This window comes from Cryptomeria japonica, chromosome 8, assembly GCF_030272615.1.
Source record: "Cryptomeria japonica chromosome 8, Sugi_1.0, whole genome shotgun sequence".
NCBI lineage: Eukaryota > Viridiplantae > Streptophyta > Pinopsida > Cupressales > Cupressaceae > Cryptomeria > Cryptomeria japonica.
Window position 1 is genome coordinate 201,621,005 of NC_081412.1, and position 72,089 is coordinate 201,693,093.

A 72,089-nucleotide genomic window follows, 5' to 3' on the forward strand; every position below is an offset into this window, starting at 1 on the left:
GAAGTGAGGCCTAAGTGATGACGAAATTGTATAGGGATTCAATTTACGACGCTACAAAAACACTACCAATCTTGCAATACAAGGGTACTGAGAAAAAGATAAAGGCCAAAAAGATGTTGATTGTAGAGAGATGGCTAGTAAATTCAAGAAAAAATCAACTGTTTGCTAGAGAAAGGGGAAGCTGAAAATTAACCCACTACTCATCCATCATAAGCAAAATAACAATCCATTTCTTGCACTACTTACATGGTCAAAAACACAATTTGCAATAATGAGTTAGATGCATGAAAGAGTTCTCATATTCACATTAGGGCCAACCTAGTACATTGAACTAATTATGTGGTGACCCTTGTTCAATTTTTGACAAGACTCAAGATACATTCATTTACATGATCAAAGCATTATTCCCTTTATGCTTACATGAAAGTTGTTCATTAAGTGAGAGGATCTAATAGTTGAGTGTGTTCCAATAGCTCTAATAGCACTTGTTGATTTAATGTGCAATATTTTTGACAATATCGGACCAATAATTGTGGCTTTAAAGTTGTTATTGCTATCATGACTACCCACAATTGAATTAAATCTCTCCCTTAGATCTAAAAAACAACATGACTTAGTGCATCAGTATCGGTCTCACTTTTTTTTCTTTTTTTTTTCCCCTTTTTGGACACCTTGACAAAAAAGATGCTGATGTGGCATCATATTTGATAATATGGCCTTGAAATCTTAGTTATAGGCATCTTAGTTATAGGCAGGAGACTTGCCAAATAAGCCGCTATAAAAAATTGAAAGTGATTTAAAAATTTTACGTAAGATTTTGAAAAGCACAAAGTTAGAGCACTCAACTAATAAATCCTCTCCCCTAAGTGTCTTCAAGGGTTTGATGAAAAAGAAACATTTTTGGAACTTCGTCGCAATTGTTTTACACAAGACAACAAGCATTCAAGACAAACTACAGGAACCATTCAAAAATTTGAAATATCCCAAACACTAAACGTGAATTTTGTTAGTAAGCCTTGAACTTTAAGGGCGCTTTTTAATGTTAGCAAAATATACTATAGCAAAATATTTTACTAGTAGAAAACGATTTTGAAAAAGTAATGTTTCTTAAGCGTCCATAATTTGAATCAAAGTGTGGATGAAGCTGAGAACGTGAGAAAAAGCTGCCGAGTGGGTCCAAGTTTCCAACCAAAATAGAGCGTTGATATTGGCTGCGATTATCTGTTATAATTTCATTCAATTCGGTGCAGGGGATTTGATTTATTTTGCCGTTAACGTCTGGATTTTTATCTTCTCATTTTCAAAAAATTCCCCCACCCATGAACTAATCTCAATGTACTCTTGCACTTTACTGATAACGCTTCATTTCTAAATCAGAGAATAGTACCATAAAAAGAGTACGTTGGCAGAAACTAAGCGAATTTTATTTTGGCATGGACAACTCGCTAACATCAAGGCCAGACACAAAAGTTGAAAGCGTATTAAGAACCACAAAATGCAAAGAACCCAGATGTAAAATGTGAAGCTCACCCTTTCAACTTTCACCTATTTAAAAATGATGCCAACCATGATTTCATTTGCAACAAGTGTTCCTATAGACAAATCATTTACTTTTATGGTCAACATGGACCACTTGCAACCTCAAATAATCATTCCGTTAAATTATTCGGTATACTTTCAAAGCAGGGGGTACCTTGAGATCGACTAGGAACTGTACGGTGCTGTGAAGTAAGAGATGGTGAAGTTCTGCAAGGTTTAATAGATGGACAACTTGAAAAGCATTCAAATCGTAATGAAGAATCATTCAAAATAGGCTTATCAAAAGATTTGCAATTCGTATCAAAAAATTGGATATCATCGCCAGAATTTTGCATCTTCCATGCCGGAAGAGGCACAACTTTTGAACTTTTTTCTTCAACCCCATATTTCTCTAAATTTTCTTTAGATTGTTCACCTTCTGGATCGTCTGACCAATAGCCACCATCTTGTTCATCAAAAGTGGCCATATCTTCGTATCCTTCATCTGACCTTGCCGATTCCTCGTCAACAGAGCCTTGTAACTGAAACAACAAAAAATAGGTTAGAATTGAGTCCCCGTATGGTTATAAAAAATCATATACTTGTATGTCACCTTAACTCGTGAAATCTAACGGTGACGGATACTTAAAAAGAGTTGAGAGTATTATGACAGTTCAAACTTCTATTTAGTTAGCAAAACTCGAGCGCTATTTAGTTATGTAGAAATGTAGATAACTTTATAGTTTTATGTTTTAAACTGTTACGACTAATGCTCACAAATAAGCAACATAAACAAGTATTTACCTCGTCCTCCTGCTGGATGCCTGAGTCACTGAGGTCATCCTCAGTGTCAATGGGAGGCGCTTCATCTACTTCTTCATCACTGCCTGGTACGGGCAGTTCTTCAGTAAGCTACAAGCACAGTAAATTACTAAATTAGGCTGGAGTGAAATCATAGAGAGTAGAATACCCAGGGAACGAATAATATTCATATTGCCTACAACAAAAAGCTAAGATGGTACCATTGTAGCCATATTTGTAGAAAAATAAATGTGACATGTTAAGAAAAACATTTTTTCATTATTTTCCAAATGTTTTAGAATGCATAGCCAAAAAAGGAGTAGATGGTTATTTCTTCCAATTTGTAAGTGTTTTCTAGCATGGATGATACAGCAAGAAAAGGAAACTGTGGTGGTTAAATTAATTTAATTTGTCTTTAACAACTTGACTGTATAATATTAAGAGCAAGGCAAACTCCATTTAACAATATTAAGGGATTTAATACTGCCATTATGAACAAAAAAAGGGTACTTCAAAAAGAGATGTACAAAAACACTTGACAACTAGAAAAATGTAGTCCCTGCCTTGGAAACTGTCAATGATAAAACATCATCTATGGAGAGAATAGAGTTTCTGGATTCAATTGTGTTCAATATTTTGAATCAACATTTCGGATCACACTCTGTGATCCATCATCATAAAATATTGAACACAATTGAATCCAGAAACTGCATTCGCTCTATATGATGGATTGTGGAAATCTCTTAGCATTGAACATCTATGGATACAAAGAAGAATCTACATACAGATTTCATGCAATACATGAATGGAATAATTTGAAAACCAAACATACTTTATATAGAAGTTATGGCATGCTTGAATCACCATAAGGGAAAACGATAAATACCACCCTCAAGAGTAAGATATTGCAATGTAGATCTCAAGAGAGATATATTATTCGAAACCTCTGATCCAAAATCTATATGTTGTTTCTGTATATATTAGTTCCATAACAGTGATCGTGACAGATAAAATAAACATAAACAATGCTCAGCTCGGGTAGGGTAGAAAAAATCTTCTAAAGTTCCTTTCAAATCTATACATCATCAACCTAAGAAACAGCGACTTGGCCAAACACTTCTTGGTGTGCACTAACTACACGACAAGAAAAAAGCAGGCAAACAGTTAAAAAAAATAGCCTACAGGACAACAAACTGTTTGAATAAAACCTTTTCTGAATTTGAACATCATTTAGATCAATCTTATTCTAATCTGCATATAGTTAAATAGAATCGCAGAAAGGTAAACATGTTACCTCTTTTGCAGGTCCATCAGAATGCCTGGGTGAGTTTGAATATGAAGAATAATGGCTGGTTACTTCGTTACCATCAATGCTGCTGGCATAGCTTGTTCCACCTGTGTCATTAGACCAGGAACTAATACCAAAATTACCGAACTGAAGGTTAACAGGTTCTTCTTTTTCAATTTCCAAAGGTCCATACACGGGGCTTCCGATGCAACTATCGCTTCCATGGTTTGAGATAGGCTTACCATTACTGTCTACTGTATCAACTGGCCAGGCTTTTGCCACAGATCCATCCGTATTTACAAGTGCCATCAGGCGCCGGAAGGATCCTTGTCTCTGGATAAGCTTAAACATACCCTTTGAGCTAAGTGAATTTGCAGTGCACCGATTACGATATTCTTCATCTATAACCTTGACTGTATTTGTTGCTTGATCATAGAGGGGTTCACCTCCTGCCCGCCTGCGTAAACAGCTGAATATTGTGGCATGTATAGAATCCACACTCCTGTCCACATTAGTATTATTGACCTTTGGAACAAGATGTTTGTCAGCTCTTTTGCACAGGTAATCTTGAATTGCACGGATGTTACATATGTACTTAACATACTTGTTCTTTGAAGGATCTAAGGTCATATACTTTGCACGAACAGCAAAACGCTCCAAATGTTTATCTTCATTTGCAATGTAGATCATAAATGGTATGATTGATGGATGTTTCTTCATGAGCCCCATCTGTTAAAAAGTGAATCAAAATTTATCTCAACCTATGAATCAAGGATCTACATTGCAAGCTTCATTAACTAGTTCTACATTACTTGCTAGAACATAAAAGGTTGCCTGCACCCAAGTAGCAAGAACAAACTACATACAAAAAGACTCACCACAAAATTCAAGCTCAAATGCACTCCTTCTACCACAACAGACTGCTTTCTTTCTTCCCAGGCAGTAATTAACCTGTCAAGACTATCAATCACCATTTCACTCTGTGCCTTGTATCCTTCAATTGCCATAGCTTTGGATCCAACAGATTCCACATTAATATTATCCTCAAATCTTTCTCCATGTGCAGAATTATCAGATATTATTGTTTTTTGGCTCAGCGTCTCATCTCCAAGACAACGATCAGCTTTTGACTCTCTTCTAGTAGACTGGCCATTTGCAGGTTGTCCCACAGTATTTTTCTCTTTCTTTTTAGCCTTTGCTTCTGCAACAGCAACTGGATCCAAATACTCACCAGCATGATATGTTGAGGCCCACAATAAAGGATTTTCTTTTTCATCCACAAAACTCCTCATCATATGACGTATGGAGTCCGTTGAAACAACAGTTGTGATGCCAAGTCTGCTAGCCTGTAGCAGAGAGAACACATTTAGTAACTTTAGTAGTTGCTACATCACAATAATCAATAGATATATATCAAAAATAAAATAAAAGAGGAAAATCAAATATCCAGAAATTTTGAAATTTGAAACCTACATTGAATACACCCAAAAATATGGTAAACATAGAGATAAATAAATATAAATTTGGGCATTTTACAATTTTATTTACTTCCTTCTCTATCTATGTTAAACTCTTATGGCCATTGAGTTCAATAAATTTATGATGATGCATCCTAATCTTCAATCTTTCATCAAGATTGTACATTTTCATGAAGGCGTTCTTGAGGCCCTCCCTCCACTTCAGCATCATTGATGGGCACAACTCTACCTGACCTTTTCACATACCATAGTGGAAAGACGAAAGACCCCACTTGGAAGCATGGCACATTAATTATAGAGACAAGAATGTCAGTGTGTAATCAATGCAGCTTAAGGATGACAGGCATCAATCACTTCAAATATCACCTTGCACAAATCCATGGTTGTGATGAGCAACTATGTAATTAAGTGGAACTGAAGATTACGTGAAAGACGAAGGATATCCTTGCTTTGTATAAGGAGAAGAAATTGAAACAATAAGATGACATCCAAGGCAACTACAACAATGATGAATTCTCCTCGACTGGGAGATTGATTTACTAGGCTTTTGTTTTAGCCCAAGGATATGGAACTCACACACTAGAGATATTTCTAGTCTAAGTCAAGCATAAGTATTGTATGTTCCTTGTAATACTTCGTGTAGCAGAGGGTATTTTTCTGATTTTCTGTGTAAGACCAAGAACCCAACTTGGAGGCATGGCACATCAATTATAGAGATAGAAATGGCGGCATGCAATTAGTGCAGGTTGAGGATGAAAGGCATCAATCACCTCAAATATCACCTTGCACAAATCCCTAACTAAGATGAGCAATTATGTAACTAAGTGATACCAAAGATTATACGAAAGATGAAGGGTGTCCTCGCTTTGTGTAAGGAAAAGAAATTAGAAAGGAATAGGACATCTAGGAAATTGCAACTATGATGAATTATCCTCTTGATTCAGCTACTGATTTAATAGTTTTTTGTCTTGACCCAAGGATATGGAGAGGAATCTTTGATCCTTGCAATATTCCTAGTGTGCAACCTTCGCACAAAATATTATATGCAATAAGAAGCATCATGAGGTGAGAATTGCAGGTTTTAATTTTTTATATTATAAAAAGCATATCATTCCATGCACAAGAAGCCAATGTTGAGATTTGTTGGTCAGTACAATGACTATTGCTAGAATAAGGTTCAAGCACCTAGTCTGTATGATTTGACTGGGACTTATTGGTTGTAAAAAACACTAGTAGAAGATAAAAAGAGAATTTGGTACAAAAAGGCCTGCACAATTTTTTTTGATGGGTGGACAGATGGAAGAAATGCATACTAATTAACTTCCTAGTGACTTCAAGCAAACAATTGGTTTTCTTGAAGTCAATAAATGCCTCCCACAAAGTAAAAAATGTTGTTCATCATGTTGGACAAGATGGTCATGGAGAATATCATTCAAATTGTGACCAACAACGCAACAAAACTCATTAAGGAGAGGCACCCTACTATTTTTTGGGGCTTTGAGTCGCCTATTGCATTGATCTGCTACTTGAGAATATAGGCAAGCTTTAAATGAGTGAAAATTCAAGTGGATGAGACAAGAAAATCACTTAATACATCTACAACTACCCTTGGGTGCTTAACCCAATGAGAGAACACAAATTAAGGAAATGAAGCTTGTGCAATTAGGAATAAATGATTAGCCACCAACTTTATCACATTGCAAAGCATTTCAGGCTTACAGACATCTCTAACACATATATTTGTGAGCACTAAGTAGGTGGAGTCTCTATGCACAAAACAGGCCAAAGTGGGAAGGGTCATGCTCACTGACATCTCTAAGGCATATATTTGTGCACACTAAGTGGGTGGAATCTATATGCACAAAAAAGGCCAAAGCAAGGGTCATGCAGACCATATTTGATGATATGTTGCCAAGAACATGGATGACATCCTCTAGAGAAGTTTAAATTCAATATTTGGGAGCTTACAAAGTATTGACTTCCATTACTTGTAATTTTCCAAAACTTGTTGGTTTTTTGTTTACCTTTTATTTGTTGTTCAATTTTTTTTTTATTTTTTTTTAAAGATTCATACTATACTGTTTAAGGTGGCAAAACCTTTGGTTAGGATTCTACAAATGGTGGATAGGGGGGAAATCCCAATAGGTTGCCTATATGAGACCACGGACAAGGCCAAGGAATCCATCCATCATTAATGGGTCAAACAAAACAAAAAAATACAAATCCATTGGGCGCATAATTGATTGGAGGTGGAATAAGCATTTCCAACAAACACATGCAACAGCCTATTATTGAAATTGTTGGAAAATGTAATGTACCTCAGCCAGCCTTCTTAAAGCATAGTAGTTAGACTTCTTCAACCTCAGTCAAATTTCTTAGAGTGCAGCACTCAGTCTTCTTCAGCAGCTGCCTAAAACAAAACTAGAATTCACGTCCTTAACAACAGCTTTAGATAGTTGTTTAATTAGACTTAAGATCAAGTCCTAAGCGCACACTTTAGATAGTTAAGTTAAAATAGGGTTTTCTCTCATGTGTTGAGCTTATGATGATACTATTCCCGAGGAGGAGGAATCTTGAAAGATAAATTTAGTTGAGCTTATGAAGCTTTAGTTGAAAGATAAATTTGTAAAATATTTATATAAATTTGTGATTTTCCATCATGATTGAAGTTGATTGATCATCATATTATGATTCATATCACATGTGATGCTATGATGTATATTGTATCCTTTTTGGTCTAGAAAAACTACACAAGTTCTCTAAATTCATATTTTGCATGTTATTCAAGTTTATTTACAAATTTATGGTTTTTATTATATTTCAGTTCTTTCCAAGTCTCTAGTCCAAGTCAAGGTTTTGGCCTGCTGAATTTTTTTTAGTCTGAAATTTCAAACTGTGGTTCCATGCACTGGCATGCACTGGCACAATGAATCCAGATTCTAAACCAATGCGGGAAAACTGTCTCATCTTCAACATAGCTGGAAGGGTAAACTGGCATTAGCAAAGCACTTCCACTACATAAAGCACCAAGGTAACATTGAAGAGATGAATGTTGTTGTGCAATAGGAAAGCTACTAGTGTTGGCTTAGGTAGGCAATGGGATTGAAAAACACCCTAATGGTTTGAATGGTGATGATGGCCTGATCTTAATTTAATCTTTCGAGTTCAAGACGATGTCCTCCATAGGCTTAGAAATGGATCCAGCCTAGTTGTGGGGAGGAACTAATTAATTGAATAATTAGTTTTTTCTCTTTTGGACAGTCCTTTTTCAATTGTTGGGCTTGTTGAATATGTTTATTTATTGTGCTCAAATGTAAACTACAATCCATTTTGACGATGGGTTATTGACTATGACCCAAAACATTGATGAGATTTTCAAAAACAATTTACAGACTCTTTTATCCAAATATACTTCTTCGATTGAAAAGGAAAATTCATAGAAGAAATGCCTTCCCCTTAGTTTTATTGAACATTTTTAAATGTTTCACTTACTGTAATGCCATTAACAAACCTACACTACAAAGGACAACACATTTGACCAGACACATGCACACCCAAACAGAGAAAAAAAAATAGACGTGTGCCCACTCACACTTGTATGTCCCTATGTGTACACACATGCACAAAGAGGCACACGTCCCAGACCCACAGTCCCACATGCATGTACTCAGGCATGTACACACAATATTTAAAATACCAAACAAAATTGAGAACATAGGTGTACTAAAAAATGGTCAGTTTTTCTTTGTTTTTATCAATCCCATATCTATGCTCCAAATTGTGTTTCTCATTGTGGAAAGAGACCCACCAAAGGACCATAGAAATTTATCTTGGAAAAGAATTTCTGCTCCATTGGGGAATTCTCCCAAAATTTATGTGACAACATAAATCTCACATTATGGTTTTCTCTTTGGAACAGATGTATTTTAAAGAAGCCTTAAAACGTATTTTCCAACTTTGGACAAAACTAAAAACATCTTCAACATGATTGAATCCTTTGCAATCATCAAGCTTTATCTTTTGGGGTCATAATAAAACTAATAAATAGATCTTTTATTAAAAGAATTTTGAAAATACCAATAAAGAAGATAAAGTTGACTTTCCACATCCACTTGTACCACAAAGCAAAATAGTCATTGATTCCTTTCGCTCTCGTACTCTGCAGTAACCATTAAAGTCTGACAGTAAGTTATGCTAATTAAAACCATACCAAGCCACTGTACAAGCATAAACCAATAAAAATAGACATTCTGCAATCAATATTGGTATCAACTTTTGGGAAGGCAAAAGCTAATTTACATAATATATAACTTCCATTTCAAAAAAGGCAGGAAGACATTTAAGGATCACCACAGAGGTGTAATAGAAGAAGGATCAGGTTTAACTAGCTTGCTGAAGTTAGGCACAGTTCAAGAGGCAGATCCAATATTCCTCTAATTTAACTCTTCATGCTTTCAAATTTATTGCATTAGCTGATTTTGAGAGACTTGCATTTATATGTTTCAGTTGCTTTATTATATAATAGCATACCTATGTGGATGGCTAGTATCAGAAGGTTGGGTAAGTTGGCAGGCTGTAATGATAAAATATAAAACATACTTCCATTCTTGAATACTAAATGACATTTAGTAGACCTTTGTAATTTTTCTATAATGAAGTCCTTGTTCTGAATTCTTTGTAAAATGCACATCAAGACACAGTTGATAAGGTTTTAATAATCTTGTTCACAAGGAGATAAAGATAAACTGTTGAGTACCTACTAATTATTCAAAATGGTTGGTCCTAATGTGTAACAATCTTGTTCATTAAGAGATAACTGTTGAATACTACTACTAATTGTTCAAAATGGTTGGTTCTAATGTGTAGTGAACAACAAAGTTGTCCATGAGAAGCTGATAACGTTTTGGTCATTCTTGATCATTTGTTTGTTCTCTTATTATTTTGTATTCAAGGTTTTCTTTTAACAGTCAAGATTGAATTAACAAGGGATAAGGCATCAATCTATATTGTTTTTCCCTGACGGTCATGTTTAGGCTTGAACTCATTAAATGCTAAGGACCATCTATATTCTCTAATGCCAGTTAATTCTTCAATTGGAAGAAAATACACTAAGGACTTACAGTCTGTAGGTATTCACAAATCATTATTCTTGAGGTGATGTTTCAAAGTCTTGATTATTATTTTATTCTAAGAACAGAAAGTTATCCTTAAAAATCCAGCTTTTTGTGTTGACATGTAGCAGCCAAATTACATCTCGTAGCCAAAATACCAACATCAATATAGAAGTTAAAAATAGAAAGTGGGGAACAACAGCTTTGAAATGACTCTTCATTCAATTTGTTATATCAAATACCAATTCACCCAATTACCAATCTGATACACAGCAGCTACTAATCTTTTCTAAAGACAAAAGATGTTTAAGTATCATCTTTTATAGAACAGCTACAAATCTCATGTATAAACAAATATTATACACAGAAATTAAGCACTTGTAGCATCTAACTGTTCTGCTATAGCTCATGCAAATCATCTCACATTCTCCCACAACATACTGTCGCATCATATAATCCCAGGATGAGACTTGCAGATATATATTTATAAGATCCTGTGGGTCCTTTAGATCTCTTTGGCTTAGGAGGGGGCTGGGAAACCATTCTGCTTCTTTGCCCTTGAGGTTTCCTACAAATATTCATCCAAGCTTGCAGCCAACTGTCTCTGAGTCATACCACTGAAAGTCAGATCAAAATCCCTGTCTGGTTTACATCAAGGAGAGGCAAATTCTGGATGGCATTCTTATTTCCATAAGTTAAAATACTCAAGCCTAATTAAAAAAGTCAAGAATATTAAGACATGAACAAAGCAATTTCTAATACAACTGATTTTTTGATTTCAAGCTTCTCCTGTTTAGATTTTCCTTAAAAAACAAATTAAATGGATCAAATCCTGCATACCAACAGCCACACTGTCGGTAATAGTCAAAACAGATTCAACTCAAGCTTTCCACTTAACAGAGGTGATAACCAAGGCAAGTCTTGGTAGAATTGTGGTAAACTCTCTAAGTAGAGCACTCCAACATCCTAAACAAAATAGGGAACTAAATGCAATCAAATTTGCTAGCCTATTGGAAACATAAAAGCATTTGCAATTTGCAGATGAGACATTTTGCTTTCATACTAAAACAAGAAATTAAGCAACTAAAGAAATTTCTACAGGATACAGATAAGCTTCAGGACAACCAATCCATGTTAAAAGAAAAATTATCTTCCTCAAACACAAATAAAAAGAACCAAAGAAAGATGCAAAAAATTATCAACATACAAAGCACTAGGTTGGAAATCCAATAATTGAGGACTACAACTAGATAGGGCTAAACACAAAACCAATCACATCAGGAAAAGCTTATTAAGAAAATTATAAAAAAAGATTTATGGTGCATATGAAACAAATTCAGCCAGTCAACAGGACACATTTTGCAAATGGTTTCAAACTACCAGGTTTGCTAGGAGATAACAGAACATCCTTAATACTATGATGATTTGTGATGAGTTTTATGCATTTACATCCACTAATTTCTTAAATGAATTGTCTGGTTGTGAAGGCCTCATCAGGGTGTAAAAGGAACTTTCTTTGTGAACCCTTAAGAAGAGGAGAAATAATAGTAGAAGACCAAAAAAATTAAAATACAAAATGGGGTATGTACATTTTTTGGGAATAAGCCTAGAAAAGGTGTATACCCCTAGTAGAAAAGGTGTGTACATTATGGAAGCCAGAAAAAGGAAATCCAAAACTTTTCAACAGCTTCAAATCAGAAAACCAAGGGGAAGTAAAAGCTCTTTTGATTAACTAATAGCGCAGTTCACTTTGCATTAAAACAAATGCTTAAATTGGGACCTAGAGGAAATGGTGACTAAAGTGTAAAGAAAGAATATGAAGCTGATATTGTAACCATGGCCACTGCAAACAAAGATTAATATGATAAAAACTATGACAAATCTCAGCGTGGCTTCAAAGACAATGGACTTGATGTGGCTAGTAGCATAAAGGAAGATGTTGAGAACATGAGACAACGTGCTACAGAGAAAATTGGACACAGGGCTCTTCCCAATATGTAATGTATAACATATATGAAGAGTCAATATCCCAAATAATGTTATGTTGAGCATGCTGGAGAATTTTAAGAATCAGGCTGATATCAGTTTATGTAGATTGGAATCCTTATAATGGGTCTCCATGATACCATTTTCCACCATGTGGAGAATCCATCTGAAAATGTATTGCAATTAGTTCTATTAGGAATACCCACATATAGAATATGTCATTCACTCAAGCCTGGGCCTTGCCACTATCAATTCACACAATTGATTTCTCAAGATCCAAGTACTCATACAATTACTGCCATCACAAGTACCCGCACAGGAGACAAAATGCTTTAAGCAGGCAGCCATATTAAAGACACCATGGATAGCATACAAACACAGACCTCCAAGTTTGCCACTGCATAATGGGCAATCTATAAATCCGCACCAATCAAATATATCAAAATTAGCTTCAATATGCCTCATGAGAATCTAGTAAATGCTAGGTCAAGAGATTGGCACAAAAACATGGAGTTTGCTTTGCAGCAGCAAAAACTTCTAGTATTCAACTTTCTCCCTACAAACTGTGAAATATGAGCAAATAAGATTTGATTGCCATTAACTACACATTGCCCATCCCCAATGATATAGCCAAGCAACAATCCATCTTAATGAAGGACAAATGGAGACCAAACTCCTTCATTTAAGAAGCTCTAATGGAGAAGAAAATACTTCCATCAAAAGAAAGGTTAAGAAGCTACCCAAAATCATTGATTAACATGCCAAATTTCCGAGGATAGTATTAGATACCCTACTTGCTAACAGCATGTTGATGTTCATGGTTTGTAATAAGGAAGAAAAAAACAATTGTCAATGAACCAATAGCATCTGCAAATTCCAAAAATACCATTGAATGAATTGGAAATTGAAGGGGCTTCAAGGCAATGGCCAAATCTATACTAGACTTTATGATGGCAATACCAGCTACATAAAAGCTAACTTTAACAGAGCACAATTTGATTAAGTAGGCAAACTTTAAAGGGGCCTAGGGCATTAAAATAAAACAGATATGGCCTAGAATTGATTGCACCAATCTGATAAATTGACAGACTCTGCATGGAGTCTTATGACACCAATATAAACCTCAATCCAGTTACATTGTGATGTCCCTGATTAGGGACAGGTCGGCCACTCTTTTCTACTTAAGTTCTTTAATAATACATAAATAGAGTTATAAATAAATAAAAAATTAAAATTAGAAATAAATGTCAGGTTGTTTTGGCAGGTTCCTTTCTTGAGGTCAACCTGGTTTTATTTTGAGCGGTTATTTTCCCCTAAGCTGACCTTTGGGCAAACATGTATTTATACGGGTTGGTATTGTATGGAGGGTATGCAAATTTTGATTTCTGTTGCATATGCACAAGAGGCTTTCTAGGACAAAAAGCCCTAGAGGAGCGATTTCAGATCAGTCCAGACACACCCTGGAAGACCTTATCCTATTCGGAGCAGGCAGGAAGAATTTCAAGGAGATACATAAGCATTGAACATTTGGATGAATCACACAACATTCTGTTCAAGTCCTGGAACCGCCACCAAACCTGTAGCTAGGTGTGAATGCAGAAATATCCGAGTCTAGACAGCTTGCAGTCACCTTCTAAGATTCTGTGGTTCCTTCTACTTTACTTTTGTCTATCAACTGAATAAAGTAGGCTAAGCAGCGATTTATGTGAATCTGAAGCAGCAGTAGGCACTCAGATCCTAAGGAACATTTAGACTGGTTCATCTAAGATCTATATGTTTGTAATAATGTAATCATATTTCTTTTGCAACTGATATATATATCTTCTATTCTGAAACCGAGAAATCGTGGTGGCTTATTTGGATTTTCAAATGAAATTTTTCTGAGTTTATTTTGGACAAATAAATCTGCGTTGTTATATTCTAGATAAGATTTGCAAGAAGATGTTTAAATTAGTTTATGGCATCCCAAGGTTTGCAACAATTTTCTTAAAGTTGCAAAGCATTATTAGTGCACTAATGGCTTTGAAACAAATGTTTGTGAGTCAAGCATGGCTAGACTCAACTTATTCAAAGAAGCTCGAAGGAGAGAGGGTTGCATGCAGAGTCTTCGACAACCTATTTGCACAAAGAGCTCCATAGATTGCGAAGATAACTTCAAAACTACGACTTTAAATTCAAATTGAATATTTAATTTTTTTTTAATTGAAGTCTTCCATTATAAATTTGTAACTTTAATCTTTTTAAATTTTTAAATTGTAGGTGTCGGAGCCCTTGGTCAGAGTTATCTGCTTGGTAGATGGGAAACAAACCCCAATGGGGTATCTTTATGAGGCCATGGATAGGGCCAAGGAGTCTATCAAAAGTTATTACAAGGGGGACTGCCTCAAATTTGATACCATATGGGAGATTATTGATAGGAGGTGAAACAATAAATTACTCCAACTCATCCATGCAGCAGGGTACTTCCTCAACCTTTGTTTTTCTTCTCAGATCCCAATGGAGATGTTATGGAGGGCCTTGTTGCATGCATTCAAAGGCTGACCCCTGAGGTTGAGGTGAGAAACCTCGTTGTCAATGAATTGAAAAATTAAAGGGTAAGCTCTTCTCTTCAGAGCTAGCTAAGAGAGGAAGAACCACTCAAACACTAGGTATAATAGTTGGAGTCTATTAGATGCATCTTACAAGTTACGAATTTCAAATTTACAAGTTTACAATTATTAGTATTGATAATTTGATAAAATATGTTGACTTGGCTTTCTAACTCTTCAATATTTTTTGGTAGATTGTTGGTGGACAAATTTGGTTGGTAAGACTCCAAATCTCCAAAGATTTGCCCTTTGCATCTTATGCCAACCTTGTAGTGCATCCAGATGTGCGTGCAATTGGAGCTTGTTTGAGGCCATCCACACAAAGAAGAGGAACAAATTAGCTAAGAAATGCCTCAATGACCTTACCTTTGTGCAATACAATCTTTAGGTTGCACATAAGAAAGGGTGAGGAAATATCAGGTGATCCAATAGATTTGGATGAGATAGATCCTTACACTGATTGGATAGGGCAAGAGAAGTGTCCATTGTTTACTGAAGACGAGCTCTATGATTTGGAGAGGCAAGCAATGGAGGAGGGCCAGGGGGTGGATTGGGATTGTCATTTGAACACATTGAGGAGGATGAGGAGGAGTCATTGCTAGTGCCAGCAGCATCTACATCCAAGATGGAGTTCAAGCCACACCCTATCATGCCTAGTGAAGTGGAGGAGACACAACAAACTCCTAGGACTAGATCCTCTAGTTCTACCTCTCCCCTAGTTTTCCCCTAGTTTTTGTTTCAGACTATCAGCCATTAACATTCCACATAAAGATGCCATTTTGTACCCAATTTGCATTTATTGACTCATTCAAGCATAACTAGATTCAGCTTGTTTATTTTATGTACTCATTTATTAACTCATTGGATGCACCTCCTCATTGAATTTTGAAAAAAAAAATGCATTGCTATTGAAATTAAAGCAATTTTTTAAGCTGACAAGTTTTTGCTAATTCACATTTTAGGCCTTATCGAGTCTTTCCTGATTCCAAGTTTTTCAACTATGGTGATAACAAAGGAGTTAGATTGTACAATGACAACAACTTAAATCGTATGGCAGAAAGAATCGTAGAAGTCACAAGTCATATGGTAGAAAAATTTGTCCATTTTGCAGGTCATATGACAATTGCAACAGCACTTCATCGATTTATAGGCCATATAGCAAGAGCATCTAGTCAAACAACAGGTTATACACTGGTGAGAGTGAATTTAGAGTGTTATATGTGATGAGAGTGAATTTAGAGTGTTGTACGATGGTGAATTGAATCCCTTTAATCCTTCATATTTCCTTTTTACTCTACATTGTATGGTTGGTAAAAGGTTGACTTTTCTAATCTTTTTCCAAGTTGTTAATTGCAGGTCATATGACAATTGCAACAGCACTTCATCGATTTATAGGCCATATAGCAAGAGCATCTAGTCAAACAACAGGTTATGCACTGGTGAGAGTGAATTTAGAGTGTTATATGTGATGAGAGTGAATTTAGAGTGTTGTACGATGGTGAATCGAATCCCTTTAATCCTTCATATTTCCTTTTTACTCTACATTGTATGGTTGGTAAAAGGTTGACTTTTCTAATCTTTTTCCAAGTTGTTAATTGCAGGTCATATGACAATTGCAACAGCACTTCATCGATTTATAGGCCATATAGCAAGAGCATCTAGTCAAACAACAGGTTATGCACTGGTGAGAGTGAATTTAGAGTGTTATATGTGATGAGAGTGAATTTAGAGTGTTGTACGATGGTGAATCGAATCCCTTTAATCCTTCATATTTCCTTTTTACTCTACATTGTATGGTTGGTAAAAGGTTGACTTTTCTAATCTTTTTCCAAGTTGTTAATTGCAGGTCATATGACAATTGCAACAGCACTTCATCGATTTATAGGCCATATAGCAAGAGCATCTAGTCAAACAACAGGTTATGCACTGGTGAGAGTGAATTTAGAGTGTTATATGTGATGAGAGTGAATTTAGAGTGTTGTACGATGGTGAATCGAATCCCTTTAATCCTTCATATTTCCTTTTTACTCTACATTGTATGGTTGGTAAAAGGTTGACTTTTCTAATCTTTTTCCAAGTTGTTAATTGCAGGTCATATGACAATTGCAACAGCACTTCATCGATTTATAGGCCATATAGCAAGAGCATCTAGTCAAACAACAGGTTATGCACTGGTGAGAGTGAATTTAGAGTGTTATATGTGATGAGAGTGAATTTAGAGTGTTGTACGATGGTGAATCGAATCCCTTTAATCCTTCATATTTCCTTTTTACTCTACATTGTATGGTTGGTAAAAGGTTGACTTTTCTAATCATTTTCCAAGTTGTTAAACAATATGAGATTTGTTTTTCTAATGTTTCTTTCTTTCCCATTTTCAATATTTCTTTTCCTTTTTCTATTTTTTTCCTTTTTATCTAGGTCCAACTTATTTTCCTTAGTTTTTTCAATTGTTTCTCCAATCCAAGGATTTAATCAACATAAGTTACTTGGTTTGTACCTTTGTGATTCCCAAGGTCTTCAAGTGTTTGTCATGAATCAAATTAAGTGTGATACTTCGCAGTTTGATTAAATTTCAATTCATAGTTACATACTCCATTCCCCATAGCTGCACTTGCCAAGGAGTTGTTCTATACAATGCTAAGTATTTTTTGCAAATTGGCAACTTCTGGATGTAGGAGCGAGTATTTATCAAGAAAATTCCCATATACCCTTGAATCTTACCCAAAGCTAGCATAGCCAGAACATAGACCAAAGCACGGTGAATGCATGCACCATTTACCATATACTTTAATTAATCTTGTAGGCTGATCAAAAAAATATGTAGTCCAATCAAAATATGTATTCAATTTTGAAATTTCTTGTTTAGGTCCTTCGATTGCTTCATCATAGTCTATGGTTATTTCAATTAATTATTTCTTTTAACTTCCTCCCACTCTATCATGTCCTTCACAGTCCTACCATAGTCCTACCAAAACAACCTTTTATGTCCTGACACCAAGGCCATATTGCTTCCTGCCAATCCTTCACATGCTTCTTCCAACACACCTTTTATCTCTTCTTGCATTTCACATCTTCACAAAATGTGGTCAGGGCCCATCTTGTACAATAAGTCATTGATTAGTTGAAACATTTTGGCCTCAAGTGCTAATCTTCTTTATCCTAGTGGCATGTCTTTAGGAAAGGAAGAAGTTGAGAGGCATTCCCCTGTGTTTTTTCCATACCATGTTGGTACTGCCACTATATCAAACAAGAGGCATCTAGAAAATCTTCATTAAAGCCCTTTGGAGGTTCTCATGACTTCATCTATGAAAGTTGATGACACTAAAGATGGCTTTCTCACAATCATACAATAACTTTAAACATGAATTTTTACAATACCCATCTTCTTACCTGGCCTTGGATGATTGGTTTGTATGTTGATGATTGACATAGAATATGAGTAGTGTAGCCAACAAATAGTGTCGAAATTTTTGTACGACATAAACGATGTTGAGGGTTTCTCTCTCTATAGTACCATAGATCCACTTTGCATTTGATAGTAGTCTACTTGCAAAGAAAATCGAGTGATCAATTCCTTAGCCCTACTTGTGCCAATGTTGCCCCAATGGCAAAATTAGAAGCATCTACATGTACATGGAATTCTTTGTCCCAATTTGGATAAGCCAAGATAGGGAACTAATTAGTTGTACCTTTAATTAATTAAAAGCTTGTCCATATTCTTCCATCTAAATGAATGAAATTCCTTTCCTCACAAACATGTTTAGTGGGTGTGAAACCTAAGCAAAATTTCGTATATTTAATTCATTAAAAGCTTGTTCTTGTTCTTCCTTCCACATGAATGACATTCCTTTCCTTGTAAGCATGTCTAGTGGGTGTGAAATATGTGCAAAAAATTTATGAACTGATGGTAGTAGCCCACATGGCCTAAGCACAACCTTATTCCCATGATATCCTTCAAGACTTCCATTTCTAAAATTACTCTTACCTTATCAGGGTCTATTTTCGGTCCAGCATTACAAACAATGTGTCCAAAAAGTTTACCTTGCAGTACCATGAAGTGACATTTCTTGGAATTTGAGGCTAAGTGTGCTGATCTACATCATCCGATACATTCTATTAAAGCCTTTAGATGTGTCTCTTAGTCGCTATAGATTGACCAATAGTCCAAGAAAAATTCTCCAAAATCCACAGGAGCATTGCAAAGACCGAATGGCATTCTATTGTAAGCATATAGACTATCCTCCACTATAAAAGTGGTCTTGAGTTTGTCTTCTCTACTGATTTGATTGTATCCTGAGAACCCATCGATGAAGGAGTAGATCTCATATACAAATATTTATTATTTTCCAATGTCGGTGAGACTGCATTGTCTTGTCAATCTCACAGTCACAGCTGTAGCCACAGTCTAGGGAAAGACTCGATTCAGATCTAAAAGAATGGGACGTCTAATCCAAGCTTTTGAGAAAGGATAGAATGTTGACAAAGGAGAAAATTCAGGGGCGTGTTGTGTACAATTTCACAAGGAAACTCCAACATCTCAAGTGTCTTGCATCTAAGATTGGGGAAAGAATGAATTTGTATATATTCACAACATCCATTGCATACTAAGGTATAGCTGGCAGAAGGATAGAAGAAAATCCAAGAGATGGGTCTTGTTGTGACGTATTCACACATCGCCCCATTGCAGATGGGGACCCCTACTTTTTTTCTTTCTGGGGTTTGTTTCTAGGTCTTTTAGGGTTTTGTCTATTAGCCTTTGCATGTTGAGTGTTGCCAGAGGGATCACTAAGAGATCAAGCTCTGTTTTAGCTAAAGGTGAGTCAGTGGATGCTCTAGGTTAGGGTCATCTTTGAAAGTCTTCCTTAGGACAAGGTTTTGCTCTTGTTGCTAATTGTGTCTTGTTTGAGTTTGAGGAGGTCAATGAAGCTTGGTGAGTGAATATCATCTTTGAAGATCTGAGTTAGGTCAAATTGGTGAGTGATGAAGTCTGGACTGTCATCCTGATCTTCAAATGTCCTGAAATTCGGCTAAGTCTGGAATGTCATCCTGATCCTGAAATTTGACTGTCTGGAAAATTGAAGAATCCTCCAAAAACTAAATTTTGCATTATAACTCCTGGAGGTCCGAAACCACTCTCAAACATCCTGACAGTATATATGGAATATAACTTAAAGTATAAGTGTCATTTAATGTTATATTCCATATATGAATCCTAACGAAGAGACCAAAATGTCAAATTTCGCTCCTGACCCTTCCAAAGGGTCCAAAGTGAATTTCAATTTCGCTCCTGACCCTTCCAAAGGGTCCAGAGCGAAATTCTCCATAAGACATTCTACTTTGACCCAAACTTAGAACTAACTCATAGGCATTATTGAGGGCAAAACACTTGTTTGGATGAAGAAATGTGAGAAATGAAGTCAAGATTTGAGCCTAAATGTGAATTTCGCTCCTGACCCTTCCAAAGGGTCCAGAGCGAAATTCTCCCTAGACTCTATTTTCTCCCTTGTTTGGGCTAACATCCTTGTTCCTTGGACATGGTGGGGGTAGATTGATATGTTCTTGCCTCAAGAAGTGATTGAAAGCATTGAGGAATGAAGATTTTGACCTAAGACATGGATTTCGCTCCTAACCCTTCCAAAGGGTCCAGAGCGAAATTCATATTTCCTCTATTTTGCTCTTTAACTTGACCAAGTTTGGAACTTCTAAGGCATGGTTTGGAAGACTTGGATGCATATTTGCCTTGGAGAGGAGGTTTGAGGCGATGAAATGATGGAAATCAACTTGGAAGGAGAATTTCGCTCTTGACCCTTCCAAAGGGTCCATAGCGAAATCCTCCATTTGACCTTCTTTTTTGCCTTAAGCCCTAGGTTGACCTTGTCTTGAGCTAGTTTGATGGTGGATTGCCTTGATTATGGTGAAAGCAGCTTGAAATTGATCAAGTTTGAGGGAGAATTAAGTGAATGAAGTGGTAGAAATCAACCCAAAAGGAGAATTTCGCTCCTGACCCTTCCAAAGGGTCCAGAGCGAAATTCCCTATAGGTCTTGTCCTTGGCCTAGGTCCAGAGCGAAATCCTTAGTTTGACCCCCTATCTTGCCTAAAACGATGAAAAGACCTTGTTTTGAGCTAAATGGATGGCAGATGGATTTGATTATTGTGAGGAGAAGTGAGTTTGATCAAGCTTGAAGGCAAAGTGAGGCAATAGAGTGTGAAATCAACCTAAATTAAGAATTTTGCTCCTAACCCTTCCAAAGGGTCCAGAGCGAAATTCCAAGAAGACACCCATTTCTTCCTTGTTTGGACCAAGATCTTAGTCCCTTGGGCGTATTTGGAAGTAAATCAACATGTTTTTGCCTTAGGAAGTGAATGAGGGCGAAGGGAATGAAGAATCAAGCCTAAACCTTGAATTTCGCTCCTGACCCTTCCAAAGGGTCCAGAGCGAAATTCTTGCAAACACCTATTTTTCCCTTGGAGAAGGTCAAATCCTTGGTTTTTTATGGCATGGATGCAAGTGAGATGATGTGTCCTTGCCTTTTGAGGTGGATTGGGGTTGAAAAAATGAAGAAATGTGCTCAAAACTAGAATTTCGCTCCTGACCCTTTGGTTTCGCTCCTGACCCTTCCAAAGGGTCCAGAGCGAAATTCCCAAAATACCTCTTTTCCTTCCATTTTTGTGTCAAGCCAAGTGTGGAGCAAGGTAGATTGAGATTGGAAGGACCCCTAGGCATGCCTTTGAATTGATTGTGGCCACCAATGATCAAGATTTTGAGCTTAAACTAGGATTTCGCTCCTGACCCTTCGAAAGGGTCCAAGGCGAAATCCTAAATAGGTCCTGTCCCTGGCCAAGATTCTTAGCAAAATTCGCCTTTCTAGCCATTTTGAGGGTCAAGCAAGTGTTGCATGTATGGAGAGGGATCCAAAGATGAAAGTCCAGGTATGAAAAGTGAAAAGAGTAGACTTAGGTGAAGGAAAACAAGCAAGTCAAGAATTTCGCTCCTGACCCTTCCAAAGGGTCCAGAGCGAAATTCTCAATTTCACCTAATTTGCTCATGATGAAGGTCAAGAGATGGATTCCCAAGCCTTGGTGGAGAGAAGACTAGTGTATGCTTACCTTAGAAGACATTTTGGAGTTGAGAAGTGATAGAACTTGAGCCTAAACAAGAAATTCACTCCTGACCCTTCCAGAGGGTCCATAGCGAAATTCCTAAGTGGTCTAATATTTTGCCTAGGTCCTTGAGCAAAACCTATTCCTTGGCAATTTTGGAGGTAAATGACTTGATCTTGGTGAAGTAATGTTGAAAATGAGGTATGATTGAGCAACTTTGTCAAAATTCGCTCCTGACCCTTCCAAAGGATCCAGAGCGAAATTTTTATAGGGACTGTCCCTGGGGAGAATCTTGAGCAAACTTCATTTTAATGTCTTCTTGTTGATGATTTAAGGTAGGAAATGCTATGTTAGAATGAATTCATTATGTGTCCTTAATCACCTTTTGGTTGGTTTTGCAGATGGAAGAAGACCAGGGCAAGGACGACCTCTTCCAGTCCATCATCATCAAGGACGTTCCACGTGCACAAAGGGAGGACTCAAGGTGCTTTGAAGCGTTGGAAGACTAGGGGTGTTCAAGGAGTTCAAGTTAGCCTCAAGACCTCATTCTACCACAAGATGACAAAGAAAGGCTTTGCCAGCACTTCAAGGCGAGATATGCTACTGGGGAAGGAAGACTTGACAATAAGGAAGCATGGTCAAGCAAAGGAAGTACATCATTCATCATATCAAAGACAGAGGAGGATCAACCAAGTCACAAGCATTAGCCAAGGTGGCATCCCAGACATCATTCCTCCAATCGGATTGGTCCACCTCAGCGTGTCTAGATTCAATGTACCTAACTCATCGGGGACGACACAAACTTTGAGGCACCTACCCCTACTTCCTATTGGTCCTCGCTCTTGGAATGTAATTTTCTCATTGGCTAGAGGAAGTTTGTTGTAACAAACCCTAATTAGGGTTTCTATCTTGTAATCTTAGCCATTGGTTCTAAGTCAATCAGAGTCGTCTGTTTGTAAAGGGTTCTCTATATAAAGCCCTGGCTCCTCATTTGTAAGAGTTAATAGTTAATAGTTAGCTAATAGTGAATAGTGAGAGAGTAGGAAATAGTTAGAGTAGAGTAGAAAGAGAAGGCAAAGATTGCTGCCAAGATATTGTTGCAAAAAACTTGTGAACTTCATTGAAGAAATGGTGAATTCTATGGGTCGATTCAACAATTTGCATGGTCTCTATACTTCTCAAATTTGATTTCATGTTATTAGGTGAATGGAAGAAATTTGTATGATCAACGGTGAAATTCGTATATCCATACTACTAGCAGTTTGTTGATTGCAGACTTGCCTTGCGTAGTCAACTGGAATCATTCAGCTTAAGCTTAACTTTCATTATCGCTTCTTCATTGATATGCATCAACCTAACGATGTCCATGCTTGTAGCGGTGATCTAAACATCATAAAGCTTTCCTCAAAAGATCGCACTAATCTTGTGGAGATGATCCTAGGATGTCAAAGCAAGACTTAGTTAGAATTTCATCAAAGGTCATTCATTGCTCTCACGTTTAGGTGTTAGAAATAGATCTTGTTCCAACCCTTTTCCTTTTTCCTTTTTTCAAAATCAAGGGTCGGTGAAATTCCACGTTCCAGTAATATCCAAAGCAAATCAAACGTTCAGGTCGTCGAAAGTATGTCCCCTTGTGATTCTAGCAAAATCACATTGTACCGCAAAGAGCTTATCCACATGTAGAGAACCTACATATCAGAACCTTGGAGTTACTCCGACTGATACTTCGGCAAGATCTTCAGCAGTCGGGAAACTTTGTTCAAGAGAGGATAAGGTACCTTTAGGTATTTTATTCTGTGTTCGCATGTGCATGAAAAACACATCAACATGTCTCTACCAAGAGTTGAACAGACAGCAAAAAGGATCCCGTCCAAGAGCTTGCCTACATTTAAAGAAGGAAGAGCAATATTGGAGTCAATAATTATTCAAAGACTTAGAAAGGAACTTGGAACAATTACAATGGAAGTTGATAGAATATTGTAACTATATACAGATTTCTTCAACAAAACTCTCACCCAACAACAAACAATGAGGAGAAGCAAACAGACCCAACAAAGACTAGTTAGCAAGATCCCTAGATTTGTTGATGATTTTACAAAATATTATAAAATTAATTGCCTCAAGTCTCATGTTAATCCTACCTTAAATGATCTTCAACTCACAATCTGAATCATATGCTTGATCCATGTTTGAAAAAACATGGGATCATGATAAAATTCGATATATCTAAGGCATTGAGATCTAATGAAACAGTTTCCCAGTGCATTTGGCTCCAGTAAACAGGTCATAAAGTGGATAAACAGCTCCATTATGACTCTTACCGTCTTAATTTCTATAAATGGAAACTCAGATTTGACATTTGCCCCTTCACAAGGATCATAAAGGGGGGATCCGTTAAGCCAATAGCTTTTTCTGATCATGAGTGAGACTCTATGCAGAATGGTAGATAAAGCAATATCAACAGAAGCATGTGTGGCCTCCCAATCATTGAATCGGGCCAAAGATATTAAAATTTCCATTTTGCTGATGAAATGCTTCATTTTCAATTCTCATGCTAAGGGTAAACAGAAGATTGTTATATTTACTTGAAATCTACCAAGTAGCCTTGGAAAAGTAAATCAACAAAAGAAAATCCAACATCATCTTCATTAGCATTCCTCCCAGGTGCAAATGAGAGATTGTTAACATGATGGAATTTCAAGAAGGCAAGCTACTTATGAAATATGTAATGTGTCCTCTTCTAATCAAATTGAAACAATGAATTGGGGAAGCGTTACTTAGTTTGCCAAGAGAACTGGCTCCATAGATGGTTTATGTTTTCCAAGAGAATTCAATCACTACAAGCTGTTTTACAGGTTGTCCCTATATACATGCTCACTCTCATCACTTTTCTCAAACAAGTTTAAGGATAGGTGGACACAAATCTAGAGCAACTTCTTGTGGAAAGAACAAATGAAAAATATAAGCATCCTCTTGAATCATAAGCCACAATATTTACCAATAAAGTGGAGGAGAAATCAATATTTGAGGTCTTCCTTAAGCAATTAGCCTTTGCCAATGAGATCGGCATGGAGAATGCAGTATACTCAACCCCAATGGAGAACGATTCTCTAGGAAAAATACGTCCCCAGCCCATAGAATAACCTTTAACAATAAAATAGCATTATCCCCTCTCAAGTACAGCTCAAGAAATAAGTACAGGAGTGGAAATGATTATAATTAAAGTCGCTTAGAAAGTGGGAAATGGAAAATATACATGCTTTTGGGAGGGATAGTTGGAACGAACATAAACCATTGTCTCATATCAATCTACAATAGTCAACACAAGCTCAACATCAAGGATATGAATTAACTGAGATTATATAAAAAGACACCAATAAGGCACAGCCGAAGGGTCTATTGACAAGATATAGGAAATAATGGTCAGCCATCCAACACAAACCGTGAATCTGATCAACAAATTGTCTACAAGAGCCATATTTATCAGTGCTCAGAAGGATAAATTGGTATGGCCTGACACTAATCAGGGGGAATACTCTGTAAAAAATAGTATTAAAGCATGGTCAATGCAAGTATGGCAAAAAATTCAGAACCTTCTTGTGGCTCTTATTCCACGTTTAACTTTTGACAGTTGACCAACTTCAAAAGCATACTTAGATTAGACCCAATGCATTCATCAATTATACCAAAGATGGGGAGACAATATACCTATACCATCTCTTTTCCACTGTCAATTCACTCAGATCATTTGTAAAAAGATTGCTGCTGCTACATTTGCTCAAATCACATTAACTACATAAAATCTCTCCAGCACAAAAATCCCATATCCTGGAATACAAATAAAAATACAAATCCTCACAAAAAAATGCATCACACAGCCCTTGGTTTCATCCTAAGGAATATATAGAATGAACTAAACAGCCAAATATTTAATAAATTTTTCTTATGAAAAATAGATTCTATAAAAGACTAGCTCAACTCAATTACAATACTCTTATCTAGAATTTAAAAAAGATGGGAATTTTCTATTTCTCAAGTATGAAGGTCTCAAAACTGGCTCAAGGATGGTATTTTGGATTGGACTACAGGCTTCATAGGCTAATTGTGCATGAGGGCACATAAGTAGACAGCAACTGACAAGGGTTAGCTATAAATTGAACAATGATGAAAAATGCAAATCATCAAAAAAAATGCATCACATGGCCCTAAGGAATTGATGGAATGAACTAAACAACCAAATGAAATATCCCCCTAGGGATATTTGTTCCAGATTTTAACAAATGAACCACATAAATTTTAACATACAATTTGCATGCAATTGATTTCAATTTATCCAATCAAATTATACTGAAAATAATTAAATTTCAGATCGAAACAGAATATCTGAATTTAGATATGAATATAGCCTCAATCTTTAGTAGAACAACAACAGAAAAAATCCAATCGTAGCCACAAGACTTACAGTCTGATTGGATAACCAATAAATAATACTTGAAGCACAAAGTGAGACACCTGAGTGATATCTCCAACAGACAATGGGTTTCCGTCCACTGCCTCCAAGCTCGAGGGTTTCCATCCTCAAACCTGCTAAAAGCCAAAGCTTCCCAAAATTCTCCAAGAGAGAACAATAACCAAACATAAACCAAGCATGCCAAAAAGAGCCTCTCCAAGAACTTAAATAGCACATCTCTGTGACTCTTCGCATATCCCTTGCCTGTCTCTTGGAATTCTTTTCCTATGCCTCTTTATTAACCCTTTTAAAATGACTTTATTAACTCTCACTAAGCTCCAATAAAGTCATTTTATTACTTTATTAAATAATTAAATTAAGTTGTCACTAAATATGACATAACTTGACAACTTAAATTTAAATTATTTCATAGACTTTTAATGTCCCAAAAAAGGGGACATTATAGTCCTCCCTCCTTAAAGATTGCTTGTCCTCAAGCAATCATGAATTTGGTATACCAATACCAAGATCCCATATCATCCTCAAGAACACTGTGCTACTAATCCGCTGCACCATACTGATTAAAACATTTGTATACCCAAGGTGAAGCAGAATATCTAGGTCCACAAGAGACAATGCACCAAATATGTCAGTGCCCGAATCCCATATCAATCTGTAGAACCTGCTGTGAGCAATGAAGGAGTTTGTCAACCAACCACCCTGAGGTAACCACAGCCATGCATGTAGGACAAGAAGACAGTATGAAGACGAACCCCCACATGCCAACAAACCCACACGAAAGGATACCAAATCTCGCTGCCATAACTCTGATCAGCAACATAAGTGATTTCAAACATGTCAACAAACCAATGCAAATCAAAGGAAACCCTTCCACATTCCATCTCTAACCAAAAGAAGCACCCCTCAACACTCCCATACCACTAAATCGCTGATATATTCAATGCAGAATCAGGAAGTGCTATATGTTCCCAACTAGGACAGCCACCAATCCATAAGAAATCAGAGAGTATGAAGTCGCCAAGCAACAACAATGTCGATGTCCTATCAAGAGAAGTAGGTGACAATCTCACAAATGAGGTGTGTATGCCTTCACTACCTGACACTGATAACTCTCGAAAGTCTGGTTCACTACAAGCATCGCTAATTAAAACAACAACTTCACCAATAGATTGATCACCATCAAGTGAAACTTCAGAGTTGATAAAGTCCTGCCTATCATCATCCTGATGCATGACTCTTCCAAATTTGGAATCTCATAGGTAACCGCTATCCCATGACTAAAACTACTCTGAAATCTGCTTGTATATCCTGTTATCACAGCCATTTCATTGCTGCAAATTAATTTTTTATCATCAAAATTAATGAGTTTGTTCCCCTACTGGTCCTTCTGCTCTTTATTGACAGTCTGATTGGATAACCAATAAATAAAACTTGAAGCACAAAGTGAGACACCTAAGTGATATCTCCAACAGACAATGGGTTTCCATCCACTGCCTCCAAGATCGAGGGTTTCCGTCCTTAAACCTGCTGAAAGCCAAAGCTTCCCAAAATTCTCCGAGAGAACAATAACCAAACATAAACCAAGCATGCCAAAAAGAGCATCTCCAAGAACTTAAATAGCACACCTCTGTGACTCTTCGCATATCCCCTGCCTGTCTCTTGGAATTCTTTTCCTGTGTCTCTTTATTAATGCTTTTAAAATGACTTTATTAACTCTCACTAAGCTCCAATAAAGTCATTTTATTTTAATTAATAATTAAATTAAGTCGTCACTAAATATGGCATAACTTGACAACTTAGAATTTAATGTCCCAAAAAAGGGGACATTACACAAATATTTAATAACATTTTGTACAAAATAGATTCTGAGAAAGACCATAGCTCAACTAAAATATAATGCTCTTATCCTGAATTTCAGGAAAAAAAAGGAATTTTTTTAGTTGTAGAAAATGGAGGAGTCAAAAATGACTCGGGAATGGGATTTTCGATTGAACTACAGGCTTCTTAGGCTAACTGTAAATCTGGGCACATAAATGGACAGCATCTAACCCAGGATAGCTATAAATTGAGCACTGATGGAGAATACAGAAATTGTCCAACCCAAGCTGGTACAAAAATGGTATTCCAGCATTTTGTTATCAAAATAAATAGGAGTTAGATCAGATGATTTTGAAAATATTTCAGCACTACAGATGGAAATTTAATTGCAATTAAATACCACATTGGTCAAATCCACATTGAACGTGATTCTAAAAAAATATGTGCATGCAAGCAAGAGACCATCAAATTAGTAGAGGATTGGTGACTAAGAGAGATTTCCAATTCATATATGAAAAAAGACATTTCAATACAATGGCAGACCATTTGGCCAACAATCAATGCCAGGAGGAACAAATAACAAGTTACACGAGCAACAAAATTTCATCAAAGATTGCAATGTTAATTTAGATTGAACAGCCCACTAAACATGCATAAATGAATAACTGTATAACATGATTTTAAAAACATAAGTATAGTGATCATAGACATAATATTTCCACAGTACATATAGTGGCTCAGTTAACAAAGCCACAAATGTTTTCAGTCCAGCATCAAGCAAATAGAAGATCCTATGGCTGTCAAGCCAACAGACAAATGCAATGATTCAGACTCTCTAATATGCCCAACTCTACTTAACTCAGATATAATTGTTGACTTAGAATTTCAAGTCCATACAATATACACTTTGAATGTCTTTAGATGGGCATCCAGGGAATGGACTGGACTAGTGATACCATTTTTCCTAAGCTATGTATCAAGCCCTGAACTCACAATTTTTGTCCTCTTACCACATAAACACCCACATTCCTTTGATACTAGGACTGTCCTTCATGCACTGGATACCTCCAATTTTCCAAATCAGTCAACATGGGCTCATGAGGAAATAATATAAAATATCTTAAACATTGTTAGAAAAAAGGCCACAACTCTTCTTCAAATGCCCATGTTATGGATGTCATCGTATTCCACTTAATCCCTGTAATCTTATATTCTCCATAGCCAAATTTGTCAGTTTCAACTATCATTTGTTTATAAAGCCATGTTCATTCTCCATACTTATTTAAAGCAACAGAAATTCAAACAATACTATTTCAAGCTCCTGGCAGAGGCTGAACACTAAGCCAATTTTAGTCCTCAAGTTCAGTACTTCCTTAACACTTTATAATGATGATCACCACAAATTGGCATGGCAAACAATATTACAGTTTTATGACAAAGAAGGATATACACTTGCTGTAGATTGCCTTTCAGCTCATATCACATCAGGATACTCCAAAGAGCTAAACAAGCAGTAAGAGTTTTGAAACCCAAGAGAGTAGTAGGCTGTTCAAAAAATCTACTAAAAAGTAGCAAAGTATACTGCAAATGCAAGTGCTCATTTGAAGAGATCAAGCCATCGTGAGTATATAAGAGACAAAAAGGAGAGTTCAAAATGATACCCTATAATTCAAAGTTGAAAACTGCTCATTGGAGTCCTGGGATAGATTCTGTCTCCAAGCACTTTCTACCAATATCATACCTTTACACACTACCAATGGCATACTTTTACGTGCTAACAATATGGCTGTTCTTCCTGCAAATAGAATGAACATGTCCTCCTTTACCCCTCCCTGCATTGTCAGAAGTAAGCCTCATTCCCTAATCAGCACATTTGCAATACTAATACCAGTATCAATTCACAGGAAGTGTATAGGCAAAAACCAATACATAGCCATTCATAGTACCTGCTCCTATATGTTTAGTTTGTTCTGTACAAATTTTGAAGCCCAGGAAAGAAAGTAGAAGTTGTCAAGAAAACTTAGAAATCATGAAAACCAAATCCCTTTGCAGTTGTGCAGTTGAAATCCTATATCAAACAACAAGAGGAGTGCATTCAACAACTGATGTGAAACAATTATTTTCAACTCCTCCGTTTTCAAAATCTTGAAAAGGTTCTCTATTGTATGACCAAATCAACATTGTTTCGGGTCAACAGGAACAAGCAAAACAAAATAGGCCTCCTAAGTGGCAGTTTCCACAAGCAGGCAGTTCTAGCTCTACCCAAGGCCAAGCCACTGATTGAAATATTTCAATTTACCATCAGATCCCCCAGATGCCTAGGGATCCAATGGACGTTGGTGAGGGACCTCATCTAAAGTGAGAGGGCTCTGTTGAAGGATGCACATTGTGAACAGCAGTCATAAACACATGGGATACTTCAACACAGAGTGTTAATGATTGCCCAAAATTTCAACACAAAGTGTTATGCATAATACAACTGGAGTACTTTTAACATCTTTATATCTAAAGATACTGTTGGCATTAAAACTAAAGTTAATTTGTTTGGGCCTCTTTGGTTTTTTCTTAGATGTTATGGTAGTTTGTAATCCTTGAGATACAGCTGATGCATCATGTTTAATAATTAATACTAAGAGCTGCGACAGATATAGCTGCTCAAATTTTTGTTGTTTTATGAGATGGTTGTTTGAGAAAAGTTCCTTCATATCAATATAAAGCCTTCCAAATTTTTCAAAAAAATAACAAGATGGAACCATCTGGCAATTTGCATAAGAAAAATTATATTGGACAAAACTTCATACAATCTTTGAGAAGAGAGATAGAGAGACAATGGGGCGGCCAACATGCATTTAATTTCATACAGCACAATAATATGAACAAAAAATAAAGATAAGGCTTGTTTCTTAGGTCACAGTCAAGCCTACCCCTAACTTTCATCCTATATACCTAACATACAGTTCAAATTTTGTACCCGACTTTCATCTTCATGAAAAAAAATTGGAGTCAACCAAAGCTTGTTAATCCACCTACACCTGAAGTAGAGATTGACATATTCCTGACGGGTATTCAAACATCTTCAATTCTACATATCTTCATTCTGATGTTCCTTCCATTTCTCACTCCATGTTTTCAATTCAAAATAATATAGCCATTTCCATGTCTTTTCAGAAAATATATCTAAAATGAATCCATTAAAATAAAATCTCTCTTTTTTAAACAAATGGTATGAGTAATGCAGCTAAAGAAGTTAAAGTGTTTCAAGACGCTTTTTTCATCGAGCAAGTGATTTTCAAAAATTCAAATATATTTAAATAAAATGCATTTGGGAATCATAAGAAATTAAAACCATTCCAAAAGATTGTGCTGATAGTACCTGCACGCTCTAACCAAGTCAGCTCTTTGATTTGGACCCATGTAACGATATTCAGCAAGAGAATCACAAACAACATCCAAAAAATTTTCCCTTGTTGCTACAACTGAAATCCGCTTCTTGTATAAGGTTGGTTTCTTGTCATTGTCATTCAGAACATCATTCTCAGAAGCTTCTTTTTTCTTCTGATTTCCTTGTTCAATGGAGCCACCTGTTATGATGCCTTCTCCAGCCTCAAATAAATGCTGATGAGAAATTATTAATGAGCTTCCATTCTCATCGATTTCTCTGGTCTTGACAGGAATTTCATTTCTCATGATATCAAAGACCCTTTTACTAATCTAACACATCAAAAAGCTAATGGTTAGAACATAGCCACTCAACTTCACTGAAACGATACATAAAGAGCTTATAAAGCAAGATAAAAATAAATTTCCATTGTTTTCCAAACATAAATAATAAGATTATTAGACCCTGCACTATAGTACAAAATTTGAAAGATGGGAGACCAAAAAAAATGATAACGTCACTGAGACCAGCATTCTTGTAAACTTGTTTCATTAACATATGTCTTCTAACCCATAAATTTTTTTCCATAAATTACAATGAGAAATTTTATATTAAGGCGATGATAACATACATAGGTTCAAAATTTACAAGACCACATACTTTTGCAAACAAGAGATCAAATGCACACTTCGTTGATTCAGTTCTCCAAATTGCACTTTCAAAATTTATTACCTGTTCTACCTGTTCTACCTATTCTACATAACATGTTTCTCCTATTGAGGCCATATAATCACAAAAGAAAAAACCATTACTCCTAGTTAGCTTCTATGCAAACAAATCGATATGGGATTCAAATCCTTCGAGTTTGGTCCTCTATATTTTACTTTTCCACAGCTTGATCCTTCACACAGTCCTTACAGATACAATAACTACAACAATAAGACCCCTTGCATAGCTTCCAGAATTTCATTTCTAAGGATATCAAAATATCAAATCCCTAATATAATACAACAAAAAGGTAACAGTTAGAACCAAAGATGTAAATATCTTAATTGGCAATAAATCTTTTGGCCGAAAATTTTTAAAAAATCGGGAAAAAATCGGCAATAAATCGGCAAAATTATTGAGCATTTGAAAATATATAATTTCTTAAAATATTCTAAAAAATATCAACAAATATCAATATATTATAACTTTATTAGACGACCTTTATATGAACTTATAATATCAATATCAATATATTATAAATTTATTATCATTAACTTACATCAATATCTTAGTTCTAACTTCTAACACAACTCCTAGCAGACACTTGAACAGGAAACATCAATATATTTGGATCCCGTCACTTGTGGAACCCGTCGGCCGTCATAACTCCCTCTCGCGTGCTAAACAAACTAGACTTCGGCCGTCGCAACTCCCTCTCGCGCGCTAAACAAACCAGACTTTGCCCTCCGTAAAAATTATAAAGGCTCTTGATAATTTCCTGTTGATGCATAGTAGCTTTGGTCAGATATAAGGATGATCGTTTATATTGATTATATATATATATAAGTATGTATGTATGTATATCAGTTCACATATTGAACTGCCTATAAGAATAATTATTTCAAATGCTTTATAAAACCATCATACTTGTATTTGATCGAAATACTATACAGATACAAGTATATTAATCTATGTAATCAGATTCTATTTCATCTTCTCTTGCCATGTTTCGAGCAATGATCATTGACGGCAACATTGTTTTATATATAACAGATCAAGAAATGATTGTATTTATTATAACAAACATACCTGGATCGAGTAATGGTCAAATGTAATGCACAGCAGATCGGCGGCTTTCATAATATTGTTTTTGGTTTTTATGTTAACTAAACCGATTGAGGATCGGGCCTCTTGAAAGCACCCTTTGGCAAGTGTTGTATTGTTTGAGAGAGGGCTGTGTCATGAGCGGACATGGCTCCACATTGTGGAGACATGTCCCCTCATGACATGTCCCTCCACATATATATTTATACATGCTGATATCATAAAGAGAAACATATAGAAACGAAAATGCTCTCTCTCCCTTTGATCAGCAATCGCAGACTTGAAGAAAAGAAGTACATCAGCATCTCATCAATACATTATAATCTGCATATTGTAAGAATTGCATTAGTCTGAAATAAATTTAATATACTTTAACATGGTATCAGAGCATTGGTAAAGAAGATCCAAATTAAATTTGAGATATCAAACTATCATCTATTGATATTGCAGTCACATTTCATTCTTCACAATGTCAAATATGATTAGATTTGAAGATCGACTCGAAGGAGCAAACAACTTTACATCTTGGAAGCTCAGAATCATGATGCTACTAAAGGAGAATAAATTACTCCTTTGTAAAAGAAAATAAAGCTGAACCTAAAGATGACCCTGAGAAAACTCAATGGATCGAGAGCAATGAGAGAGCCATGAATCTCATAGTGGATGCAGTCAGGGATCACATTGTACCTATATTGGCAAAACATGAAACTGCATACCTTACGTTCAGATCTCTTGAGAGTGCATTTGAAGTAAATAATACAAGCAGAACCCTTGCTCTAAAGAGACAAATGAATAATATAAGTATGAACAAGGGAGAATCTATCAATGCATACTTCATGAGAATTACTGAACTAAGGGATCAACTATCAACACTTGGATATGAAATTGATAGCAAGGAGTTGGCACTAATAACCTTAGGCGGTCTACCAAATTCATGGGAGTCATTTGTTCAAGGGATAAGCGCAAGATCCAAGCTTCCTAAATTTGATCGATTAAGATCTGACTGTCTACAAGAAGAGTTAAGGCAAATAACAAAAGGAAAGCAAAAACCTATAGATGAGGATATTCATCTTAACACAAATTCTCATAAGAAAGGTAAGAAGAAGAACTTCAAAAGGAAGAGAAATTCTCATGGAAAAGGTTCATCCAAGCAGAGAAGAGACCTGTCTCAAATTCAATGATTTAGGTGTGATCAATATGGACACTATGCAGTCAAGTGTCCTGACAGAACAAAACAACAAGCCTCATTTGCTAAAGTTGGAAAGACAAATATAGAACGTGATTCTGAGAAATTTGCTTTCTACTCAGCATTGTCTAGTCAAGTTTCAAACAAACTCAACACATGGGTAATTGACAGTGGATCATCAAGGCACATTACAGGATAACGAGATCACTTAGAAACTATGGTAGAAGAATCTGATGAAGAGGTTACAATTGGGGATGATTCCTGCACATCCCGTAAAAGGAGTTGGAACTTGCACCATCAAGTTGAAATCTGTGATCTCTATTCAACTCACTGCAATACTATATGTGCCAAGTATTAAGAGAATTTTAATATCTATATCAGCTCTTGAAGATAACAGATACGGGGTTACATTTATGGAGGGTAAAGTCCTAGCATGGCCGAAGAACTCAACCATAAAGAAGGCCCAAACTATATGCATAAGACAAGGACACCTATACAAACTTTGCACCGAGTCAAATCAAGCCCTTATTCATGAGACTTCTAACGCCCTTATTCATGAGACTTCTAACTCAAATGAGATCTGGCATTGAAGATTAGGCCATATTCACTTTCATGCCCTAACTTCTATGGATAAATTTGTAACTAGACTACCTAAACTAAATCAAACTCATAATGGGTCATGTAAAGAATGTGCCTTGGGGAAAAATACTAGGGGTACTTTTCCTAATAGTTTGAGTAGAACTAAAGTTGTATTAGAATTAGTCCACTCTGATTTATGTGGACGCATGTCCGTACCCTCCATAGGAGGATTTTTGTATTATGTAATTTTTGTTGATGACTTCTCCAGGAAGACCTGGATATACTTCCTCAAGTGCAAGGAATCGGAAGAGATCCTTAAAAGGTTTAAGGAATTCAAAGCTCTTACAGAAAACTCTTTCGGGAAGAAAATTAAAATACTTAGAACAGACAATGGGAAAGAGTATACTTCTAAAATCTTTAAAGAATTTTGTGTAAATGCAGGGATTAAGAGGGAGTCCACTGTACCCTATAATCCCCAACAGAATGGAGTTGCTGAGAGGAAAAACAGAACTATTGTAGAAGCAGCTAGGGCAATGCTTTATGATCAAAACTTAGAAAACTCATTTTGGGCGGAAGCATCTAATACAGCTATATACATTCAAAATAGATGTCCTCACTCACACTTGGATAACAAAACTCCTGAAGAAGCCTTTACTGGTGTAAAACCTGATATCAGTCACTTAAGGATATTTGGTTGCCCAATTTACATCCATGTGCCTAAAGAGAAGAGGTTGAAACTAGAACCTTCTGGAAGAAAAGGAATTTTTGTAGGCTATAGTGAAACTTCAAAAGCTTACAAAATATACATACCTAGATAGAGACAAATTGAACTAAGTAAAGATGTCATTTTCGAAGAAGACATAAGAAGGCTAAGAGATCAAATGAGATAGAAATACCAGATTCACATAAAGGTATGGAAGAGGATCCTTCTCCTGAGTTTCAGAAGGAGTATCCAAATGAAACCACAAATGAAAGTCAAATTCCTCCAGAGATTCAAGAAGAGGAACTGGACAATAATCACAAGAGACCACTTTGGGCTAGAAAGATGATACAGGAAGCAAAAATGCATGCAGCACCTGAAGGGACATTCAGAGAGAGCAAAAGAGACCTTGCAAGTTAACATATGATGCATTAATGAGTGAAATCATTAATTCTGAACCTATTGGTGTTACAGAAGCTCTCAAGCATCAAGTTTGGAAGGATGCTATGACAGAAGAGTATCAATCCATTCTGAAAAATGATGTTTGGGACATAGTTCCTAGACCAAAAGAGAAATTTGTTGTCTTGTCCAAGTGGCTCTTCAAAATTAAACATGTTGCAGATGGCAATATAGAGAAACATAAAGCACGTTTTGTTGCCAGAGGATTCTCACAGAATGAAGGTATTGATTATGAAGAGACATTTGCACCTATTGCCCAATATACCTCCGTTAGAGCAGTCATAGCTATTGCAGCAGCTAAAGGCTAGACGATCCATCAGATGGATGTGAAAACTGCATTCTTGAATGGGACTATTGAAGAAAAAGTCTATCTAGAACCACCTGAAGGTTTTGTGATTCATGATGCAGCTTCACATGTGTGCAAATTGAAGAAAGCCTTATATGGACTTAAACAGGCTCCCCGAGTTTGGTATGAGAGGATCGACAACTATCTATTGGGTCTAGGATTCTCCAAGAATGATGCAGATCCAAATCTTTACTTTAAAGTAATTAATGGTGATATGTTGATACTAATCCTATATGTTGATGATCTGCTAATTACAGGAGAAGATCACCTTATTGTTCAATGTAAGGACTTGGCATTAGAATTTGATATGAAAGACTTGGGCAGTTTACATTACTTCCTTGGATTGGAAGTCTGGCAGAAATCAAATAGTATTTTTCTAAATCAAGGGAAATACACTATTGATATTCTGAAGAGATTTGGGATGTGGAACTGCAAACCAATGTCGACACCCATGGAAACCAACTTACATAAACTAAAAGAAGCAGCAGCAGAATCCAGACTTGCAAATCCTACTCTTTACAAACAGATAATTGGATCACTGATGTACCTGGTTAACACTCGACTAGATATTTGCTATGCAGTGAATGCTTTGAGCCAGTTTATGTGTGAACCTCGAGAGATACAACTTGTTGCTGCAAAGCATATATTGAGGTACCTTCAAGGTACTATTGGATATGGTCTCAAATATAAAAATGTTGACCTAAATCTACATGGATTCTCTGATTCTGATTGGGCTGGAAGTGTGACTGATCGAAAAAGCACATCAGGGTGTTGCTTCAGTTTGGGATCAGCTATGATTTCTTGGATATGCAGAAAACAGTCTTCAGTAGCTCAAAGCTCAACAGAAGCCGAATATATTGCATCTTTGGGAGCAAGAGAAGGCTGAAGCAGTATGGCTCCGAAAACTGCTTATGGGATTATTTGGTGAGCCTCTGAAACCTACTATCATCCACTGTGACAATCAAAGTTGCATCAAACTGTCTGTAAATCCAGTATTCCATGATAGATCGAAACATATAGAGATTCCTTACCACTATGTGAGAGACATGGTAGAAAGGAATGTGATCCACTTGGAGTATATTAATACAAGCGATCAAACAACAAACATTCTCACCAAGCCTCTCCCCAGAGTGAAAGTTGAACACTTCAGGAAGAAACTTAGTATGGTTGAAATGTAAGTTAATGAGATTGAAATTGTTTATTTGTATTAATATAAATAAAGATGTTTAATGTGTAAACTCTTTTGTCATATGTGTGACTCTATGGCTTGTGGGCCTACCCTGTGTACATTATTGAAAGGTGACGATCTTTCAAATAATGAACACTTGTATCTAACATTGTAAGGTGATGACTTTACAATGATTAATTCACTATCATGTGACTTGATATTTAAGGACATGTCATGATAGTTAGTATCTCTTGGACTTATTGATAGATATCATGAGACTTGATATCAGTTGAATATCATTATGCTCCTTATGAGATAATCATGGTGGATATTATGTGATGTAATATCCATGGAAATGCCATGACTTGTTATGGTAGACATCATGAGACGTGATGCCAGTGCAAATACCATAACTTGGATGTATATGTCAAGAATGTCATGTGACTTGATGTTCTTGAAACATCCTCTGATATCACGAGTTAGGTGATATCTCCATTCATATATACTTGATTATCTTCCTTAGCTAAGAGGGAGTGTTGATGCATAGTAGCTTCGGTCAGATATAAGGATGATCGTTTATATTGATTTTATATATATATATATATATATGTATGTCAATTCACTATGTGAACTGACATACATACACGCATACACATTTCTTGTGCCTATAAGAATAATTATTTCAAATGCTTGTAAAGCCATCATCCTTGTATTTGATCGAAATAATATACAGATACAAGTACATTAATCTGTGTAATCAGATTCTATTTAATCTTCTCTTGCCATGTTTCGAGCAATGATCATTGACGGCAACATTGTTTTATATATAACAGATCAAGAAATGATCATATTTATTATATCAAACATACCTGGATCGAGTAATGATCAAATGTAATGCACAGCAGATCGGCGGCTTTCATAATATTGTCTTTGGTTTTTATGTTAACTAAACCGATTGAGGATCGGGCCTCTTGAAAGCACCCTTTGGCAAGTGTTGTATTGTTTGAGAGAGGGCCATGTCATGAGCGGACATGGCTCCACATTGTGGAAACATGTCCCCTCATAACATGTCCCTCCACATATATATTTATACATGTCGATATCATAAAAAGAAACATATAGAAACGAAAACGCTCTCTCTCCCTTTGATCGGCAATCTTAGACTTGAAGAAAAAAAGTACATCAGCATCTCATCAATACATTATAATCTGCATATTGTAAGAATTGCATTAGTCTAAAATAAATTTAATATACTTTAACATTTCTGCACCCGCGATTTTTATTGTATTCTGCATGATTTTTTCGTGATTTTAACCGAAAAAAACACCCGATTTTTTAAAAAAAATCATGCCCGATTTAAATGGAGATTAAATTGGCTAGGGTTTTGGATCGGGATATATCGCGATTTAGGCGATTTTTAGCCGATATTTACATCTTTGGTTAGAACGTAACCAATCTGAATTTTCACTCATAAGTAAAGAGCTTAACAAGCAAGATAAAAGGATGCATTCCCATGTTTTTCAAACATAAATAAGAAAATTAATAAATTATTCAACCCCACAATAAGGTGCAAAATTTGAAAAGATGGAAACAAAAAAATGATAAATTGTCATTGAAACGAGCATTCTTCTTAAATTGTTTCATTAACACACGTCTTCTGTCCCAAACACAATTTTTCCATAAATCAAAAGGATAGTTTCTATGGACTTTTATATGAAGGCTATGATGATATACAAGATTTCAAAATTTGAGACAGAAAACACTTTTGTAAACAAGAGACCAAATGCAAATTCAGTTCTCCAAATTGCACCTTCAAAATTTATTTAATCATGTTTTAACTATCCTATGCAAGATGTTTCCCCTAACAAGGCCCTATTATCACAAAAAATATTATAGATCATCACTCCTACCAAGCTTCTATGCAAAGAGTTTGGCCTTGTGTATTATACTTTTCCACAACTTGATCCTTTACAATCCCCTTTCACTAACTATAACAACAAGATCGCTTGCATAAGCTAAAAAGCAACACATCCTCAAAAATCAATACAAAATCTGTTCTCCCAGAGAAAATGTGATTGCATTCAAAAAAAAAACTGTTCCACTCTCAATCTTATCTAATTTTTTTGTCACCCATTTTCTACTTAGGTTTGTTTCTAATTTTGATCGAGAAAGACAAATCAAGTGAAATTGCATTTAGGGAAAACATACAATGGTGCAGTAAATGTAACAAGTAGGCTCTTGCATTTGTACCTATCAATATACATCTGACCTGTTAATTCAGGAGCCTCAAAGCATCTGACCTACACGAATGAATGGTCAAAGAACTTGATGAAGACAAAAATAAATCTACTCAAATGGCTCTGGAAGATGTGCAGCATATTATTTACAAGAATTTGTTCATATACTAATAAAATTTAAAGGTTAAGTTCGCAATATACAGAACATTGCGTATGTTTATACGTTGAATTGTGATCTTCTGTCAGTCATTGGAATAGCAAAGAAAAAGTTGAAGGTTGATTTTCAAGAAGAGGAGCAACATATCAAGTAGAAGAATAATAATACCCCGATTGTGACTACAACTTAAGCAAAAGGGTTGTATAAGCTCAACACTACCATGCTGAATGAAAAAGTTACAATAGCAGCTTACAAATCTCCTCAAATTTTGAAGCACTGAACTTATGAACATCTAAATTTTCAATATTTTAATTATCTTAGCAAGAATGGTGTTGGTTCAATATTGCCAAAGACTGGATGCAGTAAAGAAATTTGTGAGACATGTCTAAAAGGGCAGCAGCTGACTGAATGTTTTCAGAAGACCAAGAAATTATGGTAGCTTGTTTATGCAAGTCCTTTCCACTGAATATTTGCCCTTCAAATTCTTGGGACCTTCTTGTCTTGTTCATATTAACATGTTCTTTGATTCCACACCTTAAGGAGTTCTCTTTCTGTCCTTGTTGATTCACTCACACTTGTGCTTAAATTTCTCCCATTCCTGTCTTACATGTTAAAAAGGACATTTTCTTTCTTCCACTTTAGGAAATCCATGCCTAAGCCACCTTGCAAGTTTCTACTGCAAGATTCTCTTTGCACCAAGTGTTGTTTTACATATGGACAAGGATTCATTTTGCAAGTACACATACAAAAGATTTGCCAAAATTACTCCAAAAGCATGTTCTACAATAAGGTTGAAAGACCTATTTCCATTCTCCATTCTTCTTCCTCTTATTTCCATTTGCATGTGGAATTATTAAACTTCACATGGTTATTTTTATCTAACAAACTTTTACCCTAGTACCATCAGTTTTCTTTATTTTAAGACCATCTAAATAATTTTAATACCCTCCTAACTCCTGCTCTAGATCTTCTGACACAAATTTGAGTGCCCCCACACTATTTCATTTGTTGATGGCTTCACTTCGTGGTAATTGGAGTAACAGATGCTCCCATCTAGTGACAGTTCATGTGATAGGTCCTCAACTACATTAACAGATTCAATCAGCTGTTAAGCTTCCTTCTGTCTTTAACTATTCTTTTCACCTTAAGTTTGAAAAGAATTGCTGCATTAGCTTGAGAGAAACATGACTTTCTCTTGTCAAGTTTTTAGTTAGTTTTGTTTTCAAAATAGTTTATTTTCACCAGCACCAAAAATGCTCAGTAACTGCTACTGAATTATTTTGTTCAGTATATTGCAAAACAGGTATACCAACCATCTTTAATAATGCACAGCAAGGAATGCATTGTCAAAATTAGAATTGTGGAACTTAAAAGCCACATCAGGGGGAATTATTCTACGACTCACTTACAACATGCACATAGCCTCATACAGGTATGCCTGCATTATTATGGTTGCTTTGGCATAGGAACTTGCTCAACAGGGCCTAAACCTAAGTCATCATTGTGGCAATCACTTTGTCTTACCACTAGATTACAGCCCTTGTGAACCTACTAACAGCTCCTAACATACACTTTGTAGAATTTGTGTTCACCATGCAAGTTCTTAAGAAATCTCTTCTTTGATTTATACAATTTGACAAGGGACAGGCCAAACACGTCATTCTTCACCAGAGACACAGCCCATGACCAGAATTCAAGTCTAACTTTTGGCAAATAACTTAGTATTTACCTGAATTGGTTCTAGAGAAAAAGAAATTGATGCATGGTTACAGTAATCAATGATGTGAATTCCTCTATAAGATGGGTATTATTTAGATTGACACAAAACCATACTCTATCAGTAAATAAATTGACATATAATAAACATTAGCAAAAATTAATGATAAAGAGATTTTCAATGATGTGAATTCGTCTATAAGATGGGTATTATTTAGATTGACACAAAACCATACTCTCAGTAAATAAATTGACATATAATAAACATTAGCAAAAATTAATGATAAAGAGATTTTATGCTTTTATAAATATTGTCATACTTATGGCTCGTGACCTCCATTGTTGTACCAATGGCTCATGACCTCCATAGTTGTACCTGTTGCTTAAGCATATCATCTATAACGTGTAATAAAATGAGAGCTTCTTCGAGATTATTGATGTTGATTCATATTGAATTGTATAACAATGTAATTATGAATTATGGTGCATTTATTTATGTTTATTTTATTAAATAGTATCATACAGATCAACTTTTTATATTGTTTTGCAGTTTTGACAGGATCGCCCTCATCGGTTAACCTAACGAAGAGATCATGGGGGTACCCTTCAATCTTAGAAAGCAGCATAACTAGAGAGAGAGAAACATTTTGCATTATAATTATTAATTAGGATCCACTGATGTTTAATGCTTTTAATTGCTTGGCATATTAGAATGCCTATACTGCATGTTGCTTGCCATATGTGCATTATTTCAACCAAATCTGCTCTTGAGTTCATATAAAATTACATTATAATTTCCAGATAAAGTGATTATCCAATTTGAATATGTAGTGCATTCCCTAACGTCAATTCTATGGGTGATATAGAACCAAAATTTTCTGATCTAAAAGCTTATTCATGGGGATAGTGTGCAAAACTTTAACACATAGCAATGTAGCATCCATTTTAAGCTGCGTCCTGCCTCAGCACAAGTTAATGTTATATATTAACAAGGAATGAGGGGAATGGCTTCCAAAGACATAAATGCATTCTCCTCCAAGTAAATAGCAATCTAATTATTTTTAAGTTTAGATATTTACATTTTAATATATTTTTCATTACTTCTAACATATGAGAATATTTACTGGTTTTATCTCCAAAATATAGGTCTGCAGTCCAAATTCAAAGACAATGAGATTTTGTAAAGCTTCAATTAACTTGAAAACACTTGAAAGCCACTTCATTTCATTCTTCTCTCACTCTGACACATTTTTCAATTTTCAAGTCAAGCATGCAATGCAAATAAATTAATAATTAATAAGTTCCTCTCTAATCTCTGAAAACTCTGAGAAAAAGAGTATATATATTCAATTCTTGATGACATGTAACACTAGCAAAATCTCCAACAATACAAGAGAATCAAGGTAAAACAGATTACCTTGAATGCATGTCGTTGTTTACAACCCATCAACTGCAATGTGCTTTGCAAAACTGGACGTGTATAACGAAACGATCGATTTTCCCTTTGTAGAATCGAATAATGTGATTTTTCTCCTTCCCCTCTGTCTGGCGAATAATCATCAACTACAATGATGTAGAAAAGTTTATGTGCCTCTGCCATTATGTCCTTAAAACATGGAAACCTTCTACAAGCTGAAAATGAAAAACAAATTTGAGAGAAGAAATCAAGGATCTGGATCAGAATAAATGCTTTGAGAAGCATGCCTGGAATCTAAAATGAAAAGAAAAGAAATCAAATAGCTATGATTTTGGTCAGCTTATAAACAATTATGTCATTGGAAGACGAGCAAACTTGTTATTGATCACAAACAATTTTGTAGCTACCCAACAGGAAAGAACGGTTGTTGATGTTGGATCATCTTACATCCACATAAACAGGAGTCTGGCAAACAAGAGTATTTTCCTTCTATTATTATAAATACCCAAACATTTTTTTATATTCCTATCAAGATAAGCAAATTTTTTGGTCAGCTTATAAACTGTTATGTCATTGCAAGACAAGCAAAATTGTTATTGATCACAACAATTTTGCAGCTATCCAACTAGAAAGAAAGAAGGTTGATGTTGAATTATCTTGCATCCTAAAAAACGGTAGTCTGGCAAACAAGAGTATTTTCCAACTATTACTGTAAGTACCCAAACATCTTTTTATATTCCTATTCTTGTGGTTTTCAGTATCAAATAGTCCATAGATAATGAAATAGCATGCTCTGGGAAAAATGAAAATTCATACAAAAAATCTATATGGCAGACTTGCTCATATTTCTGATAAATGATTATAGTACTTACTCTTGCAGCTAATAAAAATCACTAGCTTTCATTTTCAGTCAGTCAACGGGTAATGAGATAGCATGTTCTAGGAAAAATGCAAATTCATACAAGAAAACTTCAATTCAGACTTCCTCGTACATTTTATTAATGATTATGGTAATTACACTTGCAGTATATAAGAGTTGCTAGTTATCAATAAGCCAATAAAATGAAAATATAAGAAATATAAGAAAAAAGCAGTCATACTGAAAAACTGCAATGCGGACTTGATCATATTTCTGATCAATAATTACAGTGCTTTGTCTTCTAATGTCTACAATATAATAAACACAAATTAACAAGAAAAGGATGTTAAGAACTCAAATCATTATCTTAAGCACTTCCTATTACAAACCAGTGAAATAGGAAACAATGCCTTTTGGTTCACTTAACAATTAAAAGGGGTAGTGCGGCCAGTACCCCAGTGCAATTAGTTTCTACCATAGTATCAAGGACATTTAGCTGAGTCATGCATGTCTTATAGATAGTATTCATGGGTAGGCACAAGCATGGGATAGGAAATCATTAATACTGGGCCCAAACATTGCGTTCTGGCTACAAAGTTAATTTTTAATTATGCAAATACTGGATCTTAAAAAAATGTATTCTTAATTTTTTTGTGGTTTTATTGGTATAAATGTCTACTGCACATATGATGATCGATCCAAGAACACTCAAGCGAATAAATGCAAACGAACACACAAAATCGGTTCTACAGTTCCCAACCTAGCTGCAGCTTGTTAAGCAGACACCTTGCAAATTGGACACAAGCCAATGTAAATATCGAACCCAATAAAATAATCCAAAACACAAGGATATTGAAAACCCCACGCATTTGAAGACTAGAAATAAACTAAGAATATCAAATACACAAAAACTTGTAACTACTTGCCAGCATGTTTTAAATATTAAAAAAAAAAATATACAGACGATGAAATGCTAAACTTATTTTTAAAGATGAGAGGAATTCACCTACTCAATAGCAACCATTTTGTAGAATGCTTCAATGAAACTCTGACAATCTAGATCTCAAAGAAACCACATCCAAACCAATAGTGTTCCCTATTGATTCAAGGTACACGATAATCTACAACTAAATAAAACAAATTACTCAAGATAGTGATTAAAATGGAAATAAGAAAGAAGAAAACCTAACTTTCAAGCAAAAAGGAGGGCACACATAACAAGACTAGAAAAAGCATCTGAGTAATCACAGAAAATGCTTTACTGAATAAGCTCCAAATATAAAAATTAAATATTTTTCGAACAGAATGCATTTAAGATATACCTTAAAACTAACCTCTGATGTGAAAGTGTGCAGAATATATGCCAACTGCTGTTATCCTGGCACATGATCGTAGCTTTGGCCGTAGCCCCTATCAGCACAAGATCGTCCAAGCTATCAATAAGATTAGATTAAAATACACCACGAAAACCTAAGTTTTATGTCCGATAAAACACACGCCGAAAAGCACTCTAGAAAATTATAAACTGAATTAAAAAGCATTCACTCACATTTGCTACTAAATGTAACAAATTAATACGCAATTACAAACCACAAGCAAAACTCAACATGTTGCCTGAAACAGACATGGAAACTACAAATATAACACATTTAAACAGGTCCGAGCAAAAAATGTTGATGAAAGCAAAATTCTTAACATCTACAAGGAAAAATAAACTTATTAAAGGAAATACTTAAAAGAAAAGATAGTGATCAGAACAAACAGAAAATAGAAGAATCTTCAAAAATACTCATTAGCTTTTCCAACTTCGTATGTTTTCTACAAATCTTAAGGTAAAATTCGTACACAAAATTTTAAGATAAAAAAAAAATCTAGATTTCAAAAACAGTGCAAAACGTGAATTCAAGAAACCCGTGAAAAAAATGCGACTCCAATAAGCGCAAATTTATCGTGGAATACTGTTTTCTGAATATAAAACTACTGCAAAAGCATAGACACTAACTTGCCTCGAATCTTGCTCAGAAAAACCGCAAAACGGCTAAAAATGGAGCACAAACTTCATCCGCGTACGATCCAAGGCCATCTCAGCTTAAATTTGTGTCGTTTAAAAGTTTTTTCATAGAAAAATAATGAACCTGCATAAATGACTATCATATTTAAAGCTTCGAGCTAAACTTATCCCTCATTTCCTCTGCTGTACAGTTCAACACCTCGCACGGCCTTCGTGGCGCCTCCTCTTCAACGCAGCTAACTGAATTAAGTAATCCTTATTTTAACCCTGGTTAACGGGTTGCTTTACTAGCAAATTAGCATAATAGACTATTCTTATAACTTCTCAATAGGCGCAAAGAAATAATTTTAAATTATGAAAAAATGATCGACATTGCCGCTGACAGAAAGCACGTTGAAGGACGGAAAACCTGATTGACAGAAACTTTCTTGATTGATGTGAGATTCAAGGACGGCCAATGGTGAGCAAACCTAGACGGGAATCTCTGCATATCATTTCATTTCTTCCAAAATCTTACAGCTCTCACACGCATTCCAAGTTAATAACTTCAATTTTTGACGCGTCTTGCGATTTGGCGACGCGCTCATCTGATTTTGAACGTCAAAAATGGTTTCAGATCTTAACGTGCACGGTATCGTCAGGCAGTTCAAACGAGCGTCAAACATTATTTAATGTCAAACATAATTTGTTTATTCAATATTTTGCCTTCGGAGTTACGCATATCACCTAATTAAGGACGATTTTGCGCGTATTGACCGGGCAATAAATACGACCTCGCACGTTAGTTTGTCCTAATCAACATAAAATTAAAAAATATTTAGTGAAAATCTTACGCACGAACAAATGGCATAGCAGGTGGTTTTGCTCCAATTTGAAAAAGTCCACCTAAACAGTCAAAATGGTTTTGTCTAGTTTTTGGACCTTTACAAGACTTTATTTTAAAGGATTTATTTTAAGTCAAATTCCTCCTCCTAAGCGACAGGTCTTTTATTGTGACGAAACATTTTCAGACTGAAAATGGCACATTTACCATTTTCATTTCAAATTTTTTAAAAGGAGTTTGTTGTGCCTAATACTCACCTAATGATAAGGATAATTATTTCTTTAAAAATTACTAATATTTTTTAAAATTAAAGTTTGGGCCTTGACTTATGAAGGAGACTACTCTTTGAAATATAATTTTCTTAGATTTTAAGATCGATCTTTTGGATCACAATTGTGTAATTCAAAATAGTGATGCTAAAGCTAACATAGAGTTCTATCCAAAAGCTTTCTCAACTTACTATGTCGAGAGGTATCTACAATGACATCAAAATATCCGTAAACAAAATCCATTTTTGAAAATTTTAATGCCGAGAAGCATCTACAATGACATCAAAATGTCCATGAACAAAAATCCATTTTCGAAACAATTTGACATGCAAATGACAAGTAAATGCATGAATTATGCCATGTTTCAGTGTTTGTGGAGGTGTTATTTTATTACTCCAAATAAAATAGAACCCTCGCCACTCGTCTCCAGCGAGATTCACAGCTTTTTGCATGTAGGACTTTAATGGATTTGTATTCTTGGTGTTTAGTATTTTAGAAGAACATTTATTTTACAGATGATTCTCTTCTATTATAAAATCTCTTGGCATATATGTAAAATATTTTTTTAATATAGGTATACTAGTTTTTTTGGGTCGGTAATGATATGATTTTATTAATAGAAATAAACATCTTACAAGGTATCTCAAAACATTATCAAAAACTAGCAGCTACCCATACATCCAGTCTGTATCTCAAGAAAACACCCCCAAATACCCAAACACTACAAAAAAGAGCACATCTATGCTCAAACGGAGACTCCAAAACCCAATCTGATAGCATTACAATAACAATAAAAAAGTTAAACACTTTGACTAGCTAAACAAAAGTCATAACAGAACAAACTTAAAAAGAGGCATGTCGTAATTCAAGTGGTTCCTCTGCATAACCTGGCTTGGCCATGTTCTTCCGCTTTCTTGGCCGCAATTGAGGCCCCACCTCCCTCCTAACCACCTCCATAGCTTCTCGCAGGGCTGCTTCCACTCGTATCAGCTCCACGAAGATCTTTAAAGTTCCCATCCTCGCCACACCAGAGCTTGAAATCTCTCCTTCAAGTCCCCTTCCTGCCACCTTACAAATGGTACTTTCCCATCGAACTCACCATCAATTATCTTTTTAGTCACCTCGAATCCATCTCTAGGTACTGCCCACTCAAAAATGGAATCCATCCCTCCCAAATACTCCACTGCAACCAAAGCCTTCATCACCCTTTTCACCACATCAACAGAGGCTTCAAATTCCAAGCCCCATGCCACCATTAGCGAATAGATATCCATAATCGTCTGATATTTGTGACTAATATGGTTTCACTTCCTCCCCCAAAAGCAACTTCATAGCATCAATGAGCCTCTTATTGTTATACCAAAAGAGGCCTTTCAGCCTTCTAACAGAGACTTTCTCAATAAATGGAACCAAGCGCTTATGTGTTTTATATGTGAAGTTGGCCTCCATTTCAAATCCTTCTACAATATCGCCACCTTCTCGTCCAAACCCTCTCTGCTTCCTCTACCGACTCTGTAGAAACACTATGTCAAAATGCAGAAAAACTAGTTCAATATATACCGCACAAAAATATCGTTGTGAAAAAGATGAGGCTTTCAAAACTTCGTCGCCTACTCAAAGTCCATCCGCCAACCCACATCATCGAAAACATTGCGCATTAATATGGCTTCATAAAGGATTTGTCTTTACCAATTCAAAACATTCCATCCCTACAGCTCCAGCATTTACTCCACCTCAATCCAAGCCAGTGAGCATGTCTGCCAACTTCCACTTTCGTACTTGCCATTATCATGGAGGTACAGCCACATTAAACACTTGCCACTTCATCATTCTCAATAGTAAGATTTTGAAAATCTTCACAATGAGTGGCCTTTTCCTCCTCAAAAGACGTGCCCCATTTCAATAGCACATCTGCCACCTCATTCCTCGATCTGTGTAAATGAGAAACTTTGAAGTCATTAAAAAGATTTAAATATTTTTTGATATTTTTAATATAATTATCTAGCTTCCAAGTTGGTTTTTCCCCTTTAATTATCACATTTATTATAATCAACGAGTCACCTTCTAGATGAAATTTAGAAAAGTCGAGTTTAAGACCCCATTCAATCACCAAGAAAGCAACATGTACCTCTGCCTCATTATTTGTTCCCCTATCCAACTTTTGAGCAACCATTTCTAAAATATTGCCTTTCCAATCTCCAAAATCCACTCATGTCCCTGAGTTACCCAAATTGTCTTTCGAGGCTCCGTCAAAATTTGCCTTAATCCATCCCTCACACAGAAGAATCCACTTCATCACCTTTTGTATCTCAGAAGACCATATACACAGGTCAACCCATCTAGGCCCATTAACAGGCCTAAATATAGGTATACTAATTATCATTCACTTACAATAGATTTTAAAAAATTAAAAGAGCTCCCTTTGAAAAAAAAACCTAGTTTATAAAGCCATTTGATTAGTCATGTATAATGCATGTTTCCCTCCATAGCTAGACACTATTTGCCAATCTATTTTAGGATTAATTTGAATTCATTTTTCCCTCCATTACTAATCACTATGAGTCAATCTATTTTAGGATTAACCCAAATTCATTTAAAATTATGCTAAAACTAATACTTAATTATATCCAAAAACATTTCAATTTTTCAATTATTCAAAAGAGATCTTAGAAAATATAGAAAGTTTTCTAGTGATCTTTTTATTAGAAAAATAACTCAATTTATAAAACTATTCCGTTAAATCATGTTTAATGCATGTTTTTCTTCCTTACTATTCATTTTGAGTGAACTAAAGTGCAACTCATTTTAAATTGCATGTTGAGATGATCTATTTTAAAGACTAGCCCAAATTAATTTTAAATCATGTAAATTATCATAAGAACATTGAGGGTGGCACAACGATATCATGAATCATCATAATTGCATCATCAACCTACCACCTTCATTGCAACACATGGACAATCTATAAATAGATGCACTTTGTTCAAACATAAAATTTAAGATCTTATAGTTAAAAAAAATGTTACAAGTTGAGAATAATTATGACCATCTAGATCATATCACATTGCATGTTGAGGCTACACATGAGATTAAAAAACAACATATAATATAACCAAGGTTGCCAAGAGATGAGTGCTAGTATTGGTATGGGAGACCGGTATCGTTACCAATATGGCTAGTTTTTCAAAATAGGAGATGGAGGTACTTGGAGACACCGTTTTTTTAATATAATTTAATAATTTATAGAAAATCTAAAAAAATATCATGACATTGAACTTTGAAAACAAGAACAGTGGTAAAGTTTAACATTAACTTTAAAGTGTAAGTGCATAAATAACAAATGTCGTTGTGTCAAGGATTCAAAGAGTTTCTAGTTCACATCCACTAAATGTTTCATATTTGATATTAGATAAGATTACATATTGAAATTCAAAAATCTTGATAGCTTGATAAGTTGATATGCAAAAAAGAAATGCAGAAATATATTGCCTACATGTACATGTACACCATGAACATCCATATCAGGGTCCTCAACTATGATGCTCACCAAATATTCATCACTTTCAAACTCAAGTTCCTTTGTTGGTAGAATAATTAGGGGTAAATAAATAAGGCCATTTGTTTCAACCACTTCATCCACAATGGCTGCAACTTCTCCATCTAGTGAAATTCGGTCCCATTTTGTTGAAGGACCCTCATCGTATAGATAGGAGATCTACATAAGAGAGAAGATGAAAGGATCTATGAATGTACGTCAAGTTCTCTACTTCCTTTGACCCTAATTGGTTCCTCTTTAATGAATGAATAAAACCAAATATACTCCAATTTCTCTCGCAAGATGAAGAGTTGGCTACTTGTGAGAACAATCTTATTGCAAATGATTGCAATTCAAGGGGTCCACCTCCATAATTCCACAACCACTCTATTGGTCTTTCTTTGCTTTCATAACATATAAAGCTTCCATGTAAGAAAAATTACCATGTTGGGACATGAAAACTTATTCCATTGACTCCTCAAAATTAGGCATCCTCACCTCAACCATAATTTTTTTCTATTTTGGCCAAAAATCCCTTCATCACCTCTCTATCCTCATATGGAGCCATCTTGTTGGTCACTTGTACGTCATACCATGCATAGGAAACATAATGAAGAGGTGTATTAGGTGTGTTCCATCTTCCATGTAATTTTTCCTCTATCAAAGGATATAATTAAAAAATATTTTGCATTTGTTATCTTCTTGACTCTTTCACACATGGAGTCTATTGCTTCATAAACATCTTCCAAACATGCCTTGTCTAAATCTTCAAATTTGATCACCTCATGTGTAGGATTAATAAACATTAGCCCAAAAATGGTCATCAAAGATCATACCTCTCACCTAAACTATAGTAACTGATGTAGATTATCTCCAAGTTGCCCATGCATCACTAACAACCATGGAGCACAAAGATCCTTTGACTTCACAAAGATGACAAGAAGAATAAAGTAAGAAGCAAACTATGTATTAGCAGGTTTGAGAAGTTCCACTTTGGCAAATTTTCGATAAATGGTTTGTGTGTGATGATGAATAAATATGAAAATCTATATTTTTTCCCCTTTTTCTATGAGATACAAAATCTATTGGAACTTGCCAATATCTTTGAGTGTATTATTCAATGAATGCACACAACACAGTGTCCAAAATATATGCTCATAAATTTTTTGTGCAAGCATGCTTTTTGCTTTGCAAACAAAGGAAACATTAGTAACAATTTGGACTACAAGTGATGCCACCACATCCTCAATGTCATCACATAGTTGGTTATGAAGAAACTTTGCCTTTTTCCTTGCCCTGAACAATCTATTGCCTTGAAAAAGAAGGCCCTTTATTGCATGTTGCCATGATATTAAGCATTAGATGATTTCTAGCATATGTCCACCCATCCATCACAATATTGCATCCTTTTGTAACCCACAATCTTTTCATTATTGCAGTTTGTTCCTCTAATTGATTTTTTTCTTTATCAATTATAGTCTCAAACTTTCCATACCCAAGTGGTTTATACCCTGCTAGTGCATTACTGATAGCTTGGACCATCTCTTTGTAGAAAGGTAAGCAAGCAACATTAAATGGCATTCCATTTTCATAAAAGAATCATGCAATCATTGCATCAACCACTTTTTGACATTACACATCAAATAACATTCCAATGGGATTTGAGCTTCCAATATGTGGTCTCTTGCAAGAATCTTTTGCTGCTACATCTCTAGAAGATACATATGCCTCTTATTCTCTATTTTGATTTTGACTTGCAAGTGTTGCCCCTATTGTTGAAGCATGAGAGCTCAAATAAGCAACCTTCCCATCTGCCCTCTCTTGATCCCTCACAACATCATATTGTTCTAACGCATTTGGACAAGGATCAACACCTTTACCAAATATCTTTTTTAGTGAAGGCATAAGCCCTCACCCTCGTGTAAGTACCTTTGCATGACATTTGACACAACTTACATGTGATTGTGGTTGTTCCACCTAAACCCTTTGGCCCTAGAACATGATCACACCACTTCCACAATGAATATAGGCTTTAAATTCCTCCACCCAACATTCTACATGAAAAAAAAAAAATTATTAAATTTGATCTTTGCTAAAGTTGTGCCATTTTTTTCAAAACAGTTTGTATGCATGTAGGTTTGTAATGGTTATAAAATATAAAATTATATGTAAATGTTTGGAAGACTTGTTTTACTGATGACATTCATGATCATAACAAATTTGTAGGGTTTGCTATAGAATGTATTCAATGGTGTTGTCTACATGCAAGGAGTGGTGTCTAAGCAATAAATAGGCCCATTTCTGAAATTGCTTTCTTCATGACTAGTGAAAACCGAAAATTCCTTATTGTGATTAATCCATTATCTTATTTGATATTCCTATTCTTCACTATAGTTTTCAAGTTTTGCAAAGAAGCCAAACATCAACCCTTTAAACTAATTAACAAAGCTACCAAAATAGGTTAAAACTTTACGTGACCAATATCTGTTGTGTCATAATTTTTAAAACTATAGGTAGATTAAAATTTATATGATAGAGATTAGATTATTAGACCAACCTTAATGTTGCAAATACTCTCCAGACTCTTTCTTCTTATCTACCTTGAAAAAAAGATAAAATTTGAAAGAGTCACAACTCAAAAGGGAGAACCAATCGATGAGCATGCATAGACAGGAAGGCTAGAAGTGGAACTGCCTCACAATTTTTTGGCAAATAGCAACTACACTAGATTCTTTGCTAGATCTTTGGCTAATCCACAAATGTTACTACTAATTTTATACTTTATACCCTACATTTGTTATACTCCTATCATGTATTCCCCCTTAGTATCATTTTCTTCCCCCATGCAACGTTTGTTTCTTCCTTGCATCAACCATTTGTCATGTTAACATGATGAAAGTTAGTTTTTTTTAATCGTAAGAGACTTTCAGATATGCCTGGAGACTATGGAGGAATGTCTCCTATGTGCAAGGACATTTCCAACCATGTCCCAAGTACTAGAGATGTGCCTTGGTCCCCGGGATGCACCTCGAGCCCCTTTGATGTAACATATAAGACAACTCTTTTGAAACCTACATCACACTTTTGTTCATTAGGGCACACTTCATGGTGAAGTGGATATTGTTTCATGGGGAGATCAATTAAAGTGATTCCTTTTTAAAGCATATTGTAAACAAACATAATGGGGATGACTTCATTAGTTAGATAGGCTTGAGAGCCATCGATTGATGTTGATATAACAACTAACATATCCTATAAGATTTGAAGGGTAGTATTAGCTTTGTGTAATTCTATTAGTTATTTCATGACTATATTACAGTTTTCCTTGATCTTGATCTTGGGACCACTTCTTAATTTGACCATATAATTAAGAGATGACTTTATTAGCAAGAGTCTAGTTCCTTAGTGGTATGTTAGTATTTGTTCTCTCAACAATGGTTTTGTGTTAGGATGATATGGTCACTTCTACACATGATCATATAATTAAGAGATGAATTTCATTATCAAGAGTCAAACTTCTTAACGGTATGATGGTGTTAGTTGTTAGTATTTGTTCTCTCAACTATGGATTTTTGTTAAGATGATACAGATAAAGTTAAGGAATCCTATTCATTAATTGAACCACAAAAGTTTTGAAAAAAAAAAAAGACAAGAATATACAACCCTTTTAAGCCTTAGATGTCATTATAAGCTTCTGGTTCTACGACCCTAAGTTTAGAAGCAAGGGTGTCAACTTCACTAAGTTGATACTATTAACTCACTAAAAAACGCATAAGAGCCCTGCTCATGTTGGATCATTTCTAGTCTTTATTTCTCATTAGATAAATCAAATAGTTTAAGTTCCAATGTATTGCACAGTACTTTGAGGCTTCCATATATATTGTTAGTAGGAGTGTCATGCACTAATAAGCTAGTTTAAGTTGAAGGGCATTACAATAATAAAGATATGATCCATAAATATTTTTACTAGTCAATTTTTAATTCTTATGAAATTTGACCCATTAGGCTAGCAATTACTATGTTTCCTTATGTATGTAGGATACAAGAACTTCTAAGAAGTAGCTAGAATATGCAATGGGTTCTAAGTTACTAGTTGTATTTCATTATTGTTACTAATATGAGATTAAACCTAATCATATAAATTGTATACTACGTGGGTCCCATTTTATCTTATGATTATTAAATTATAATACTGAAGAAAAAAAAGAAAAAAAAAACATAGGAAGAAGATTAGTACAACATTCCATTAACAGCTAGGTGGTATTACATGAGTCCAAAGTAAAAACGAAAAACAAAAAGTAACAAAAGGTATCGACTATAATTAAAGTAGTAGATGTCATCAAAGCCTTAAACAACACACCCTAAGTTTTGGCTTGTTTAGGTGGCTCATATTACATGAGCCTAAAGTAAAAACAAAAAACAAACTAGTATAGTTAAATTAGTAGACTTCATCAAAGCCTTAAACAACACACCCTAAGTTTTGGCTTGTTTAGGTGGCTCATATTACATTAGTCTAAAATGAAAACTAAAAACAAAAAGTAACAAACAAGTATAGTTAAAGTAGCATTAAACAACACAACCTAAATTTTGACTTGTTAAGTTCATATAAAATCACACTAACGTCATCGAAGCCTTAAACAAGGCAACCTAAATTTTGACTTGTTTAGGTGCATATAAAATCACACTAATAGATCCACCCTTAATGTTAGGTGGCTCATATAAAATCAGACTAATAGATCCACCATGTATTAGATCCATTAATAGGGCAACCTAAATTTTGACTTGTTTAGGTGCATATAAAATCACACTAATAGATCCACCCTTAAGGTTTAGGTGGGTCATATAAAATCGGACTAATAGATCCACCATGTATTAGTGTGATTTGAGATGAACCACCTCAATAAAGCAAAGCTTAATGTGTGTTATTTAAACACAAGGCAGGAAGAAAGTTAAGAAAGTTAGAGGTATAGAAACATCTAATGGTTTAGTAAGCATGTTCTGCAGCTACAAGGCATTCGGAATCCTGTGTGGTTGTTGTACACGGCCTGTAACACAGAAAGCCATTGCAGCTGCGCGCTTTGCCGTTAAGCAACGGGCAGTTATTATTACTATCATTCTTGCCTACACTACTGTCACTTGATATAATCATATAAACATTCCAAAATGAAGACATTTTCAGAAAAATTAGAGTCATGAATCAGAAAATACCGGAGTGGGGAAGCAGTTTTGCACAGGCCTTTGAGGAACCCAAATCCAGTAATTGTGTAGGCCGGAGCAGTTGAAAGATGTTGTACTCAGAAGGAAGCGCAGAGCAGAGATTTGAGCATTTACAGGTCCAGAGGGCATTTTGTTGGTGCCATGGTTGGATTAGATTCAAGGTAAACAGAGCATCCGTGTAAAGAAAATACAGCGGTTTATATGTCAATTGACGGTTTACCTCAGCTCGAGAGAGACCATGGACAGGTGGAGGATGCAGCTTCTCCTAATGACACCTCTCCATGCAAACGGCCATGTTAATATCGTTTATTTAATCAATTTTCAAATTCAGGAATATATTTTACCGTTATGTTTCTTAGGATTTTGAAGGGTCATGTCACTTCGTTTCACATGCTAGAGTTGAAAAAAGTAGTTCTTGGTGGGTGCCCAAGGATAAATTAAATAAGAAGTAAATTTAGAAACAAATTAAAATTCAAAAAATAATTTAAAATCAATAAAATTTGGGCTTTGTCAAGTGTAAAAAGTTCTTCATTAAAAATGACGAAATTTATAATTTATGGTTTTCTAGATTGCATGAATCCAGTATTCTCTGTAAATTGCAATGCGCTGAAGTGAGTGATGTTGGCACAATAAGTTGTAGTTTGTCAGGTAAACTTTTAGTACGACTAGGGACACGATAAACTACAGTTTGTTGGGTAAACTTTTTAATGGGAATAGTGACGCTAGAGTAACATGTCCTCCGGTACCACATGGGTTGGGGGAAACTAGACCTCGTGGCATTGTGCTTTACCACAGGAAGCTCTTGCCAATCTAGCCAAGCCCCTCAGCTAGTTTTGTATATTTATGTTATTTATTATATAGTTTTATGTTTATTTTCAGATAATGTTTTAATATAATTATATAATGATAAATAATATGATATTGTATAAAGTTAGATGCATTTTTTTAGTTTATTTATTTATTTATTTACACATGTATATTCTTATACTTTGGTCCAACCTTATCTATTTAAACATTTATTTTATTTGTTTGTTGATTATGACTATCTATGTACCTATGTTGTTAGCTAAATTTGATTATTATTTTATTTTAAAACAAGTTTGTTTTTGATAATAAAAGCAGCAAAAAATGAGGGGGCTGACCCATAGGTACAATTATGAGAACAATGATAGGACCATTGCCCGCATATAATCAACAAAGTAGCAACCTTTTACCTCTATCAAAAATAAAAACCATACTACGAGAGTTTATCAGCGATAAAATACTACTAGCTAGAGTATAATTCATATGCCACGCAGGGCCATAAACAACAAAATATAAACAAAAGCCTAAACTAGGCTTATCCATCCAATGACTACACAGCATAGACAAAAAACTCCTCCACATGTAGAAAGTTATTTCTTTTTCCCTTGGCTCTTCTTAGGGAGCAGCTTTCTAGCCCATTCCTTAGTGAGGAACTTGAACAGGCCTTTGTAGTCGTCGTCCTCCTTGCCTTTCCCTTTGGCTGTGCTTTCCTGCAATAGGCATAGCGTGGTAGTTGAGCATCTCATAACATTCAGAGCAAACTTGGACACATCGTGCATCTTGGACTCCGTCACCTCCAGTCTGTCGGTGATCACCTGCACATTGTCAGAGAGGGCCTCTATCTTTTTCTCAAGCTCTGCCAGGTTGGAATCCTTTTCCTTCACGCTGCTGGCCTCTTCAACGACCAACATTTTTTCAATCCTGAAGATCGGGGAGGGGAAATTGGCTGGCTCTTGACTCTTGGAGGAAACAGGGCTTTCAAAAATCCCGATGGAGCTCACAGAATGAGGGGTCGGATTGTGTTGGGCCAGGGGCATTTTAACAGTCGGAATGGAGTTGCCTGTGTCGTACGAGGAGGAGGGGTCTCTCAAGGATTTATCTGAGGGTTTAGAGGCCAGTCTACGAGAGCGACGGGGGGTGTTGGCTTCTTTAGGAATCTCCAAATCAAAGTCAATCTCTTGGATTTTGACTCTTTTGGGGGTTCTGACCTCCTCCAAGGAGTGATTCTTGGTTTTCTTACTGGAGGAGCCAAATTTCGGGCATCGAGGGCTTGAATCATTAATGATCGGAGGGTGGGTCGAGGGGCCGACATTCTACACAGAAATGGAGCGGGGCGGGCAGAGGGCGAGGTGAAATTTATACAGGCAGAGAATAAGGCCCTGATGCAGGATGGGAAAGTCTTTCCCTTTTTTCTTAGCTTCGGCTATATCTTTAATATTAGCATCCATCGAATGTAGTTAAAAGAACTGAATGGAAATGAGGTCTTTATTCCTCAAATGGTTCACGAACAGGAGATGGTAGTAGTAGAAAATGTCATACTTGCCCTCCAACGTAAAATACTTCATCATGATATAGTAGACCTCGTCCCATGGGTGAGGGAGCTCCTCCCTGTTGAATCCTCCCGCCCTCTTGATAGGGTTATCGCCTTGGTGGAAGAACTGGTTAAGGCTAGTAGAATCCACAATGCGGCTCTGCTTTTTCCATTTTCTACCCTCCATTGAAAGGCCCGTTGCCTGAGCTATAACCTCTTCATTGATTTCGAAAGAGATTCCCCCCATGGTCACCCTTCTATCCTCCTAGGAAGTCACGAATTGTCTGGAAAGTCTTTCGTCATTACCCTTCATACTTTCCATGAATTTGTCAATACCGCCTTCAGTGCACACAAACCAGTTCGTCGATTTAGCTTTGAACTCATCCACTTTATTGGGTTCCAGTCTAAGCCTGTCCCCCCCCATTCTTGAATCCTCCATTTTAACAAATTGCGAATGACTTACAGCCAAAATGCAGAGCCGAAGCAAACTTAAGGTGGAATTGTTAAGATAATTGTGTCGGACTTGAAATAAACGGTCGTAATAATCAGAGTGATTATTATCCCTTAAGATCCAGTAGATATCGAAAGCCGAAGATCTACTCGGAACGTGTGAGCCTTCATTCGGGCTAATGTAAGTTGACAGGTCCCCAACGCCGCCTTTATCGTCGCCAGTTGGCTCCATCCAGGTAATAATTAGGGAGTAATCATTCTCGATGGCTGTACTTTCATCATAAACCCATCACATATGGTAGTGGTGACTCAACCTGCCTTTGATACGTGGTCGTTTGGGATAGAAATTGGCGGGATCCTCGTGCCAATTTGAAAATTAAAAAAAGGTTTCCTTCATCATTGAGCGGATAGGACGGTCCCTTCCTGGGTAAAGGCCTTTTCATTTTCCAAGATTTCCTTAGTGGTGATCGGCAGCAGATTGGGGTCCCTTCAGCATCGTAAGCCATTCTGCCGCCTTCCGTCAGCCGCCATGGAATCGACAGCTTTGTTTCCTTCTCTAAAGATGTGGTGGATAGTGAAGTCCTCCATCTTGACCAGGAGGCACCTAATATCCCTCAAAATGGGTTCCACTCTCCACCTTGTTGATGCATTCCCTTTGACAGAGTCAATAATGATTTGAGAGTCTCCTTCAATTTTCAGATGTTTTATTCCTATGGAGTTAGCCAATTTTAGACCCCAAAGGAGGGCCATTCCTTCAGCTTGAGTGAATGTATTATTCCTTAGGTTGCCAGCGTAGGCTGCAACCGTGTTCCCTAGATGGTCCCAGATGACTTCACCTCCTACCTGACAATTGCTTTGAGCTGAACCATCAAAATTCAGTTTAAACCAGTGTAGCCTGGGGGTTGACCATCTGGTCATCCGTCTCTTGTTGTTGGTACTGTTGTTGAAACGATCAAAGCCAGGGGGGAGCTTCCAGCAAACAAAAATCCTTTTGTCAACTTCATTGGGAGGATAAGGGGGGATTTTCCATTCTGTAACTTCTAAATTTTCAGAGATCAGCTTAAAGCAAATGTGAGCCACAGTGTCCAAGGGGGTCTCAGTGTCTCTGAAAATTTTGTTGTTTCTTTCTTTCCACAAGGCCCAGCAGATGTGCGGTGGTATTTGTTTCCATAGTTGTATGATGAGGGGATGATGGGAGGGGAGGTCCAATCAAAAGAAAAAAAAAATATATTCTGTCGGAAGACCCAACAGAGACCGCATTTCTGAAGAGTAATAGACCAAATATGAGCAACAAAGGGACAGAGGACAAAAAAGTGGTCAATAGATTCCTCATCAGCTTTACACAAATTGCATCTGTTGGGGAGATGGAATCCCCTCTTCTTCAAGTTATCAAGTGTGAGGGTTTTACCATGCATGAGGGACCACCAGAAGAAATTGATTTTAGGGATTAGCTGAGGGTTCCAAACTTTCTTCCAGCATTCAATGTCCACAGGGTGCTTAAGGAGCTGATTGTAAGCAGATTTGACCGAGAAAGAGCCCAATTGGGTTTCTTTCCAGATGAAGTTGTCTTTATTCGGGGCTAGGGGGATTCTGGTTTTTGACAATATGTGTTGCAGATCCTGAGCAAGGGGGACCAGGTTAGGTCTATTGCTGCAGATGAGAACAATGTCCTTCCAGAAAACACCTCCTGGAACAAAATAATCCGTAGTAAAATCCCCTAGGATACCTTTAAGGTGGTTCATGATTTGATAGAAGCAAGTGTTGACCAAAGGCCTGTCCTTCATCCAAAAGTCTTCCCAGAATCTTGTTAGGTCCCGGAGGCAACTGAGAGGGGGGGGGGGGTGTGAATCAGTTGTCTAATAATTCAAACCAAAAACAACTTAACCAACTTAATGCTTAGTACTGGTAAATCAGTTTAATATGTCGGTAGATAGTTTTAACAGTCAATTGCTATACCGGTAAGGATTAGTGCATGAAACATAAACACAAAGTCATCCACTACACATAACACCAATATTTGTACATGGAAACCCTGTAAGGGGAAAAACCACGGTGGGAAACCTTACCCACAATCAGATGATACTATTGCAGATAGTAAGTGTACATAAATGGGGTTTGCACATGCAGAAAGGCCAACCGCCTAGAGCTCACTGCTCAATCACAAAATGGGAGTCACATTGACTATAGTTGGATGGTTAAATCCAATAAGAATATACTGCACAAAATAGCATCTACATATGCTAGATTCAGTACCGGTGTAGTTCTGATTGTCTTCACAAAAACCCTCCTTCAATCTTCAAATGATGTCTGCGTGTATAGTTCTGCTTATTCTTGCATATACCTTCACATAATCCTTTTTCGCATTCCACACTTGATCTTACAAATGAGATCTTACATTTATACCATAACCTAAGACCAATTTTAGTAGGTCAGCTCTACAAGATATTACAATAAAAACATTTTACAAACAATACAATATATGATGCAATAACCGATTCAACATGTCGGCTTAATGCATTTACAACAATAATTAATCATCTCTATAGCGTGTCATGCTGATCTGGAAAAGATAAACCTGTCGGTGTAACCCTAGACCTATTTGTCGATAACAACAAATATGCAAATATGAATATACCTATAAACAAAACTCCAGGACAAGGTGTCCACACGATGTCTTCGACATTACCAAGCGTTTTCCATATCATTCCAAGTGTCGGTGATCATTATATCTTGTCGGTGTACCAGATACCGGTGACTGTGCATGAGTCACTTGCTTGCCGGTGAATGTTGCTGATTCTCCAAAGTGCTAGAGTTTATAAGTGTTTAGTAGGTGTTGACATCAATGACAAAACCATACCAAAATACCAACAAATCTCACCTTTCTACCATCTCCTAGCTGCCACTTCAGACCTTCTCTAACCATCACTCTGCTCTTTAGGATGTTGTTCCACAACTTGAAACCTTGGGGAAGGTCGGTTGTATCCAAATTATAATAGAAATGCTCCCGGTCCAGGTACTTAGCTTTGATAATGTTGCACTAGTCCGCCTCACCTTTAGCTAGAGTCCATCCAATCTTGGCAATTAACGCCTTATTGAGGGCATTAATATTTCTTATGCCCAAACCTCCCAAAGATTTGGGTAAACACACGGTATCCCAATTGACCAGAGCAATGCATTTTTTCTCTTCCAAGCCAGTCCATAAGAAGGTTTTTTGGATTTTCTCAAGTTTTTCCCCCATGGTCCTTGATATTTTAAACATGGAGAGGAAGTACATCGGAATTCCCTGTAGGGAGGCTGCGAGAAGCTGGAGCTTCCCCGCACTACTGAGGAATTTCCATTTCCATCCCGCAAGTTTTTTCTGCATTCTTTCCAAAATAGAGTTCCAGAAGGTGGGGGTGACTTCCTTGACCGTGAGGGGGAGACCCAGGTAGGTCCCCGGAAGAGTTGCCACTTTGCATCCGAGGATGGAGGGAATTCTGAGTTGGAGGTCATTTGGGGTGTTGAAGAAGTAGAGATTACTCTTCTCATAGTTGATACATTGTCTCGACGCCTTGGCGTAGTCGGCAAGTAGGATCTTCCACCCTTTATCCTCCATGACAGAAGACTTACCAAATAGGAAGGTGTCATCCATGAACTGTTGAATATTAGAGGGGGGGAGTGTGGAGGCCGCTTTGAACCCTTGGAGCCTACCATTGGTGACCAGATGGGTCACATTTCTATTTAAGACTTCAGATATCATGATAAACAAATAAGGGGACACAGGGTCATCCTGCCGGATACCTTTTTCAGCTTTGAAACCCCTAGGAGTCCCATTAATCAACACTGAGAATTGAACCGTGGTAACACATTCCCAAATCATACTCACCATTTTTTGGTTAAATCCCAGCTTTAGAAGCACTTTGAAAAGAAACTCCCAATTAACCTTATCATAAGCTTTAGATATATCAAGTTTAAAGGCCATACCTAGTATTTTGCTCCTATCCATGGAGTGGATTATCTCATTAGTGGAAATGACCGCATCCAAAATTTGGCGTCCCGGGACGAAGCCTTTCTGGGACGGACTAATAAATTTTTCCAGGAAGGGTTTAATCCTATTCACAAGGACCTTGGAGAGTATCTTATAAATGGTCTTGCAAAGGCTTATGGGACAATACTCCTTCAAGCAGCTGGGTGTAGTGGTCTTGGGGATGAGGACAATGAAAGTGTTGTTGATCTTTTTCAGCAATCTCCACGTCTTGAAGAAATCTTGAACAACTTTGGTGACATCGTAGCTAACAATGTCCCAAAAATATTGGAAGACGCCGGGGGGAAACCATTCGGGCCCGGAGTCTTGTAGGCCCCCATAGCAAAGACAACTCGGTGAACTTCATCAGCAGAGATGGGGGCCATAAGTTGCCGGTTGTTGTCCTCATTGATGACCATCGACAACTTGCTAACAAGGCAGTCCTGGAGCGGAGAATCACTTCCACCATGATCCACATACAGTCTAGCGAAAAATTCCACCACACTCTATCCAAGCAAAGAGTCTTCAAAGATCTCCTGGCCAGTTTCATCCTTAATACTTTTGATATAGTTCCTTCTCCTGTGGATACAAGCCGATCTATGGAAGAAAGCAGATTTTTTGTCCCCTTCTTTCAACCACTGGATCCTGGATCTTTGCTTCCAGTACACTTCTTCCTTGGAGAGGGTATCTTTCCAGCTCTTGTGGCAGTCTTCCTCCTCCTTCAAAATGGGGTCCGAGGGGTTACCGGTAGCCATAATATTCTGAAGTTGTTCCAGTCTAGACCCTAGGTTCTTCTTTCTTTTGAAGATGTCTCCAAAGGTGGTCCTATTCCAACCTTTGACTTCCCTACTAATTAGCTTTAGTTTCTCCACAATTCTGAACATGGCAGTCCCTTGGATCAGGGTGGTCCACCAGCATCTAACCAGCTCCCTAAAGTCCGGATGAGAGGCCCACATGATCTCATAGCGAAAGGGTGGGGGACCTTGGTAGGGTCTGTCTTTCCAGTGGAGAAGAAGGGGGTTGTGGTCAGACGCAGTCCTTGGGAGGGTTTTCAGGTAAGAGCTATGTCTGATGTCCCAATTGGTGGAAATCATGAATCTATCCAGTCTGACTTGAATAAGATGTTTACCTTTCCTATTATTTGACCAGGTGAAGGGGGCACCTTATAGGTCAATATCCATAAGGCTAGAAGCATTGATGAAATTGGCTAGGTCGCCCATGCTATTAGAGAAATCCTTCAGGCCACCACACTTCTCGGAGGGGTAGAGGGGGGAATTGAAATCTCCCGCAAGCATAAACTAATCCATCTGGTTAGTCACAATGATATTAGAAATTTCCTCCCACAGGAGTCGTCTCCCCGACCTTGAGTTGGGAGCATAGATATTGAACATTTGCCAACATTGTTCTCCATAATGAAGAGAAACCACTAGGAAATTTGGGGAGCTAGCGAAAAGCTTACCTTTCATTTTAATGGGATCCCAAAGGGTAGCAATACCCCTATAAGCACCCAAAGCATCAACATACAGGTAGTCCGCTCCATGCCAAAGTTTACCAGCAACCGCAACAAAGGTTTGAAAGGGCATCTTGACTTCCTGAAGGAGGCAAATGCTAATTTTCATCTCCAGAATGAGTTGTTTTATGGCGAACTGCTTCTGGGGGCTGTTCAGACCCCTTATGTTCCAAGAGAGGAACTTCGTTTCTTACTTTTGTTAAGTTCGTCCAGGGTCAGTTGTCTGCCCTTTGCAATGTCCCTTGCCATTACCTTGTGTCTCAGGACTCTTTCTAAGGGTCTGCCAACTTTATTTTCATTTCCCCCCACATCTGCTTTCTTGGCCTTGACTTTCTTCTTCTGGGTTATCCATTCTTCATTATCCATCCGAGGAGAACCCAGGGGGACACTTTCAGTGGAGTTGCCAAGGAGTTTCCAGGGTGCGCATCTCTATTCCCTGTTGCAAGGGAGAGATGGGTTGAAGAGGTGGGCGAGATACTTTTAGTCATAAGAGGCTTAGCCATAACCAGGCTAGGGGCGTGAAGGACAGGGGGTGGGGGAAGCAGATGGGTGGGGGTTGGGGGACAGGTTGAGGGCTATCACCTGTGGGATCTCCCCCTCTTCCAGGGGAATGCTTGAATTTTTGTTTGGGTCCACTGGGGATTTTAAGATCTCTAGGATCTTGTCCATGTGAGGGTAATCCTCAGATATTTCATTCACAATAGTCAGCTCAAGGGGAATCGAGGATGATGGGTCACCAGGGTTGATGGGCTTGGCCCAGATGGATTCATTTTTGAGCTTAGGTTCTGCAACCACGGGGGCTTTACAATCAGTATAGGAATGACCTTGATTTTTGTATTTCTGGCAAAACAGGGTGGTGTTTGCATACACAATAGCCTGGGACCATTTTCCCCATTTTGATTTTAGGGAGATAAAGTTTGGGAGAGCCTTGTTAATAGTAACATTAACACAAAAACGAGCATACACCAACCTGGATTTGTTGAGAGTGACTGAGTCTGCTGCGACAAAGCTATCAAATGAGTTTCCTATCCAGTGGAAGATTTGTTCATCCTAGAACTCCAGGGGGAGTCCAGGGAGCCTAACCCAGACAGGAGCCATGCGGTTTAGTTCTGTGGAGGGGTCAAAACCAGGCTTCCATTTAGCCATGGTTAGGAAATGCTTTCCATACGCCCAAGAACTCGATAGAACATAGATCAAATCCTCCTCAGTGTTGAACTTGAATAGAAAGAGTCCCCTCGGCATTGCTGATACCTCCAGGCTTCCTTTAGGCTTCCAACGAGATTTTGCCCATCGCCTGACCATGTCAATAGATGGTCGAAAGGAGAAGAAATGACCAACTATTGCCAGGTGAAGGGAAGAGGTGATTTTGTCCATCAGGTTGTCCGGGAGTTTGATCTCAGTTTCGTCTTTCGTTTGGGAGAAGGTGGCCACAAAACCTTTAGGGGTCGACTTTGTTGACCCAAGGAGGGCATTCTTCCAGCTAGACTTGGGATTCTCCTTCACAAGATCCACATCCACATGTTCGACAGAAGTTTCTGGTCCAGGATGCGGTATATTCCTTTCTTCCCCTTTCAAGCCAGTATCAGTCAGAACTGGTGAAGTGGAAGGGGTGTGAAGACTGACATTTTCTTTCGTATGGCCCGCAGACCATGGGGATCCCACATTCGGCACAACAACATGCACTCTGACCGTAGAATCGGGTGTTGGGTCTAGCGGGGGAGGGGGGACCTCCCCAGAGGGGGCGGTCATCCAGGAACACAAATTCAAACGCTTAGTAGGCGAGAGAGTTGCAGAGGGAAGGTGAGATTGTTACCCATGTGTAGTTTTTTATAAATGTTTACATATGTGCAGTTTTTTAGATTACATATCATTTTTAGACTTACCCTTTCTTTTAAAAATATTATGCTTGATTGATATATCGTTCTCAATAAAGGTTTCTTTATTGAAATATTATTTTCACCCACCCCACTTACCCTTGCCTACCACTTTAGGATTTCATTTTCAAATCAAACATGTCATTATTTTTTCTAATTATTTAAATCTAAAATTAGATAATGAAAATTTATTTCCTTAACTTTTATTTATACTTTCTGGAGGAGTGCAAATGAAAAAATGACACGACCCAAATTAATGAAAAAGTTGTATTTTGATGGTCATTTTAAAAACAATGGGAACTATCTATTATAAATTGTTTGGCAAAAAAATGTGTGTATCTTTTTTGTATTGATATTTTAGATCACACTCTATGATCCACCATTAGGAATAGAATGAAAATGACACATAATTATACATATGACTTCTTAAAAAGAGAGAATAAATTGACACACAATACAAGAGTCCTTAGGTAGGACATAAAGCCAAAAAAAGGAAGTGTGTTAACATGTAACTTAAATGCCTGTGTCAGGGTTAGATTTTTTAATTGATTCTAGTTTTAAACTATGTGCTCTAATATTTCACATTGTTTTACATATTTTCTTAGTCCTTGTACTCTTAATGCTTCACCTAAGGTTTAGTCCCTAGTAGATTACCATATTTTAGATTCATCCTCCCTTGTTTGTATTTCATTGTTAAGTATTTATGGATTGCAATCAACCCCTAACCTTGACTTATTTTCATTCCTTTACAAAAAAAATTAATATGTTTTTACGATTCATTGCATCTTGCATATTGATCTATAATGGTGAAAAATTAGGGTTTCCACCATTAGATGTATGAAAACTGTTGATTTTTACTTAGTGATCATTACATTCAAAAGAGGGTTCCAATCTAATAGATCTAGTCACAAACCAGCAAGGATTAGGGTTGATAATTTTGATTAGATTGGGGGTTTTGATGGTTAAACCTCTTTTGTGAGTTGAATTGCTGAAATTAGGGTGAAAGTGTTGAAAATGAAGGTAAATATGTGGAAATAGTAAGCTACAGGTGTCAGATTGAGCCACAAATATGGATCTGAGCAATGTAAGATGATTCACACGTGTTCCCAGAAAGAACTCCTAAAAACTAGGGACCATTTCACTCATGCCCTGGTCCTCCAAACTTTTTGCGCTCTAATGGGGAATCGATTTGTCACTGTAAATAATGCTTATTTCGAAGATCGCACCTCTATACCTATTTCCTACACACAAAAAGAAGGGGAAATAGGTTGGGAATAGGGGCTTGCCTAAGTCAAACTCCGATTTTGGAATAAACTATGAAATAGAAATGAAATATACTTGAATTGCAGTAATGGAAATGTTCTCCTTTTGAAGGAGATGTTGAATGATGACTGAAAATGCAAATGATATACCTCCTTGTGAAGTTTTGTTTGTCTCTACACAAAATTAGAGTTTTATGAAGTCTTCAACAACATGAAATATGAATGTCAACTCCAATGCTTGAATCTTGACCTTATTGTTGCTCCTATGCTTGAAGGAAGTCTAATTCCTTGCTCGCTTGACTTGAATGCTTGATTTATTGATGTTTAATTAAATTTCATGTGTGTCAATTATGTGTGTGGATGTCTAAATGAGAGAGGAAAGCCTCCTTTAATACTTGCTAGTCGAAAAACGTGTTAATTTTATGACATGGGCCAACACAGGGCTAGGTTTCTCGCTCATTTTTTAATCTCATGATGATGATATTTTCAACCAACTCATGTTAGTAATATTTCTTCTACAATGATAGTATTTCATGTCTTTAATGCCCATTTCGTTATGAATCAATACTGCATTCCTTTATTATCTTGGCCCTACCTTCTATTAATACATATAGAATTTATGATTTATGTGACATTTATTTCACCAAATGGTGATGATGATTCTTCCTTATTCCTTGAACATCTACCTATGAGGATCTTAATGGTGTTTTCATACATTAAATGCTCATGCTTTACATGCCTTGTCCTATAATGTTGCTAGTGATACACATGTGTTGAGAATACTTCAAATTAGCATGATGTTTTTTATCCTCCCCTTTATACTACACATATCATTAGATATAGCGTGATCAATAAATTTGGAGGAGAAATAAGTTCATATCTACATATTAAATATGTTATCTTCTTTTATTGTGTTCACATGCATGATGATATATTTATAATGCATGCACTTAGAGGATTTATAAATTTAACAAGGTCTTGATATGACTTGATATGTCTCGTTATTCTTATAACATGTTCATTGATCTTTCTTGTGATTTCATTTACCATTTTGATATTTTTTTGAAATTATGCTTAAATAGTGACATACATATCTCTACCTTTAGTGGTCACTAGTTAGGGTTCCTTGTGGGTGACGTAATACTTTCACATGATATATCACTTTTAGATTCCCATATTGACTCTCCTAATAAACATTCATGCATCAATCTTTAGGGTTCATACTATTTTGAGAAACATGATTATCATATTATTCCCTATGTATATCTTGTATTCCACATGAATTTACCTATTGATGCTAATGTGATCACTACATTTAATCATAAAGCTGTCAAATAAAAACAAAATACATGTAAATACTTTCCTTGCTTGGAGGTTCCTCTCCATAAACTATTACAATAAATTTCTTTAGCACAAACTCCTTACTTTGTCTCCCATTAAATCAATTGATACATCTAAAAGCATCTCATTAAATTCTAAGGATAGATAAAAAAAAAAAATTATCATAGGATGCAAATCATGGTATGGGTAGGTGTGTCATACTAAATCGTAAAATTCAAAGATTTTATTGATAATAATTTGATAGAAGTCAAGCACATTAATGGTAGATGCAATAGAATCATAATGCCTTAATATGATAAGGATTATCATTCCATGCCTAGTTATAAGGAATGTCATAAATCTAATGAAGCTACTTCATCACATGTCAATATTACACAATAAGATATAAAAAACGTGACAATAAATAAGGATTTACATACAAGTGAACATCAACTATACAATATGTGGCGATGTGGTGGTTGACCTAAGTGCTTCAAAATTATTACTTCATAAAAAATCGCATTTCAAACAAATTCACATGTTATAAAATTTCTCAATGATGAATCTTTAAATATGCATGGTCATGATGAATGTGATAACAATGAAACATCTATACAAATATCTCCAACACAATTACATTTAATGTAAGACACGATATCAAACATGTCATATTTACATATAATCTTTGTTCATAAAGAAAAATTCATGATCATGATCCACACTCATATTCACATATGAAATCATAACAATTTAAGGAACACTTCCATGAAAGAGGTATCATATTATAATGAGTCTTAAATCTCTATCATCAATCTCCTATTATAATATATTATTAAATAAAATCTATTTTAAAATACATTATTCTATTAATCCTCCTATTTCAATTTTAACATATATTTAATTTTCATTCCAATTAATTTACTACCATCAACTTATAAGATTCAACTTTTAAAAATCAAATTATACTTAATTGATTCCCCGCCCTTAGATATTTATGCTAAGAGAATGCAAGTAATTTATGTTGTTCTTGATGAAAAAGGGAAATACCAATTTTGACTTTGAGCTTTGGGAGTGCACCAAATAGAACGGAGTAGAATTTGCTTTAGGAGTATCTTAAAAAGAACGAAGGCCAATGGTTTGTAAAGAATAAGGGACAAAACTCAAGTACATTGCCTTAAGGATTCTATTTCGGAATCATTTTCTTCAAAAAAAAAATTGAAATACAGTTCACGTGGAGTCCGACCAAGGAATTAGATTATATTCATGGAGAGAATGAATAGAAAGGACATACCTTTTATTTGTGTACCTAAATGGTGCTTGAATTTTCAAGCGTCTTACAAGTTGTTTATATTGATGTCTGAAATGAGTTTAACATTGTTTTGGTAATTAATTAATTAATTATTTATTTTATTATTTTTATTTTTATTATTTTTGTTTTTTATTTTTTTTATTTTTTTTTAATAATAAGTAATGTTGGTATCTGGAGTGTGAGTCAAACAATAATTGATTTTCTTTTAGTTTACAGTCAAGCATGGAAAGATATTTATTTTGTTAAAATTAATTGGAGTACAGTTTTAGTTTCATCTCTTTTTATTCATCATTAAAGAATTTGAATTTAGTTGACTCGTATCAACATCCTTATCAATTGTGTTCAATCAATTGAAACACAACCCTTGAGTGAATAACAAATTTACAATCAGGATAATTTATTTACATGTAATGTATTATTGTTTAATTATAATAAAATGATTTTATTTTAATTATTAAAAAAAATCATGTTTGAATTAGATTGCATGTTATGATTTTTTTTTTATTACTTAGCTAGGTTTCTTTTGGGGCCCCACCCTTGAAATTATGAGGGTTTATTCAAGGGATCCACATCGTAGACAATTTCTTTGTGGAGATGTCTCCACTTTAACTAATGTTACAATAGCGGGTGATACTATTGTAATTACAATGCACTCTACAACTTGAACATTCAGTGCCTCCTATCTCCTCTTACAGGCATCAATTCCTCCTTATTACTCCACCGTCTCTTTAAATCCTCTAACATGCTCTTCCAACTTGAACACTTTCCTCCTACAAGGCATTCATTGTTAATCTTTATCTCCTCCTCCTTCCTTCCTACAATGTGCTTCTCTAGATTGAACAATATTTTCTCCATCTTTGTCCTTGAGTGTTATCTCTTCTTGCATGATCCTCTAGATTGAATGCCTATCACTTGTAAGACTATTTTTACCTACTAATTAACTAAAGTGGGACCACTACTTCAACATACCCAACAATGCTAGGATATCATTTTGGGAGATTTGAACCTTGTTCTCCAACACGAGATCTAATTGGCTCTACCACTTGACCACAACCCCTTTGACTTATAACATTATAAATTTAAAAATGATTAGATTTTTATAATAAAAATCATATTTTTTATTTTCTTCATAAATATATAAATATATTATATTATATAGAACATTTTATTATAATACTTTATTGACTAAGTAGCAATAAGAGTGAAAAGTGCATACCTTACATTTTCCCTCTTTGTTTTGGACTCATTTGACTTATATGTGATTATTAATGTACGAATAGTATATTTGTGCATAAAGATTAGTAAATGCATGATGTTACCTTGAATTTCATTTCACACGCATCCCAAGTATTCAAATTCAATATATATATATATAGATTCCATGTTCCTTGACCCAGGTTGAATTCATAGTAAAGGATTTGAATTTGGTTCAAATTTGTAGCTATAATTTGTCCCTAAAATTAAATTTAAATTTAATTGTTAACTTAGGCCAACCCCTTTATAATTAGTCATTACTTAATGACTTTAGCATGAAAAATTCAAATTGACACATTAGGGTGTTGTATAAAAGGACAAATCCTAATCCAATTGATCCATATAGGAATTATCAAGGGAACACATCTAAACTAAGAATTCACATCGCACAAGCACTTGGTATCATCAATAACACTCATGGAGAAGATTCATATTTTCTACAAGGCGTTAATGGAAACTTTTTGGAATTGTTTGTGCATGGACTATTTCTAAAATCCCTTTTATCTTGAAAAACTTTATTTTTTCCATGCACAGTGTAAATATGTACATAAGTATTCTTTTTGTTCTAACTTTCTACTCTGGTTTGTTTAGGTTGTTAGGTTCTTGTCTAGTTTGGTCTACTCTTTGAATTTATGAGGTCATCACCATGCTTGTGTCAATCATGCATCCCCAATTAGAGTCATTCATGGAGCCTTGCTGAATTTTAATTGGTCTTTGGTTTGTAAACCCTATAATTAATGG

At 36.1% G+C, this 72,089-nt stretch overlaps 1 protein-coding gene across 5 annotated transcripts; it reads right to left on the reverse strand.

Annotated features, from left to right (window-relative positions):
* Positions 1–1,513: 1,513 nt before the first annotated feature.
* Positions 1,514–56,223, reverse strand: LOC131048362 (P-loop NTPase domain-containing protein LPA1 homolog 2). Of its 5 annotated transcripts, XM_057982302.2 has the most exons (10): positions 56,023–56,106; positions 45,511–45,609; positions 45,183–45,303; positions 43,318–43,532; positions 31,535–31,872; positions 9,163–9,244; positions 4,486–4,953; positions 3,614–4,336; positions 2,323–2,430; positions 1,514–2,060 (listed from the first exon to the last, which is right to left on the reverse strand). In XM_057982302.2, the coding sequence occupies exons 4-10, from the start codon at positions 43,498–43,500 to the stop codon at positions 1,650–1,652; spliced, it is 2,313 nt and encodes a 770-aa protein (XP_057838285.2). In that variant the 5' UTR covers positions 43,501–43,532; positions 45,183–45,303; positions 45,511–45,609; positions 56,023–56,106; the 3' UTR covers positions 1,514–1,649. The 5 variants fall into 5 exon arrangements, with proteins under 5 accessions (XP_057838285.2, XP_057838281.2, XP_057838283.2 ...); XM_057982298.2 differs by lacking the exon at positions 45,183–45,303 and having other exon boundaries at positions 45,511–45,586; positions 56,023–56,223; XM_057982300.2 differs by lacking the exon at positions 45,183–45,303.
* Between the last annotated feature and the right edge of the window lie 15,866 nt (positions 56,224–72,089).

Excerpts from the sequence above, each read along its gene's own strand:
- LOC131048362 (XM_057982298.2), bottom strand. The coding sequence starts at position 56,160 with ATGCCCTCTGGACCTGTAAATGCTCAAATCTCTGCTCTGCGCTTCCTT. Across the intron at positions 43,533-45,510 it reads TGCACACTTTCACATCAGAG|CTTGTAGAAGGTTTCCATGT; the intron begins GTTAGTTTTAAG and ends TTTCATTTTCAG. Across the intron at positions 4,337-4,485 it reads ATTTGAGCTTGAATTTTGTG|ATGGGGCTCATGAAGAAACA; the intron begins GTGAGTCTTTTT and ends ACTTTTTAACAG.